At 50.8% G+C, this 69,346-nt stretch overlaps 1 protein-coding gene and 1 pseudogene across 2 annotated transcripts in view; one reads left to right on the top strand and one right to left on the bottom strand.

Annotated features, from left to right (window-relative positions):
- The first annotated feature begins 19,625 nt into the window (after positions 1 to 19,625).
- Positions 19,626 to 40,361, top strand: LOC113897469 (liprin-alpha-1-like). The gene is made up of 13 exons (XM_027550220.1): positions 19,626 to 19,787; positions 20,952 to 21,053; positions 21,526 to 21,690; positions 22,779 to 22,880; positions 23,103 to 23,306; positions 25,216 to 25,362; positions 26,751 to 26,885; positions 28,074 to 28,157; positions 29,871 to 30,094; positions 31,910 to 32,141; positions 36,348 to 36,499; positions 37,346 to 37,521; positions 38,808 to 40,361. The coding sequence occupies exons 1-13, from the start codon at positions 19,626 to 19,628 to the stop codon at positions 38,867 to 38,869; spliced, it is 1,947 nt and encodes a 648-aa protein (XP_027406021.1). The 3' UTR covers positions 38,870 to 40,361.
- Positions 40,362 to 59,072: 18,711 nt separating this feature from the next.
- Positions 59,073 to 69,346, bottom strand: part of LOC113897296 — a 12,584-nt pseudogene continuing 2,310 nt past the window's right edge. Inside the window, exons 4-9 of the transcript XR_003512311.1 lie at positions 68,449 to 69,346; positions 68,028 to 68,147; positions 66,357 to 66,507; positions 61,926 to 62,014; positions 60,821 to 60,926; positions 59,073 to 59,475 (exon numbers count right to left, since the gene is read on the bottom strand). The exon at positions 68,449 to 69,346 is cut by the window's right edge and continues 110 nt beyond it. The product of XR_003512311.1 is annotated as a rho-related BTB domain-containing protein 2-like (transcript). The remainder of the gene's footprint in view (positions 59,476 to 60,820; positions 60,927 to 61,925; positions 62,015 to 66,356; positions 66,508 to 68,027; positions 68,148 to 68,448) is intronic.

Raw genomic sequence — 69,346 nt, 5'->3', positions numbered from 1 at the left:
TCTCTGGTCCAGGCTCCAGTGTGATGTGGTGCTGCTCCCTGAGTTCTCCATGTCTCCACCAGGTAAAAAGCTCTCAGGAGCTGGAGGTCTATTAAACCACAGGTGCCTGAGTGTCAGAATGACACAAGGACTAACAACATTGAAAATTAGCTATATTAAAAAAAATGACAGAAATAGAAACAAGGCAGGGGATGAGAAGCAGAAGGATTGACTACCTCTCAAGCCTTTAGCAGAAATATCTCCACACCAGCTCAACAGAGCCCACAGGAGGAAAATATAATGGAAAAGCAGGCTATGGGTATATCTTTACACTGCTGGACCAGAGACCCAAGTTCTAATCCACCAACATCATTTTGCGTATCCAGACACGGAGAGGAAGAAACACAGACCTTGCCTTAGGAAGTCTCAGCCAGACTTAATATTGGGGTGCTGAGCATGGTCACATGGTCACTATGGACTCAGACCCTCCTCCATGCTCACATCCTCTGTTCTCACAGAAACATACACGGTTCACTACGGAGAACCCTCTGAGGGTACTTGTGTATACTAGAGACTGGCAATGGTGAAATGCAAAGAGAAGACACAGAAATGGAAACATGCCTCTGGGGTGCTCTACAAATTAAAAAAAATCTGAAGTTCTTGATACTTGGCATTTTAAAAAAAGCTTCTTAATATGTTAACCCAGAAAGGACAGTTCCAGGGGAAAGGACAAAGGAACCGTCCAATTGGGACAATCTGGTATCCATATGGAAAAGTAAGTTGGATCCCTACCTCACAAAACACCACCAAACCAATTAGACACATACTAAGAACCAACATGGCATCTGGTCCCATCACTTCATGGGAAATAGATGGGGAAACAGTGTCAGACTTTATTTTGGGGGGCTCCGAAATCACTGCAGATGGTGATTGAAGCCATGAAATTAAAAGACGCTTACTCCTTGGAAGAAAAGTTATGACCAACCTAGATAGCATATTGAAAAGCAGAGACATAAGTTTGCCAACAACGGTCCATCTAGTCAAGGCTATGGTTTTTCCAGAGGTCATTTATGGATGTGAGAGTTGGACTGTGAAGAAGGCTGAGCGCCGAAGAATTGATGCTTTTGAACTGTGGTGTTGGAGAAAACTCTTGAGAGTCCCTTGGACTGCAAGGAGATCCAACCAGTCTATTCTAAAGGAGATCAGCCCTGGGTGTTCTTTGGAAGGAATGATGCTAAAGCTGAAACTCCAGTACTTTGGCCACCTCATGCAAAGAGTTGACTCATTAGAAAAGACCCTGATGCTGGGAGGGATTGGGGGCAGGAGGAGAAGGGGACGACAGAGGATGAGATGGCTGGATGGCATCACAGACTCAATGGATGTGAGTTTGAGTGAACTCCGGGAGATGGTGATGGACAGGGAGACCTGGCGTGCTGCGATTCATGGGGTCTCAAAGAGTCGGACACGACTGGGCGACTGAACTGAACTTAAGAACCAACAATTGAAAGAAAAACTTTACAAAATTTCGAACAACTTTTGATGAAGGAATATCTTTTCTTTAAGTTGAGGTATTGTTGATTTACAATAATTTGTTTGTTTAAGGTGTACAGAAAAGTGATTCAGTGATTTAACCTCTCAGGTGCTTCCTTGGACAAAATTCATTCCCTTTGGGAGGCCCGTGGGCCATGCCCTCGACTCAGAACAGCTAGAAATCCTGAATACGCAAAGCAGCATGTGGTGGTGCTTGTGGGGGTTTTTAGACTGAAGAAATTATTCTAACATGATACAAGAAACAAGGACAGAGGTTAAGAGAGGATCTCCAAACCTATCTTCCAACAGGAGGACCTGCTCCCTTGAATGTGGGGGCGTGAAACAGCGCTTGGGAAGGGAAGAGGTGTCTCATGAATATTGTGCCTGCAGAGGACGAAGTGGTGTGTAGAGAGGATGCGCAGGCATATCCCAGGACACTGAGCACATGGACACTCAGCCCTGCTCTGGGGGTATCCCACTGTCTCCACCAGGGACACAGGGGGAGCAGCTCACACGTGTCTCTGAGAGTATGGTCACATGACCTGGCCCTGGCCAATCGGTGTGTTCTCTCCCCGCCGGCCACTGTGATTGGCTCAGGACTGGTGCGATGACCAATCGGGGCCCAGGGCCGGGCCTCATGCTGGAATCAAGAGAAGAGGAACTGGCCTTCTGCCAGAATGGGTGGGGCTGGGTGAGGTCAGGCTACAGCAGTGGGAGGGGCGTGAGGTCAGTCTGGGGCGGTTGGTGGCCTTCCTGAGCCCATCAGGGCAGAGCTGCTGGCCTGAGAATGAGGCCGCTGCTGAGCCCAGGGGTTGAGAGTGCCGGTTCCTGCTGTGGTTCCGGAGCTCCACCTGAAACCAGAGGGAAGCTGTCTGCCTGTGAGTCCTCTCCTGCTTGCCTGTCAGCTTGTTTGAACGACGCTGGGTTTTCTGTCCAGCTGGCTAAGTGGAGACCCTGGAAATGCAACTGTGTGGGTTTTGGCTGGCTTCAGGGAAGAAATGCCAGATGACACTTGGAGACTCCAGTTTAATCTGGATTCAGGTCATATGTCTTGAAAGTGAAGTGAAAGTCCCTTATTCGTGTAAGATTCTTGCGACCCCATAGGCTATAGAGTTCATGGAATTCTCCAGGCCAGAATACTGGAGTGGGTAGCCTTTCCCTTCTCCAGGGGATCTTCCCAGTCCAGGGATTGAACCCAGGTCTCCCACATTGCAGGCAGAGTCTTTACCAGCTGAGCCACAAGAAAAGCCAGAATACGGGAGTGGGTAGCCTGTCCCTTCTGCAGTGGATCAGGATTCCCAAGCCAGGAATCAGACCGGGCACTCCTGCATGGCAGGAGGAGTCTTTACCAGCTGAGCTATCAGGGAAGCCCAATATCTCTTAAGGCCAGCTATTCATTGATATCTCTTAAGGCCAGCTATTAATTGTAGGATTACCCTAATTAGTCTTCACAGGATTAAGGTAGCAACCTGCTAAGGTAGCAATTGATGTCTTTTTTCTAGAGGACAAAACTGGGGCTCAAAGAAGGGGGTAACAGGTAACACAGCTACAGCGAGGAAGTGTGTACCTAGACAAAATCCCCAGATCCTGCTGTTAGAACTCAGGGAAGCCATATGGTGTGGCTTGACAGGGGCTAAGGCACCCAGCCCACACTGGATACTGTGGGGACCTGACTTGCTAACTGCCTTCTGCAGCTCTGAGACTCACAAAAGCAATTTGCACTGAAGAGAGGAAGGACACCTCCCTCATCCACCCCACCACACACTCCAGGTACTCCCACATCCTGCCCCCTTTCTCTTGCTTTGTGAGGGAATAAGAGTCACACTCATGTGACCACATTGGCTGCCCACTGTGCACGAGCTACCAACTGGAGCTGCTACAGGAGAGGCCACAAGCCTTTGCCCTTGAGTACCTCTCTTTCCTTTGCAGTGTGGGGGCCCTCCTCCACACCTGCACACCAGAGGCCTTTTCTGAGACATGTAGGGACCCTCCCTCACTTTGCAACAGGTTACATCCATTGCTGTCCTTTCAATGCCTCCCTTGAAACTCAGCTCATGAGCTCCTTTGTCTGCATCACGGCCCACCTGGCTGCCACGGGAGGGACAGAGCTAACAATGAATCCAAAGCTCAGATCTCACAGCCGGGAATCTGTGTATAAAGGACCTGATTATTCACGCTGTAGAGGCAGTAGTAGGTTCCAGGGATCCGTAACCAGGGCTTGGGCCAAAGTGACTCCACAGCTGTTTTAATGCCTGGGGAGGGTTCTGGCTATAGTGGGGGTGTGGTGAATCTCCTGAGGTTCTGAAGGCCCCCTGTGTGCAGGTTCATGGTGCAGAGAGAAGAGAAGGCAGAGTCCTTCCCTGGAGGTGGTCACAGCTTATGGTCAAGCCAGACAGGCAGGCAGGGCACGATAGCACCTGAGCTGCCTTCAAGAGTGAATGGTGTGGGGGCAGAGGAAGAGCATCACGTCTGCTCCCTTATGTGGTGCCCAGGGCAGATTGTCACCAGAGTAAACACTATGGTGATGACCATCACTCCTGTCTGCAAAGGGTTTACATTGGTGTGTGTCTACATCTGAGCAGTCAGGCCGTCTCTAAACTACACTGGCCATGGGCATTGCCTCTCCTTAGAACTTGATATGTTTCATCTCTTCCTTACTGAACATTCATTGCCAAGAGGGTTTTTGGGCCACAAGGATGTTGGGTTGTTCTCTAGCTTTGTCTCATGAGGAATGCTTTTCCAGTTGTTGTGGTTTGTTTTTCCAGCTCTCTTTCCTGGCTTATTTTGTGAATTGGTTTCTGCCAGCGAAGAGCTTCGGATCTGCCTTCTGGCTGAGATGTGACACTTACAACAGCAACACTGACCTGGATATCATGACCATATTTGCCAAAAGGGCTTTGTTTTGCAGAAGACATCTTGAAAGTACCTACACTGTCCTTTCAGATACCCAAAGGCTATTTGAAATGAAATAAAAAACAAGAATTCTCAAGTTTAGTCTTACAATATGTGGTGAGTCAGAAAAATCCCCGGAGAAGGGAAACACTACCCACTCCAGTATTCTGGCCTAGAGAATTCCTTGGAGTGTATAGTCGATGGGGTCGCAAAGAATCAGACAAAATAGGATGACTGAACACCAACAGCCATGAAGTTTCACCATTTGTCAAACAGAGATACCAACAGTATTTGCACGACTGTTGTTCGTGCAAATGTTTGCATGTTCAGTTGCTCATTCATGTCCAACTCTTTGCAGCCCTGTGGACTGTAGCACCCAAGATCCTCTATCCATGGAATTTTTCAGGCAAGAATACTGAAATGGGTTGCCATTTCCTCCTCCAGGGGATCTTCCCCACTCAGGAATTGAACCCAGGTCTCCTGCGTTTCCTGCATTGGCTGGCGGGTTCTTTTCTGCTGAACCACCTGGGAAACAAGTCAGTACATCACTGGGTTATCCTAAGGTACTTAACTTAGAGTCTGGCACTCGGGTCATTCTCACTGGTGATGTGAATATTCAGTCAGATATCATTATTGCTCATATGATAATGGAATGGCCATGCTCACAAAGGAGAAAGAATAGCCTTTCCAAGTCCAATTAAATCCTTCAGCACACATACCTTCTTTAAAACTTCTGACTTTGAAATAAACATCAAGCATAAAGACATTTGTTATGGCCACCAGGAAAGATCGAGTTGTACTAATCAGTGACGAGGCTTCTTCCAGTTCCAACATGCATGCGTTGTTTCCTCAGCACCACCCAGCTCTTCTGTGACAGCAGCTGGGGGTCCTGCAACTTAACTCAGTGTGGACTCTGCCTATCTGGGGGTAGTTCCAGACCCCACAGGTTAAAGGCCCAGCCCTACAAGACCTTCCCCCGACTCCAACCATCATTTGCAAGCCCAGATTGTCACCTGCGCTCTGACCCACTGGCTACCCGTTCAGAGGTTCTAATGACTTTGGGTTCTATTAATTTGTCGAGTGGTCACGGAACTCAGAGAAACATGTTGCCTAGTAGATCACAGCCTTATTGCAAAAGGTAATAAACTCAGGAACAGCAGATGGAGGGGGATACACAGGACAAGGTGTGTGTGTGTGGGAGGCATGGAACTTCACACTCTCTGAGCCTCACTTTCCCCAAATTTGCATGTGTTCATCAACCCAGAAGCTGCTCAGACTCTGTTTGGGGGTTTTTATGGAGGAGTCATCACACAAGCACAATTGATTAAATCACTGGTTGTTGGTGACTGCTTCAAGCAGAAGCCCTTCTGGCTTTCCCAGACATGGTGGGCGGGGTCAGGGGAGGGACTGAAAGTTCCAATCCTCTAACCATGTGCTTAGTTACCCTGGCAAGCAGCACGCCTCTTTGGCAAGCAGGCCCTCTTTGAAAAGTCACCTCATTCACCTAACAAGAGACACCTTGTCTGCTCTCCCCACTTAGGTAATTCCCAGAGTTTTAGGAGCTCTGTGCCAGGACCGGGGGACAAAGGCCAAAAATGTATTTCTTATTATTAATACAAATCACAAGGTCACAGTGACCCCAAATTCCAGTGATGATTTGGTTCTGTAGCCTTAAAAGTTTTTCAGCGGTTGATTGGACCTTTTTTAAAAAAACTTTGGGGCCACATCTCAAGGCATGCGGTGATCTTAGTTCCCCAGCTAGGGATTGTACCCACACTCCCTGCATTGGAAGGCAGAGTGTTAACCGCTGGACCACCAAGGAAGTCCCTGATTGGGCCCTTTTTAGGTGAAACTGTTATCGTGGCATTAACTAAATGGTTTAAGCTTTCAAAAAGCTGGAGCTGAGCATGAGCCATCTTCCTGTGGTGTCTTCAGATCATTACCGATTTTTCCATGGCCCCTGCAACCCCGAGCTTTCCCCTGAGATGAGTCAGGCCCCAGGAAGCCTGTTGCCTGCCCCTGCTCGAGACCAGAGTCTCTTCAGGGGCCGGCTGGGCACAGGCAGCATGCGCGGTGTGTGCGGGTCCACACCAGCCCGATTAGCGGAGAGATGTCCGGGATGACTCATTCCCAGGTGTGTTCTGATTCCAAGAAGTGAGCGGGTTTGGGGAACAAGATAGCCTCAGAGAGAGCCCAACCACACGACCTTGCCCACTGTGAGACAAACTTGGGGCTTATGCGTGCTTCCCCAGGGAGAAAGAAATCCACGGATTCCACTGGATCCTCAAACAATGACCCCCAAAAGATGAAGAGTCTTAAAGTGGGATTTCTCAGCCTTGGCGTTGTTGGCATTTAAGATCTTGCAGCATTCATAAATGCAACTGAAAATGTCCCCAGATGTCACCAGTGTCCCCTGGGCCCAAACATGAGAGCCAGCTGGACAGGCTGGACCAGGAGCAGGGATGAATGAAATGAAAGTTGCTCAGTTGTGTCTAACTCTTGGCACTCCATGGGCTACACACAGTCAATGGAATTCTCCAGGCCAGAATACTGGAATGGGTAGTCTTTCCCTTCACCAGGGGATCTTCCCAACGCAGGGATCGTACCCAGGTCTCCTGCACTGCAGGCAGATTCTTTACCCGCTAGCCCCAAGGGAGGCCCAAGGGAAGCCCAGGAGCAGGGGTAGGGGGATGCAAAAGGACAGTGAAGCAGGAGGAATGGGGGCAGATAAGCAAGTCTGCCCTCCTGAAATGTCTGCTGGCCCGGTCGTCTGCAGTTCTGACTGGGCAGGGTGTGGAGGTCACAGAGGCTCAGAGGTGTGTGACCCCCTTTGCTCCCCCTGGGCCAGCAGGTGTGTGAGGCTAAGCTGCTCCGAGGCAACATGGGCTTCGAGCCCCACACAGATGGGGCCTCTGTGTGCAGCGTGAGCCTTTCTCCCGAGTCAGGAGGTTTATTGTTGAGAAGACATCCCATGATGACCGGGGGAAGACTGGCCTGGATGAGGTAGTGGTCGATTTGTGGATCTTAGGGACACAGAACATTGAGTGTCCCAGGTGGGGCTTCTGATACCGACGACCACAAAGTGGGGTGGCAGGAAGGCTTAAAACAATACTAATTGATTCTCTCCCAGTTCTGGGGGCCAGAAGTCTAAAGTCAAGGGTCAGCAGGACTGGGCCCCCTGACCTGGGCTCTGGAGGAGCATCACTCCCAGCTCTTCCAGTTTCTGGGGCTCCAGGTGTTCCTGGGTTTGTGGCCACATCCCCCCAGCCTCCGCTTCCTCCTCACACGGCCTCCTTCTCTCTGTGTGTCTCTCCTCTTCTTATAAAGACACCCATCATCCTGCATAAGGCCCACCTAATCCACTGTAACTTTATCTAACTTGATTTCATCTGCAAAGACCCCATTTCCAAAAAAAGGCCCCCTGGCAAATATGGGGAGTTGGGATGTGGGTGTCTCTTTTGGAGGGCATCATTCACTCCGCCACAAAGCTGAGCCTTTACACACGAGTGGTTATCCCAGGAATGGTGGGAGTTCACACGGGACCCCTCAAGTACAGCCATGGGTGGGGGAGGCACGGTGTGTGGTTGGAGGGCTGAGAAGGGCAGGTGGTCTGGCGGGGACCAAGCCTTGGCCTGGCTGCCTCGGTGTAGGGTCCCGGGGTGTGCACGGAAGCCTGTGAGGTCGTCAAGATGCAGGTTCTGACTTTTAGCAGGTCTAGGAGTGCCCCACAGTGCGCTTCTCACCTGCTCCCAGGGTGTATAAACTGATGACCCTGGTCCATGCTTAGAGGTGCGAGGAGCGTGCAGGCCTGTTTCCCAGGAGCTGTCAGAAACTTCCCAAGGAAGGCCCCCCCGTACAGTGTCCACGCAAGTCCCCGATCCCCTGTCCAGTGCCCCAGAGGTACCCCAGACAGAGACCTGTACACAACACTGGGTGCCCGGGCCAGGAACCCAGTGGAGGGGGAAGTGGTGGGTCTGGAAGAAACGTGCTCATAACTTTGCGTATAGGACAGATGGAGGCTGAGCCTGGCCGACTGGTTGTGACCACAGGTGATCCACTTGCCCCCCCAACCCTCCGCCAGGCACCGTGGGCCCAGAGGAACTCAGCTTAAAAATTGCTTCCCCAGCCACAAGAGGGGCCCTCGTTGTCAAATTAGGATCTGACACCTTGATCCAGAAGACGGCCCCCAAAGTCAGTTTCACACATGAAGGTCCAGGAGGGGTGTCATGTCAGAGAGACCCCTGGGACAGCAGACAGGATGGAAATGGTGGGGAAAGGTCCTGGAGGCAGGCGGCCCAGGCCTGCCTTCTGCAGAAGCGCCTCTTCCGCCCAGCCCCCACTGCTCTGTCCCTTCGATGGCGGTGGGGTTAGCAGCCAGGGTTCCCAGGAAACGGACAAGAGCAGCTTGTGGCCAACATGTTTCCTTGTAACTGAAACCCATCAGCATTTTTCAAGCATGAACTCAAAGCCAGGGCATTATTTATGTTCACTGGTAATTGCCGAAAAGGCCACACAGGAAACTCCCGGCTGTGTACTGGGGGTGACTGAGGCCCACACCTCCCTAATGTTGAACTTGACTCCGGATTTGGCAGAATTGTTAAGGCCGCATACACTTGAACCCTACAAGGTCAGTTTGCTTTCAAGCTGCAGTTCAGGGCTTGCCACGGCACCCCAGGGCTGGCAGGCTGTAGTTTCTCCTCATTCCTCCCCGGAGCTGGTGTGGGCCGTGGCGGTATCTGTTTCCTGTCTTCGTGGATATTGTTTTTTAAAAGCAGGCGAGCAACTGCCTGCTGGAGGTTGGGAGCTGCCTCCACACCAGACTCCAGAATGGCTGGTCAGGCGATGAGGGGACCTGAGCTCCCAGGGAGACTCAGACCCCGCACGGCCCCTCTGAGGCCACGTGTGTGGGTCCAGACCCAGCCTGGCCACTTCCTGGGGGCTGAGCAGCCTCAGGCAAGTGGCTTCCCCACTTGGGACCTTGGTTCTTCCATCTTAGAATGGAGGGGCGTTCATCTGCTGGGGCATGGGGAGGGTTGCCATGGACATGGGACAGGGGAGAGGGGGATGTTTCTTGCAGTTTCCAGCTGAGGCCTTGTGGGCATGAGCTGGTGTCTGAGCCAGTTCCTAGACATGGCTGTGTGGTGATGAGCATGGAGTTGAGGGGCAGGGGTCCCTCCTCATAGCCTGGACATTGGGGTGGGGGTTCTCGACTTGGAGGCACCTCAAGTCTAATTTCAACAACTCCGTCTGTAAGGATAATGCAGCAACAGATGTTCTCGGGGACTTGTCAGCCTGGATGCAAAGCCCCATCCCCACCCCACCTTCTGTGGGCATCCTGACCTGGCTTGTGGTACAGGGGTCAGATCCCTTTACTGAGGGAAGGAACTGAGGCTCTGAGAGGTGGGGCAAGGAGATCAAGGCCACTGGGCCCGACGGGTAGAGCCAGCACTTGAACCTGGGTGCTGGGTCCTCATGTCAAGACTCTTCGCCCTGAACCATGAGAACTGGACTATAGAGAGGGCTCAGCACGAAATAATTGATGCTTTTGAACTTTGGAGTTGGAGAAGACTCTTGAGAGTCCCTTGGACTGCAAGGACATCAAACCAGTCAATCCTAAAGGAAGTCAACCCTGAATATTCATTGGAAGGACTGATGCTGAACCTGAAGCTCCAGTACTTTGGCCAACTGGTGTGAAGAGCTGACTCATTGGAAGACCCTGATGCTGGGAAAGATTGAGGGCAGGAGGAAAAGGGGGTGTCAGAGGATGAGATGGTTGGATGGCATCACTGAGTCCATGGACATGAGTTTGAGTGAGCTCTGGGAGGTGGTGAAGTACAGGGAAGCCTGGTGTGTTGCAGTCCATGGGGTCTCCAAGAGTTGGATGTGACTTAGTGACTGAACAACAATAAAATGTGGTCTTCAGCCCCCATTTCACTCCTACCCCCAGGCTTAATGCCTATGCCATGAGCCTCTCCTACAGTGAGGTTTCAGGAGCCATTGTCTAGTCCCGAAGCTATTCATATCTCTATTCATAATTCCACCATTACACATTCATTTCTTTGGCCATAACGTTTTTATATCTCTTGAGTCTTAAGTGCTGAGGCTTTTATACACCCCACCTGGCTTCCTTTGGGCCTCTCTTGGTTTTGTGGAAGTGTACTTGTTATAAACTGGAGAAGGAAATGGCAAAGTTATAAAGTGAATTCTGGACATTTTTTAAGAGTCTTGTCTTTAAAGTTCCCAAGGACGGCTCTTCCTGGTCCCAGGTAGTCGGGTTGACATCTGTGCCCCTCTGGTTGCGGTTCTGACGTCCTCCCATGTCTCTAGGCCAGTTGTGTGCCAGAGTCAGCTCTTTCTGGCTCATCAGGAATTCTGCCAGCTGGGTGTTAACCCTTTGGTACATGAAACAGGCCACGCGGGAGTATTTACACCACGGAAATTGGCAAATGACGCAGCTACAGATCAGGGTTGGTTTTCCTTCCTGGAGAGCAGGGGGTTGGGCAGGGGGCTGCATACGTTATCAGCATGCCCCTGCTGTGTGGCCACGTGTCTCCTTTTCCTGAAGAGGTCAAGTGTCTTCGAACGTGTCTGTTGTGTTTTCGCTTCTCGTTATGACACTTTTTTATTTCTGCCCATTCTGTTTGGTTCTCTTCCAAGTTGGCTGTGTCATTTTTTTAATGGTTTCCTGTCCTGTGCAGGACCTTTCTATCTTGAGGTTTATTTCTCTAAATAAGGTGAGCTTAGCTGATTGATTAGATTTATTATCCATCAGATCCTCTCAGAATCCCAAAGCTGAGGGGGTCACTTCTGCTGGTTCTCCTCCAGCTGTCTTTCATCCTGGTGTGCCTGGCGCTCTTCCACAATGGCTGCCACCCTTCCGTAACCCGTGGGGCAGTTCCCAAGCCTGGGAAGAAGATGTCCTTATCCAGAAAGACTTGGCACTTGCATTCTCCACTCATCTGAGGGTGTTATGGATAGGATCACCTTGAACCAAGGTGATATGCCTGGACCCACTGGGGTCTTCACCCGCTCCTTCTCCTGCTCAGCACCAGAACCACCTTCCTTGTAATTCCCGCGGCTGGAGAAGGGAGGTGGTTTCTGGGTCACCTGAAAGTGTCGTCTCCTGGGAGTCCAGCTCCATGGGGAGGGAGGGGTCTTCTGTTAGAGTTCTCCTCTTGGGCAGTTGCTCCTCTGGGTCTTCTCAGGTCTTCAGGAACTTGAAGGCGTGACACTTTTTTGTTGTTGTTGTTTCCCATGAGAGTGTGGATCTGAGTAACCTACCCACCAATCATCAAAGCAGACTGTGAATGAATACATGTCTTTTATTCCTTCAACAAGCCAGGCCTTGGGAGCCAGCCCCTATGCCAAAGCTGAGGGGTAAATCCGCCCCAGCCAGTCCTGCAGCCCCAGCTCCCTCAGAGACCGCGTTCTGGGTCCTGGCTCACTGGAAACAGTCGAGGGTACCATGTCCAGGATGTGTAGAAGGCGTGCTTATGCCAGCGCCCCATGTGACTGCTCCTCCTGGGCAGTGCAGACGTGGTCAGCAGGAACCACGGTGCAGAAATGCCTCCCTGCAGACCCTTGCCCAGGGACTGAGCACTTTTCTGTCCCCTTCGGAGCTGTCCATGTGGAGGGCAGGTGTGAGCAAGTCAGGGTCAGCCCCCAGTGACAGTCCCAGCCTGCCACCTCGTCCACGAGTATTAAAATGAACCCGAGGATGCTGCCAGAGGTTGGGGAAGGACTGCAGGAGCATCCTCGGCCAGCACACAGTAGGAGCTCAGCAGGACTGTCCTCCCAGCCCCCTGGATCACTCAGCAAATATCATCAACCAAGGCTCCCGTGAGATGTTCAAGTGACCTAGAAAGGGGCCCTGTCTTCCAACTCCGGGAACTGGAAAGAGGGTGGTCCTGGCGCCGATCAGGAGAAGGAGGGGGTGAGGCCCACCCGGTGCCAGATGCTCTCCCTCTTGGAGGACCCGTTGGTCACCTAAGCAGACAGACCCAGCCTGGAACCAGCATTCCAGCTCACACCCATGTGGGACCCCGGTGCCAACAGGAAGAGCAGGCAGGACCCAGGGCTGCCAAGAATGCACCCGGTCATTAGGGACTGACCAGGCATCATGTGCCTTGAACACATTTGCGGAGAACACGACCTCTCCCACAGAGCAGCCCTGGCATCAGAGACCCTCCGAGTGGTGGTATTATCCTTGGAGCTGAGGAAGCCGAGGGCACAGGGGGGAAGTTGACCAGGCCCCTGTGGTGGTCAGAAGTCTGGCCCAGGCCTCCCATTGGGGCTCTGCAGCTTCCTGGCCCGGCGGTGCTCATAAGCCATCCTGTGTGTCCCTGCCATGCACACACGCTCCCCACAGCTCCAGCTGGACCATGAGCCGGGGAGGGGTGCACACACAGGATGCTGTGGGGGCGCCCCCACCACCCTCGGGCCTGAGACTCGGCACCCCTAATTCCCTGATGGCAGTGACGGGGCCCTCTGGGGTGGGCGGCAGCTGTGGGGTCAGGGTGGGCTGGGGAGGTGTGCTGCCCAGGAGCCCTCTGGGGGCAGCTAGGGACCCCAGGCTCGGCCTCACTGAGGCCAACCTTCGAACAATCTAGGTGGCTGCCCTTCAGCAGAGACGGGTGACCGTGACGCACAACACACTGGCTCAGGCAATCATGGGGACGAAGAGGGAACCTTGGCATCCTAGACCACCAGGAATCCCCCACGGGGACGTTTTTGCTTGCCCTGTGATTGCCTTCTTCCTTCTAAAAGGAAAGTGCCGGGAACGACTGTGGTGAGGTCGCTGTTCCAGTGAGTTGAGCCGGGAGCAGAGGTTTAACCCCATCCAGTCTGCGCTGGGCGAGCCTCCCCCCTCCCCTCCCCCACCTCGGACAGCACAGTCCTGGTCACTCTTCTGGGCCTTCTTGGCTCTTTAGGAACTTTAAGGTGTGGCGTTTGTTATTTCTTGTCTTGGTCCAGCATTTGGTGGCGGTCCATTGCAAGGGCCCTGACCCTGTCCCCTCCCCGAGCCCCTTGGCCCTCCTCATGCCCACACCAAGGTTCGAGGCCCCTGCGGTTCTGTGGCTTCCAGACTCCCCACCCGAGGGGCCAGTCCGGACAGAAGCCACCGGTCTGGGGCTTCCAGCTGGGGGAGGGGACCAGCATCTTATTGTTTCTTCCTGCCGGGAGCAGACTGCTGTCAGGCTAGGCACCAGGGTTTAAAACATCCTATATGTGTAAGAACGAGGACATCCCGTATGTCCACTGAGTCCCACGACCCTGTCCCGATCCTGCCAGATGTTTTTCTGGGAGGGACTCTGTCGCTCACGTAAACAGCTGAGCGTGTTTTCCCAGGGATGTGGCCTGGGCACTGCTTCATGACTAGTGTCGAGAGAAATCTCCATGGACTCAGAGGAATATATTTTGGGTCTTTGCGTGTGGCTGAACAGAGCACACAGAAAGAAACGGGAGCTGTAACAGGAAAGACGGGGTTGGCCGTGTGGGGCCATCCACGGTCATTCCCAGGGCCCCATGTGGTCATCCCCGCACCAGGAGCCCCCAGGCTAGAGGCATTGCTGCTTCTTGTCTCGGTGCCACAGGGCTTCCTATGGTAGGGGAAGCGGCTTCCAGCTTCTTTGCAAAGAGAGTCTGTGCAGGGGTGGTCTTAGCGGCCTCAAGGTGGTGGAGAGGTGGCATAGCCCCAGCCACGCGGTGGGCGGGGTTGCTGAGAGCACCAAGATCTCCCCCCAACTGTGAATGGCAAAGATTTGCAGAGGAGCAATAGGTGGTCTCCGAGAGGCTGAGTCACTCGCCAGAGACAACACAGCAGCAGACCGGGACTCCGACCCAGGTCGTTTAAACCATGGCTCCCTCCTGTGCGCATCTGACCTGCCCCTTGAGGGCAGCAGGAAGATCTGGGCTCCCCTGGCCTGAGCGGCCATGCCTGCCTCCCTTCATCCGTGCTGGGATGTGTCCATTCCCAAACCATGCGCTGTGTCCCCCGGCCCCGGGCCCTCATGTCAGGCTCCAGGCTCCCTGCAGGTGAGTGCCACACCCACAAGCACACCTTGGAGCCCTGCTCATTTGGTCCCTGTGCCCGAATGTCCTGATCCTAACTGTCTTCTTGAGGCAGCCTTAGGACTGAAGTCCTGGAGCCCTGCTTCTTTGAAGCTCCCTGCACCAAGCCCAGTGAGGCTCTGCCCGGGGGCTTCGTGACCAGTATGGTGGGCTGAGTGGTGGCCCCGAAAGCCATCCATCCTTCTGCAGCACGCAAAGGTGACCTTATTCCGATGAAAAGTCTCAGCAGGAAGTAAGTTATTGACCACTGCACCAGATCACCCGGGACGCATGAGGACCCTAAATCCAATGACGGATATGCTTGGAAGAGAAGAGGGAATGATTTGAAGCACAGAGCCACCCAGGGAAGAAGGTTTGTGCAGATGGATGCAGAGGTCGGGGTGATGTGGCCACAAGCCCAGGGAGGCCTGGGGTCCCCCAAGAGCTGGACCAGGCCAGAGGGACCCTCCCCTGGAGCCTCTGCCCACACCTTGATCACAGGTTTCTGACTCCAGACCTGGGGGCGAATGAGTTTGTGTTACAGCTGTCCAGTCTGTGGCCAGTGGCTGCAGCCACCCCTGGATACTGAGAGTGAACTTGCCGGCTCCAAGGTGAGAACAGTGGCAGGACCAGCCCCCCGCCCCACACACAGAGACACACAACCTTGTCATGAGGTTAAATGGGTTAATACGCACAGATGCCTGAATCAGGGACTGACACTTGGATCTTAGCCCCCTTCACCTCTTCCTCCTTGTCGTCATCACTGTCATTGTTAGAGGCCCTCATCCACTCGTTCAGTGGACACGCGGTGCTCGTGCACGGCCCCAGTGTGTGCAGCGAGGCCAACAAGCTGGGAGGCTCCGCACAGGACTCACCCTGCCTGCTGGGGCCACATGGACAAGGCCTGTGCAGTGACACAGAGGCCCCGGGAGAGGCTGAATCCTCTGGTCGTGGGAGTCACAGGGGCCTCAGCATCAGAGGTGGAGGGGTGAGCCAGGTTCATCCACGGGGGTGCAGCCCTTCACTCAAAGTGGGGGAAGAACGCCATGTGTCACCCAGTGTCCGGGAGGCTCCCCTTGCCCTGGTGGGCTGTGGGCACAGCCTTGGATGACCAGGAGTCTGCAGCTCAGTAGGGGCCGAGGCTGGCACTGAGTGAATCTTCAGTGAGGTTTTTTCCTTAAAAACCATCCTAAGTGACTTCGGCTCCATTGCTTTTTGCCAGAAACCTACAATGATCCCAAGAACTTTGTACACTCCAAGAGTGGTGACTGGATGTGGAGCCCAGCACAGACCCAAGTCAGTCCTGCCCTGAGTCCCACGGGCCAGCCACACCATGCCCCTTCCATGGCCTGGCTTTCTTCTGCCAGGACCTTCAGAATGGCGGGAAGGCAAGTGTGGCCTCAAGCTGGGGGTGCCCAGCGTGGGCTCCTAGCCCCTGGGAGTTCCCTTGGGACATCTGGTGGACCATAGTCCCCACTGCCGTCGGGCAGCTCTGTCTCGGGGAATGTTGTGTTTCTTGGCTTTTTTTTGTGATGCAGCACTGCAGTTACTCTCGGGGCAATTGGGAAGTCTGCTGGTGTTACATGCTCCTGCCTTAGATGGGGAACATTATTGCTGCATTGACGCTGCTCACTCCATACTGGGAATCTGTTAAACACAAACGGCAAGCGGAACAGAGAAAAACAGAAAAAGAAAAATGGAGAGTTGCTTGGTTGCTTCAGGTCTCACCTGTGATTAAGAGTGTCTACAGCCTGCACATGAACCCGAGTTCCCACACCTGCCAGCTATAAGGTGCCAGGCCCTGATTTTAGAGCCCTAGCTTCACTAAGGAGTCACTGACAGATACAGTTTTTGTGTATTTCAGGTCTACATTGTGATGACTTGATGCCCATAGAATCATGGAATGATTGCCCAACATATGCATCGCCTCACACAGTTAACTCTGTGTGTGTGTATCTTTAATGTTCTTGTAATCCATGGAGAAGGCAATGGCACCCCACTCCAGTACTCTTGGCTGGAGAATCCCATGGACGGAGGAGCCTGGTGGGCTACAGTCCCTGGGGTCTCTAAGAGTCGGACACGACTGAGTGACTTCACTTTCACTTTTCACTTTCATGCATTGGAGAAGGAAATGGCAACCCACTCCGGTGTTCTTTCCTGGAGAATCCCAGGGACGGGGGAGCCTGCTGGGCTGCCGTCGACACAACTGAAGCGACTTGCAGCAGCAGCAGCAGCAGCAGCAGCAGATGGAGCTGGATGCCATGATCTTCATTTGTTGAATGTTGAGTTTTATGCCAGCTTTTTCACTCTCCTCTTTCACTTTCATTAAGAGGCTCTTTAGTTTCAGCCCCTGGAGGCATTTCTTATTCCCCTTTCTGTCTTTTCTCCATCATGAGGGGCCCCATTTATAGTTTTTAACAATGTAGTTTAACAACAGGCTCCTTCGATATATTCTATCCTTTTTTCCTTCTTATATATATATTTTTTAACCTATCTATCCTTCAGTTCACTGATCCTCTCTGCAGCTACGTCCAATTTGATGTTAAGCCCAGAGACTGAGTTCTTAAATTCAGTCACTGTTGCTTGAAAGTTCTAGAATCGGTTTTGATTCTCAGACGTTTTTCCTTTTGTCAAGTATATTTTTGAACTGGTGAAGTTTGCATCTGATACCTCTAGCATACCTCTGATATGCTGATATACATCTGATACCTCTGGATCTGTTTCAGTTCTTTTTCTCTTTCCTGTTTGTTGTTACACCCTTTTTGCTTTTTTTGGTTGCATGTTGGACATTATCTATGGAAAACCCTAGAGTTTCTGGTGATGCTGTCTTCTCCAGAGGTTCCTCTGAGGCAGACCTCTAGTGGGGACAGAGCTGTCTGTTCACTCAGGGCCTGAGTGACTTGAGGCTGGGGTGTCCTTGTAAGCTGAGTCTCAGCAGCCTTCACCCACCTTCCCCCCGACCGCAGGGAGGAGCCCTCCAGCGTGTCCGTCTGGAAGCCTGGGGTGCCTCCCATGGCCTCCCCCGCCCCCTTCTCGCCCAGTCCTGAAGCCCACCATCTGTCTCCTGAGCACCAAGAGGTGATTGATACTCAGCACTCAGCCGGTTTGGGCAGAGTGTTGGGTATGTTTTCTGTGCCTCCCTTTTCTTGGGGAGCTTAGTCTCTAACATCCGGACTGACTTGTCAGGCCTGAGCTCGAATTTTTGTCTTCCCAGCCCAAGGAACCATCCAGAGCTGTGTTAGCCAGTACCCTCTGCTTGACTTTTTCCCTGCCTTTTCTTCCCAGAGTCAGCTTTGTTCAGATGTCCCGAGGGAAGGAGTGGCCCTCTCAGTGTCCAGCTCCCTCACTGGGCTTTTTTGAAATCTTGGATTGTGGCTGCCTAAGGACCTCTTTTTAAAATGTATTTAGCTTCTGTAGCTCTTGGTAGGCTGACCCACAAGCTGCCTGTGTCTGTAACTGCAAGTGGGGAAGCCCTGGGTGTCTTCTCTCATCTGAAGCCACATGTAAAATTCACAGTGATTATATTGATCATCTTTGATACCAGGGAAAACAAGAACCAGAGGTCCTCGCTTAGTACCCACGGTTGTGTTTCTGATCAGAATCCCCAGCTTCCCCGGGCTGTGTCAGCGCCACTTGAACTTGGGAAGAAGGTGGAGCAAGCGGCCCATGCGGCCTGGGGACAGAGGAGCCGGTCTGCCCTCCTCCCCTGCCCCTGACGGCCCAGGGCAGGCCTTGTGATGACGGGCTGCTGGTGGTCGAGGAGAAGGCTGAAGAGCCAGGGGTTGCGTGAACTGTATTCTGTGACGTGGTCATGTGTGTGTTTTCTTGTTCAGTTTGAAAAAATGACTGCTTTTAGTCTTCCCTCCAGTTTGACTTTAAGGTTGAAAATGATTTTATTCTTAAAGTTGAGCACAATGATTTTACAGTCTTTTTGAAAGCAACAGTTGAGGTTTTAAAAAGACATCTCAGAGAACTCCAGCAGATAAAGCGAAACAAAGAGAGAATGTGTTCAGGGTGAACTGCGGGTGGGACCCCAAACTGTACTCTGTCCCTCCCAGAGTCCGTAATTGCTGAGAGGGGTGGATATAGGGCCCCAAGCACCCTGGGGACCGAGGTCCTCAAGTGACAGCAGAGGCCCCGGCTGAGCCAGGAGCAGTGTGGCCTGTGCCCTGGTGAGTGGAGAGCCTCGAGGCTGGGAGTGGGGCCAGGAGAGGGGGTGGGAGACTCGGGCGCGGAGGGAGGGGCAGCACCTGGCGGGGTCTGGGAGGCGCTGGCTGTCGCGGCTCGAGGCAGGGACACTCCTGAACCTCCACCGTGCAGCCCCCACAGGGCAGAGTTGTCTGGCATCCCAGGGTCGAAGTTAAGAGGGCGAGTTCGCAGCAGATGGACGGAACTCCTGTACCCACTGTGGGTTCATTTTAAGTGCCTGGAGTGAGGTTGGTCAAGCCCTTGCTGAGCTCGAGTGAGGGAGTCAGTCAGGGAGGACCGAGCTCAGGGTGAGAGTGAGGGGCAGCTAGCGTGGTGAGTCCTCCTCACCTGAGTGGGTTCTGGGGACACCCTTGAGTTCAGGGGTGCCCTTTCAGTAGCCTCACTGGAGGCTTGTTTGGGGGGTGAAGGAGGCAGAAGCCCACTTAGAAGACGTGCTCATTCCTAGTGGTGGTGCTTTCTGAAGCAGTTTATACTGTTTGGTGAACCAGTATCCTTGCAGGGTTATATTTGATGGTGGGCCTGAGCTGTGGGCACGGCTTTCCTTCTCCCACACACCACACTCACCTGACATCTTTTTGGCAGCCCCTCCCCCCTCTCTGCACCCCTGATGGTGGGCCTGAGTCCGCCCCCCTGTTACCATGGAGCCCCTTGTGACTGAGTGGGTTCCAGGTTCCGGGCTCCTGGGAGACATGCTGGAGGCAGAGCCTTCGTGCCATTTCTTCTAGAGACAGCAGTGCTGATGGTCATAGTGTGAAAGCGGTGTGTGTGAGAGTGGTGTGTGAGAGCGTTGTGTGCGAGAGTGGTGTGTGAGAGTGGTGTCTGAGAGCGGTGTGTGTGAGAGCAGTGGTCGTAGTGTGAATAGTGGTGGTCGTAGTGTGAGATCAGTGGTGATAGCTCCGGTGCTGAGCTATCTAACCGTGAAACAGCAGTTGCCCCCGAGTGGGGGACTGCCCCCATCCGCAAGGATGGGTCGCAGAAGGGCCCGCCTATGGGCACTTTTCCAGTGCTGCAACCCCAAGGCAAAGGCCAAGACAAGGAAGACCTTGGCCTCGGCCCAAGTTCTGGAAGCGGAGTGGACTGACGTGAGAGCAGCCGGGGGCTGGGCCCGTCGGATTGGCCCTTACCCGGTGAAGCACTGGGGCTGTGTTTCATTTTGTTAGCATGGCTGTGGGCCCTGCCGGGGGTCCCTGCCAGCCAGGGCGTTTTGCCCTTCTGGGCAGGATCGACCCCAGCAGGTTGACCTTGTCAGTGGTTGTGCAGATGCTGCGTGGAGGATGGCCGGGGGCCCCACCAGAAGGGAAACGCTGGCTGGAGGAGTCACTGGGGCACGTGGATTGAGCTATAGAGTCAGTCCTTGAAGCAGAAAGGCTAAGCCCCTTAACGTCTCCCTTCTTCCAAAGAAGGGATACACTGGCTGGAGGAGTCTCTGGGGCATGTGGATTGAGCTATAGAGTCAGTCCTTGAAGCAGAAATGCTAAGCCCCTTATTGTCTCCCATCTTACAAAACACAGAACAGTGTGTCCAGTATTTTAATGACGGCTACCTACTGCTTACATGTATAACATACACCCTCATAGCTTCACATGTCTACTACATGCCTCTTACAAGTGTTGGGCAGTGTTCTAGGTGCTGAATACTCAGTGTGTAGTAGGGGATATGCAGCCCAGGATTTTTTTATGTGTGCGAAGAAAAATAGAAGGATGAAAGATGCTGCGTGGTTCAGTTTGAGCAAGTTCACCACGTGGACGGCACCGCGTGCACGAAAATTGTGATAAAATACATAAAACATGAATTTAACCTTTTAACCAGTTTATTGAATGACTGGGTGACTTCAGTAGAGTCAGCCTAACAGATGGCTGTGGGGTGCCATCAGCCTTTTTCCCAGAGGAACACTCCAAAGCCTGGTGGCCTTGTAGATCTTCCCTTTCTTCTGCCCTCTCCCCAGTGGTTCTAGGTCACTGGTCTGTGTGTCGTTTAAGAACCTCTTTGTCCAGTTTGTTGTTAGGTTTATGTTTAGGAAAGTTTCTCAGACTTCCCTGGGTCTTGAGAAGGCAGGCTTGGATTCCGGGTTCTCCCCTGCCGCGTGCCTGCCAGGTCAAGGTGGAGGCTAAAGGCCGGTCTGAGTTGTGGTGGTCTGTGTGGTCTTGGGGTCAGCGGACCCCTCTTCTCCGGAGGGGCAGGGAGACCCTCTGTGTGGAGCCTGGAGAGACTTGACAGGGTCAGTCTTCAGTCTCGCTCTGTTTTTAATTTGTGTTTGCATTTAGTTACTTACTCATTTAACTGTTTTCTAGGAGTTGGCATCCCCTACGGAAGAACTCAGTGCATGCCGAGAGCAGCTTCTAGCAAGAGAAAAAGAGATAGCCGAAATGAGAGCCGAAAGGAACAACACCAGGGTCAGTAGGGGGATTCTCACGTGTTGACAGTTGCCCCGCGGGGGTCACCACTGGGTTCCGTGTTGCTGTCTTTAAACTCTGTCTGGTTTTCAAGTCATTTTTCACATCTTCCCACTGAGCAGACCGGGGTGGATCCGATCAGGGTTCTCATACTTTGCTTCAAATTTATGATGAGAGCTAATATAATTTTAGTACATTTGAGGGGGGGAGTTCTCTTAACTTACATTTTTGTCCATGCTACAGTGTGTGTGAGGTCTTAGTTCCCCGAACAGGGATTAAAACTCAGGACCCCTGCACAAGGGTGGAGTCTTAACTACTAGGCCACTGGGGAAGTCCACTCTAACTTTAGACTGAACTGGCAGGATTCTGACTTGCCTTAGCATGGTTTTGGTGTTAGCATGAGGTTGAGAAGAGTTATCGGCCCTGAATTCAAGTATGAGGTTGAAGGTGCTCCTTTGGCCCTGCCCTGCAGCTGCTGCTGGAACACCTAGAATGCCTGGTTTCCCAATATGTGCCATCGCTCCGGATGACGATGGGCAAGCAGCAGGCGCGGTCCCCAGCCGGCATGAAGAGCGAGGTGGAGGTGCTCAAGGCACTGAAATCACTGTTTGAGCACCACAAGGCCCTGGACGAGAAGGTACCAGCCACCCGGCCGTCCTGGATTTGTACACTTGCTGCCTCGTTAGGGGGATGATGCATGTATTTATGTAACTAGTTGACTTTTGAGCTTCTTGAATTCTTGTAAATACATTTTTTCTGTAAGAAGTCAGAATTTTATATGGTTAAAAAGTGTTGCCTGTGTACATGCTCAGTCATGTCCAAGTCTTTGCGACCCTGTGGACTGTAGCCCACCACACTCCTCTCTCCCTGGGACTTCCCAGGCAAGAATACTGGAGTGGGTGGCCATCTTCTACTCCAGGGGATCTTCCCGACCCAAGGATCGAACCTGCCCTCTTGCATTGGCAGGTGGATTCTTTACCACTGATCCACCTGGGAAGCCCCAGGTAAAAAGTATTAGTTGGCATAAATGTCTCAAGATTTATTATATTCTGTATATCAGTTTGCAATTAAAAACTAGGTAATAGAATTATTTTAGGAACATTTTTTTTCCTAACTTAAATTTAAAGCTGTTAATAAGCAGATCTTCTTGACGTTAAGGTCAATGAGATGCATTAAATGTCTTCTGTTACAGTAGCCGTGTATTGGGGTGAGTGTACACTAAGAAGTGCACTAAAGTATATACACACTTCAACACACAGTGACTCGGCCCCTTTTATTTCAGTTGAGAGTGATTACGAGGAGCACTTGAAAGGTGTAGTTTGTTAGAAGAAGAATTAGGTGCCACACACAAAGAGAGGAGTTTGATCAGTCATCGTGTAATTTCAGTGAAGGGTTTGTCATTTGTATCCTTTCATTTAAAAAAAGTATGAAGGCTGTAGTGGACGTCAGATGTTATTTATCTTTCTGATTGAGGACCCTCCCACTTGGGTTATTTTAATGACTAGTAAACTAGACTTGTGGCTCAGAGCTACAGGATCTCTTAAGTACCCCTTTGTCCAGTAGAAGACAAATTCTGACTCTAATCACCTGGTTCTCTTTGGGATGGATAGCATCACCATGTATTTTCTTTTTATGCTGTATTTTCAGTTTTGAGTTGAGTTTTTCCAAATGGAGTTTTGCTGTCTTTACTTCTTTCTTTATTCTGATTCAAACTTTTGGTTTTAGCTGATGATTCTTAAAGAGAAGAAAAACCCAGAAAAGATACTGATGGACGGGGTGCTTGATATAAATCCCAAGCAAGAAAACATGCCAAGTGCCAATGGAAAGGCAAGTCCTCGGTCTCACTCTCTGTCTGGTTCTCGTCTTACCATCCAGTCTGTGCGGGGCTGTTGGGACCTCTCACCAAAGCACCATGTAGTTCTGTGCGACTGTGAGGGTCGTGTGAGCTCCAGAGCACAGAAGGCAGTTTTGACCTCACCAGGTTGCCCGGAAGTGCTGTGTTCCCTCCCTCCCAAAACAAGGCTGTCTAAGGCTTCCTTTCCCCCTTAGAGAACCTGTGACGGCTCTCTGGCTCGGGTGATCCAGCTCCAGGAAATCATAAACAACCAGTTGCGAGATCAGAGCCAGATGAAGGAGCTCCTGGCAGCCCTCTCTGCGCAGGTGACAGACCTAGAGGAGGACCTGGACATGGCCAGGAAGGATCTCCTCAAGTCTGAGGAATTCAACGTGAAACTACAGCGGGACGTCCGCGAAGTGAGTGATGGTGGACGTGTCTGTCGTCCTGAGGTGGGATGTGGGTCCCTTGTTCTCCCGGTGGTCTCAGCCTTGGGATGGCTGCGTGAGCAAGAGCAGAGCTCTGGCGAGACCACGACTGGTGGCCTCCCTGCCTCTGCGTCGAGGTCTCGGGGTAGAAGAGGCCTGGTCCAGACGGTCCATTGCAGTGGACCAACATAAGGGCAGCCCTAGCGCTGTGCTGCAGCCTGGGTGTGGACTGCTCGTTTCTACAAGTTCTAGGGGCCTAGTGTGTTCCTTTTTAAAAATTCATTCATCCGTTCATTCATTGATTTGTATAGTTGCTTTACACTGCTGTGTCAATTTCTGCTGTACAGCAAAGTGAATCAATCATATATATATATATGTACACACACATATCTCCTTCTTTTTTAGATTTCCTAGCCATTAACTTCACCACAGAGCACTGAGTAGAGCTCCCTGTGCTGTACAGTAGGCCCTTACTCACTGTTGACTTTATGCACAGTATCAGTAGTGTATGTGTCAACCCCAGTCTCCCAGTTCATCCCCCTACCTGCCTGTTGAATGTATTCCCGATGATGCTGAAATTTCCTTCTGATTCCCTCAGGCGAGTCTGGTGACGTCTGTGGAGCCCGTTCTCTCGGAGAGATGGGAGCATGCTGTGTGGGCTCTGCTGAGGCAGCTTGCCTGGCCATCTTCTCTAGTTTTCTGAGGTTCCGCTCCTTGAAGGGATGTGTGACAGTGACACCGGCGGTCAGAAAAGACGAGTGGCCTTTGCTCACCCTCAGATCCTCAGGCCCGTGCTGTGTAACCATGTAGAATCATGATGTTTCTGGTGGTCATGTCTGCGGGTGTCATGATTTATGAGACACTACCTAACAGTCATTGTGAAAACAGAAGAGTGCTGGGAGCTCAGGCCTCCTCCTGTGAGCCTCAGCTTTCCTTTGTACACAGGCAGACAGTGCCCACCCTGCCCCACCCCTCCACCGTGAGACCGTCTCAGAGAGAACCCCTCCAACATGTGTTCCAGCAGGTGTACTTGTTTAGTAGCTTGGTGTGAGTAATTCTGTGTGAGAACTCAAAACAGAAGTATTTGCACATATTTGTATAACCTGTTCACATTACTCTGGCAATAGGAGGAGAGTAGGTGGCAGAGTTTAATATGTAGAGAATTCTGGAAAAAGCGTTTTTAAGACCTTTCACTTTTAATGTTAGGACAACACTGGTTACTTAGTGACTACGGAGGGACCTGAAATGGATTTTGAGCTGGCAGACGGGAGTTGCACCAGCAGCAAGTTCTGGTCCTGGTGTGAGCATTTCAGACATGTGGTGTAACTCTGCTTTAGAAGAACTAGGCTTGAGAAGGCTGCTTCCAGTTGTGTTACACTTTGACTTCTGTTTCCACTCATTGATACTCTTACTTTAATTTTGAGGAAATTGCATGAGATTTTTTCCAACTTTTACCCGAGGAAATGAGCCTCAGAGCTCCCTGTTGGATCTGTTGAAGGTCCCTCCGTGTTCTGGGTCAAGCCCGCCTGTATGGTGTAGGAGACAGAGGTCCTCATTTCATGCCAGATCCCTTCCCTCCTGGAATTCTTGCAATGACAGGGTAGTTTAGTGTACTTTTTGTTTGCTGTTTGGGTTTATTATGTAGAAAAGAAGCTTGGTAAATCGAGTGGCCAGACAGACATTAAGACAGATGGGTGCCATCGTGGCAAATGTGACATTTGAGGTAGGCGCGTTTTTGCTCACGTCTAAGAAAACTGCCATGTCTAGGAGTTTAATTTTGAGGATGCTAATTTTATGTTTGATTTGAAAGTTAGGATTTAGTCCAGCATTTTTACTCTTAAGTGTGCTGGAGTATTCCACGATAATGACTTACTTTTCTCCTCTGTAATGCCCGGTGTAGGCCATGGCCCAGAAGGAGGACGTGGAGAAGAGAATCACGACACTTGAGAAACGCTACCTCACCGCACAGCGCGAAGCCTCCTCTGTGCATGACCTTGATGATAAACCTGAAAAGGAAATCGCAAATAAGGATTCTCTGCATCGACAGGTAATGGCCTTTACTGACCTGTGTCTGACTTTTATAGTAGTGAATACTGAAGAAGGAAGGTAAAGACCTTTTCATGTGACTCCCATGTTGGAAATCAAGTCCCAGTGTAAAGTTCTTATGACCCGAAAATACTGTGTTCAAAAGTGTGGATGTACATCATGATAAATCAACTGTACTGAAAGGAAATCCAATGTTTAAAAATTGAGGGTGACTGCAACTTACAGGTTTGAATGATTTGGGATTTGGTTTAACCATGTTGTGGAATTCCACTCCTGACGCTTTTGTTTTACTTGAATCTGTTGGCTTGTTAGCATTTTTCTGAAAGAGCAGAGAGCAGCAGGGAACTTCATGGCAGCTGGCTGCCTGTTGGGAACTGGGGTCAAAAGGCAGGGTTAGAGCTCCAGTCTCATTAGGGTTGGTACTTCCTATGGTTGGGTGAGCTTTACTCGCTCCTGTTCCCATGTCATCTCAGATAATCAGGACTTACCCAGGAAAACCAAATCTGGCTTCTCCAAAACAAAGTGAGTCAATCTGGTGTGTGACAAAGTGTATCATTGGCCCCACCACAAAAATAGAATACTAGAAAGCCATTGAAATTTATGATGTGGAATGCTAATTAAGAACATTACGATATACAAAATAATGGCTGTAAAAGGCAGATCAGAAAATACCACGTACCATATGCTTTTGTTTTCTGAGGGTTTTAAAGCATATCATATTGTTTATGTATGTACATAGAGTAATACATACAGAGAAAACATAAGAAAGCTGCTTAGAAACAAATGCTAACCTCTCAGGAACCCGAGCGTATAGATAATTTAATTTTTTTTCCTTTTCAAAAAAGAATCTGTCTAAATGTTCTACATTGAAAGTTTTTCAGAGTAAGAAGATCTGTTAAAAGAATAATCGTGCATTTACAAATATTAGTTGACTGGCATTTCACCAGGCACACTCTGATCAGATCTTTGTTTCAGAGGAGATGAAAGCCATGTTTTGGCTTACAAGCCCGTGGCCATCTGCGGTCGGTAGGGTTCCCTTCAAATGATGATTCTGGTGATGTTTTAAGAAGGGTCAGTACTGAACCCTTATTCCGTTAACTTGTCAATAAGAATGAATACGCTTCTACAGATAACTGATCTTCTTTAATATATAAGAATTTTTTTTTTAAGACTTCTTTGGGGACGTTTAGGAAAAGCAAATACTCTGGCAGGAGGTGTTCTGCCCACTGAGACCAAGCCCAGGAACACTGAGAGAAAAATTACCGTGACGCAGCTCGCGAAACAGAACTAATCCAGTAGAGACGTGCATTTAGGTTTTGTCTCAGCTTACTAAAAACAGCAGAGGCTACACCACTTGGCCTGTTTGGATGCTCTGCTCTCCCTTTGTAGGAGGAGGATGAAAACCGACCATTGCAGGAGCACCTGGAGCTGGAGGAGCAGAAGCTGCAGCAGACGCTGCTGAGGGCGGAGACGCTGCCTGAAGTGGAGGCTGAGCTGGCTCAGCTGGTGGCCGCGCTCTCCAAGGTGCTGCTCTGGGTCCCTGGGGGGCGGGCGGGGGAGGGCCTGTTCCATGCTGTCCCACCGTGCCCCTCCCTGTGCTGCTCAGTCCACAGAGGAGCGCAGACGCGGGGGGCGTGCTGCCCGGCTGGGATGGGAGCGCGCCCTGAGTGTCAGACAGTCCCCGCTCCCGTGTCATCGTTCCGTTAATTTCCCTCGTTTTGTCCCGTGTTCTGTGTGTCCCCAGGATACTTCAGCTCCGAGTCACTGCTGCTCAGAGTTCAGTCAGCAACTCAAAGCCTAGCAGGATAGAGAGCTAGAAAAATCCCATTCTCGTTTAAGAGATGGCCAAAATAGCTCTGTAATGAAGACAGTTTTAAGTCTTTATTCATACATTGTTGAGTAAGTCACAGCGGGGCACGGTGCACACCCGGGGCCCCACTCCCAGCTTGCAGTCCCCGGGAGCCCGCGGCTGAGAGGCGTCCCGGAGACGTGGCGCTGCTGGGGGCATGGTCCCCATAGCCAGCCAGCCACCTCGTCCCTCTGATGGGAAAGGTGTGGCCCCGCACTGTTGGTGGGTACTGGCTGGGCATGGAGAGGTGGGACTGTGCGGGCGCGGCTGTCCGGAGCGTTGCCCGGAGCTCAGTGAGCGGCTGAGGCCAGCCAGTCGCGGGAGGCCGGTGGTGTCGGGTGCTCGCAAACCCAACCAGAGCAGGGTCACTAACAGCCGCCAGGGGGCACCCTTCTGCCTGTGATCTTCCTCTCAAGGGTTGGTTTCTTCTTTCCCCTGACATCTCTGCTGTCTGTCCTGGGTCGGCCTTGTAGTCTGAACTTTGGTCTTCCGGAAGCTCTGTCACTAAGGAGGCTAAACTGTTGGAATTTACCTCCCAGCTTAGGAAGGTAGAACGTGTGCTCTTGTGCGTCCCGTGCTTGCCACTGCCCTGCCCGCGCTGGCTCAGCACAGACAGTCTGAGGAGGGGGTGCAGCGGCCGCGGGTGTGGGGCCCGGGGCTTGGACTAGCACGTCTCCTCTCACGAGCCCGTCACCAGCACCCTCCATCACCCACGTGTCACACGCGAAGCTGCGCTGGCTGCTTGAGCAGGCGTGCGGGCGTGCCCCCCACGAACCCGGGGCCAGTGGTCTGCACAGAGCATAGCCCGCTTGCGTCAGGACAGGGTCGTTGCGAGAGGAGCTGACGCTGTTCTTGGCCGACAGGTGGAAGAGAGACACCGTAACATCAAGGAGAGGCTGCGCCAGATGGAGGCCCAACTGGAGGAGAAGAACAAGGAGCTGCTGTGGGTGCGTGTGCTGATGGGGAGGCCGCGTCTGGGCCAGAGATGCGGCTTGGGCGGGGGCCGCGGCTCCCGTCTCTGCCATCGAGTGTGTGTGTGTAGCCCTGTCTGCTGATCCAGGCACCCAACCTCGGGAGCAGGGCCAGATGTGGTCGCCCGTAGGCTGTGACCAGGGGGTCCCCACGTTCAAAGAGGCTGCTTGTTGCTCTGAACAGCCAGGCCGGGGAGCTGCTCTGGGTACAGTTGGACCTTACGAGTGCCCCTCAGACAAACCCGAGGATGCCAGCCCGAGGCTCATTGGTGCCCAGGTGTGGAGGTGTTTGCCTCGGACGTGTCGCTGGAGTCCCACATGCCCGACTGCTGGTCCAGACATGGTGTGTGTGTGTAGGATTGCTGCTCCTATGCAGGAGGAGAACCGTAGTTCCGTTGTGACAGAAGGCCCGTCAGGAATGGGCGATGGTGGGGGCTCGCATCAGAGAGTCCTGAGAGAGGTTTCCCAGAAGGGTTGGCCACACGGTGATACAGACCATTCAGAAATGGAGTGGGGATCCCAGGTCCAGCCTCAAGTGTCAGTACTGTCCCCACCATACCTGTGTTCTTGGGGCTGACTGCAGAGCCTCACACGCGGGCTCCCAGGGGGCTGTGGTTCTGACTCCCATCATGAGACCTGCAGTGAGGCTCCCTCCCTGCTTAGGCAGAGAGGTCAAGTTCTCCCAATCAGGGATGCACTTCCTTACTTTCAGAACTGCTACTCAGAGGCTGCTGAGATTGGGATGCTGTTTATGACTAAGCCAATTCAAAGTCAAGTTTTGTTTTGCTTTAAAAATATTGGAATGCCGATGCCTTATTGGGGAAGCTGTGACAGGTTTTATTTCCGTGGGCTCAAAAAGGGGTGGCCGAGCCCTGGGGAGGGGTCGTGACAAAGACAGAGGGCAAGGGTACTGGCCACGGGGGATAGGGAGCCGGCAGGCCAGCACCTCGAGGCTGCCCCTCGGTTGCTTTGAGGTCATGTCTGGGAAATCAAGGCAGGACCTGGGTGAGAGTGGGGCAGTGGGGGGAGACTTGTGGAGAGAAGGGTGTGAGGTGTGAGAGCGGGAGGGCGGCACGGGGCCCAGCAGGCACTCTCCCGTGTGTCTCAGATGACAGAGCCGCCCTCGCGGTGTGAGGGGCCATCCCCAGAACAGCCCGAGGGCCTGTGTCCCGAGAGGAGAGCCGCAGAGGGGCTGGCCCTCCCGTCCCCTGGCTGCCCCTGCTCGCTCCTGTCTGTGAGTGTTCAGACCAGCCTGGGAAACGGAGGGCTGGGAACCCTCGAGGACGGCACTCCCCGGTGAACTAGTACCAGTGATGACTGCTGAGGGGGACCCAGCGGCTGGGGAGCTGAAGGATTTTTTTCTAATTTTCCTTCAGCCTGGCTGACGGAAGCATGGATGTATTTTTTTAATTTTCGGTTTTTGTCTCTGACTCCATCAGCCCACCCTTGTGAATAACCTCATAGGATTGCCTTCCGTCCACACTAAGACCTGAGTGTCACCGGGCCATCTCGGAACTGGATTCTCCTCCTGCCTGTTTCTTCAGTTCTGCTCGCTTAAGAGATGGCAGTGTCTCATAAGCATGGCCCATTTGTCCAAAGTCAGGGCTTCCATGTAAAATTGTGTTCAGTTCCTGACAGACTTGAGCTGCCCAGAATGTCGCTGACAAGACGTGGTCCTCTCGTGCCCAGGTGCAGCCCCTGAAGGATCAGGACCGGGAGCACGGGCGGCAAGCCAGCGTGCTAGCCAACGTGGCCCAGGCGTTCGAGAGTGACGAGGGCACGTCTGACGGCGAGGGCGACGGGGTCACCCTCTTCAGCTCGGCCGCTCTGCTGTCACCCAGTGGGCAGGCTGATGCCGAGACTCTGGCCGTGATGATTCAGGAGCAGCTGGACAAGATCAACGAAGAGATCCGGTGGGTGCGCCTGAGCCTAACTCCCCGGAAACTCAGTTTCTCTGAAGAGCTGTCTTCTGCTTAGAGAAGTCTGAGTGTTCCATAGTAAGAAAACTGACTTCAGGTCTGCTTCAAGAAGTTTCCGTTCTGAGATTGCCCTTGATTATAGAGCTCAGTCAGCCAGGGCATTCTGTCCAACGTGTGGTGTCAGCACTCTGTGGGGGGTCGTTGTGGGGTGTCCCCCCCTCAGCTCTGGGCCCCAAGGTGGGTGAGGTGCCGAGGTGGTGTCCCCTGCGGCCCGTGCACCCTCTGGCACTGAGGGTTCGTCCTCATGTGTCCCTCGGAGCCTCCCACGTTCTGGTGAAAAGCCACCTGGAACAGAAAAGCTGGGGTTCTGGGGTTGGCAAATTCCCACTCAGATCTGCATTTCCTTTTTAACTTAATACAGTGTGAAGATTGGCTTGTTGTAAGATAGTGATATGTTACTGCATGTCACTCTCAGGACATGTGTTTGAGTTTTTCTCATCTCATCAGTATATATAAAATGTTTTCTTTAGACACAGTCTTGGCAGTTCTAACAGTTTACAAAACAGGATAGAACCCAAAGGCCCGCCTCGTGGTGAGCAGGGGGCCTTGGGTCTGGGTGCAGCCAGGTGGCTGGGGGCCCCGAGGCCTGCCTGGTGCCACACCCGCGCAACTGTGCCTCCTGTCCCGAGTCCACGTTCAGAGTGGCCGCAGGCCGGTGGCCCTGCACAGGGCCTGGCAGAGCTGCTGCTCAGATTGTTCTCGTCCCGTCAGCCCTGGCCGAGGTGCCCGTTCCTGCCGGTCGAGTGCGGGGGGCTCGGGCAAAAGGCAGGGGTGAACGCCACAACCAGCAAACACAGATGTGCTACCTGCACTTTTGACGCCGAGACAGACTGCTTTATGGGCCGTGTTTGAGCACAGACAAGCTCAGAAAGACTGTTTTTTCATCCCCATAGGAAATTTGGAATGGTTATATATTAATATTTTTATTTTTACAGCAAGTTGTCAGGTAAAAGTGATTTTTCCTTATGCAACAAGTTGACTTGATGTAAATGGTAAATTCTGTCCATCAACTTGTCAACACTGAAAAACTTTCAAGATGTATAAGTAGAAGTGAAACTGGAGAGTTTACTACCTGTAAGGATCTTGTATTTTAATTTGAAAAGCATTATATTTGCATAATCATGTATTTAACCTGTATATAAAATCATCCACGACACATTAGGGGAGAAGAGCAGTAACTGAATTCTAGGTTAATGCAGCACATTGACATGAATCCAGAAACTCACACAAAGCTGGTGGAAAACTCCAAGTGATGCGTTTGTACATATACAACCTTAAAAAAAAAATTAAAAGATCACCTCAGCACTTCATCTGGTCTGGAGACTCGTGTTTAGAAACTCTAGCTTGCTCATGAATCGCTGTTTTGGTTATACAGAGTTCCTGATTCCCAATGGAAAAGACTTGAGGCACTGACGTGCATCTCTGCCCTGAGAGCAGGGAAGGTAAAGGTTGTCAACTTCAGGTATCTCCTTACACGGAGAGAGTCGCCACCCAGACCCCATCAGAATGGTAGAGTAAATAAGTCAAATCAAACGTGAATGATCAGGGGCCACTTTGTAAGACTCAATGATAAATTATTCTAAGTTTGAGACTATTCCAAAGAGGGAAAGTTGAACCTTTTTGCTGAGATGTTAATTGAGCAACTGTTCGTGGAATTTGCTAATCGTGACACAGAATGCAAGCCCAAATTTGTTGTCCAGACACATTCCTCTGCTGACAAAGGCAGGTGATGATTTTCTTCTATTTTAGGTTGATCCAAGAAAAGAAGGAGAACACGGAGCAGCGGGCGGAGGGGATTGAGAACAGGGTGGGCACGGGGAGCTCAAGCAACCTTCGTCGTTTTAAATCCTTGAACTCCCTCAACCTGAATGCCACCTCCTCGCATGCCAGCTCCTGCCCGCCCAGCAGAGGGCGCTCCAAGCCCCGAAGGAGGCGGCACAGCCCGGCGCGGAAGGTAGACAAGCTGGGCATCATGACTCTGGTATGTGTCGGCCTCCTCCCTGCCGCGTCCCTCCCCGAGCACACTACTTTTCTTTTGTTTGTTTGTTTTTTCTCTTTTTACCCAGAAGAAAGTCAGGTACATTTGCTACGCTCAGAGGTCTAAGATTTTTAAAACTGCCTAGTCTTTCATCGGGCTTCCCTAGTGGCTCAGACGGTAAAACATCTGTCTGCAATGCAGGAGACCCGGGTTCGATCCCTGGGTTGGGAAGATACCCTGGAGAAGGAAATGGCAGCCCACTCCAGTATTCTTGCCTGGAAAATCCCATGGACCGGGGACCCTGGTAGGCCACTGTCCATGGGGTCGCAAAGAGTCGGACACAACTGAGCGAAATCATTCCATAATCGCACAGCGACAAATTAGTCTTGATATTTGGACCACCGGCTTAGCACGTCATCATGAACTCAGCCAGAGCCTGCCTCTGTAACGCTGGGCCTGGCCTGTGCTGGACACAGCAGCTGCAGGAAGTTGCTGTTCTCAGGGAGCAGACCGCTTTGTGAGAGTAACCGTAGGCAGCTCTCACTGCACGTGGAAACCCGGCGGCACATTTCCCACTGGGGATGCCTGGCTGCAGGGCGCAGGGCATGCGGCGGGAACCAAACCAAGAATCTACACTGGTCTGCTTGCTGATGGGCCTGGCCGCGCGCTCAGGCCAGCACTGCGTGTGAAACCAGGTTAAAAGCCCGGTGCCCCAGGGCCCCAGGGAAGAGGTCGGGCTTCTTCACTCTTCTGAGTCTAAAAACAGGATGACGACCTAGGGCTTTTGGTGACAGAGTGTGCAGCTCTAAAGCACGTGTTCCAGCTTTCTTCCATGTTTAGCTTAGGTTTTGTGAGTGCATTGCTGTTTACCCCATGAAATCATGTTTACAGCACTCTGCTTTGTCACTGCACTTGTATTATCCCTTTTTTTGTTGTTACCACCCATTTCATGTTAGCTGCATTGTTAGTCAGCATATAATTAAATTAACTGTGAATCATTTTAGCGGCATGTGAAGTGGTAACTAGTCCATTTTGTGGTCTTTGAAGACACTGTTTTTCTAATTTGCATCTTTGGCTAATTAGTTGATATTTAAAATTCTTTGACGATTTCTCTGTGGTTTCATGCTTGATTTCCTTCCGAGTATTTGTAAAAGAACAGTTCTGTATATTTTGTCCTGTTGTTGGAGTTCTCTGACGGTGTGTCTGCTTTCATCATTGGTTTTGATTTCCTGGCTCATCCTGTTGTCTGCTTAGTGGTTGTCAATCCAGATCCCAGCTTCCCACCACTGGTCCCCCCCCCCCCCCAGGCTGTAGTTTACCCATCCATCTCCCCTTCCCCGTCCTCCCACCTGCTCTGGTCATAGCAGTGTTGTGGGTGCACTTAGTCGGGTTTGTGCTTTGTCTTCATGTCTCATTAAATGGTGTTTTCCCCCCAGAGCAGTAAGTTTGAATTAGCCTATCACTATGCATTTACAAGCATAATGTAGATGGATCCTCAACTACATATCATGTGTAATTCAGAAATGAGATTATCCTTATCTATAGAAATGATCTCCTTAAGTGTAGAATTAATGGACTTTTGACACAATATCCTTTCTATTTTGGTGCTTGTATTTAAGACTATAAATCTCATCAGCTTTTGCACAGTTAATGTTTCTACTAGACTCTTTAAAAAACTATCTTCTATGGTGAATAAAATGTAAAGACTGCACCTGCTATTATGCTAGCTTCCATTCTTACATATTTTCACAGGGAACCTACTTTAATAAATTTATTTTGAGAAATTTTACATCAAATTCTAGGTAAGCATTTTACATTAATATCCAATAGGTGGTTAGATTTGTTCAGTGTTAAAATAGGTATTATGGTAACTTCCTCATCAGTTAAATCACTATTTTAAAGTATAACATCTAAAAAAAAAAAAAAAGTATAACATCTTTTTTATTAAGAGAAAAACTAACTTATAGAGACGTTTGGCTGAGAATAGACAACTGTTAAGGCCCTTTATTGTAGAGAATGCTGTGCTTTAATAAATCATGATGTTGTAATAGAACTGTATCTTCCTGAGTAATAATTTATAGTGTTTCTCTAGTAAATCTTGAATAGCTTATTTAACTTCTGTGGTCAAAAAAAATGTTCTGTTTCTAGTTACACGTTCTCTACATCTTCATCTCACTTCTATGTTTGCCATCGTTTTGGCTATACTGTGTTTGTCTATGCCGATTCTTGAAGTTTTAGCTTCAAAGTCACAATACATCTGGTTTCTCTTCCTTTCTTTGCATGCATCTATCAGCCTAGTGATTTAAGGAAGCATTGTTGAAAGGTAAACTATTTAGTAATTTAGCATGCCTTTGTTTCTCTGTGAAGTATTAGAGAGTCCTTATCATTTTATGTGAATGAACACTGTGTGGTTATGTACTGGTGAAGAACTGACATTTTAATGGAAGTAATGAAACTCACCCACCACTTAAAATATGTTGATGGTTCTGTTGGAAATAGGTCATTCGTTGGGACGATTGTAACAGTTTGCCTCTATCCCACTTGTTTGCCTTCTAATCATCTCATGCTTATTTATAGTAGACATAGTATTATTTATTATTTTTAAAATTTTCTTTACTTATTTTTTTGGCCATGCTGCACAGCTTATGGGATCTTAGTTCCCCAACCAGGGATCAGACCGGTGTCCCGGCAGTGAAAGTGCCAAGTCCTAATGTCTGGACTACCATGGAATCTCCGCTTAGAGTTTTTTTAAAACAAATGACTGACTCAGAGCCATAGATGTTAGATTTGGAGGAAGCCAATTTAATGATGGTGGGTAGCAGTGTGCAGGAGACTCTGTGCGCCAGGCACCGTGTCAAATGCTTTCCGAGTCTGTCATCTAATCCCACAGACACCCAGGTGAGGTCCAGGCTGCTGTTATCCCCATTCAGCAGACATGGACACTAAGGCTTAGAGAGGCTGGACACCGTGCCCAGGCTCGCACACCCAGTAGCAAATGTATAAAGGAGACCTGTCTGGACCCCGAAGGGGTTAATCTGTTTCCCACACTGTTGCCACCACTGTCTTTCCTGTCTTCAGACCCAGGACCAGCGGAAAAGCTGGGAGTCCAGGCGAGATCATTTTTTTTTAATTAGTTTATTTTTTAATTGAAGGATAATTGCTTTACAGAACTTTGTTCTTTTCTGTCAAACCTCAACATGAACCATCCATAGGTACACATACATCCCTTCCCTTTTGACCCTCCCTCCCGTCTCCCTCCCCATCCCACCCCTCTAGGTTGAAACAAATCAGTTCTTAGTGAAGACCTAGGACGGAGGAGCCTGGTAGGCTGCAGTCCATGGGGTCGCTACGAGCCGGACACAACTGAGCGACTTCACTTTCACTTTTCACTTTCATGCATTGGAGAAGGAAATGGCAACCCACTCCAATGTTCTTGCCTGGAGAATCCCAGGGACGGGGGAGCCTGGTGGGCTGCCGTCTATGGGGTCCCACAGAGTCGGACAGGACTGAAGTGACTTAGCAGCAGCAGTTTACTTTATGTAAACCACAGTGAGCAAATTACACTCAAACTGCGTGTAAGCACTTCAGTGTGTAGCCCCCAGTCTGTATGTTTCTGAGAAAGACAAGCCAGACACGTGGTGTTCGCATGCAGGGGTTAGGTACCTTTTCTATACTTCACTTGTTGTCATGGGTTCAGTAACCTGCATCATCACTAAACATGATCTTGGGTGGTGGTACAAGCTGTTTCCTTTTCTCCTTCAAATAGAAAGGTCTGGACGGCTTTGCTGAGAGGTTTCTTACTGTTGCTAGTGGTGCTCCTGAGCAGCATCTGGCGATGAACACAGTCCTTTCATCAGGGCAGTTCATGCCATGCAGGGTTCACAGTGCTGGCGTGGCTCCGCTGTCCTGCCTGGCAGGGCCATCTGGTCGCTGGATTCAAGGGAGAGTGGAGCCTGGCTGCAGGGAGGCTCCAGGCCAGGATCTGTGCACTCAGTAGGGTGTTCTCGCTGCCCCACGGCCCCGCTTCTCTTGAACAAGACAGTCCTTTAAGACGGCATTAAGCTAGAACAACACATTTTTTTGTACTTGGCGGATAGCATCGCTACTATGTTTTCCAATAAGTTTCTGGTTATAATGTAAAGCCTGTGTGATTGCCTTTTTCGACACAGTCTATCGTTAGCCAGTTTCACACTTACCTCACTCCCTCAGCTGCCGCCTTTACCGGAAGAGGTACAAGATGACAAGACCGCCATCAAATGTGAAGCCTCGACCCCCGCCTTGCTGCGGTTCCTTCGGCTAGACCGGCTGGACAGGGGGTCACCGCACAGAGCCAGCTACGAGGACATCAGGGACGCCCACAAGTAAGGGGCCTGCGGCCTCGTCGTCAGTCTCAGGAGCCCTGCGCCTCTTGTCTTCAAAGAGTTGCAGGGATGATTGTAAAGGAATCCCACTGGATTCGGTGCCTGTGTTTAGTGGTGAACTTCAGGTGCTGGGGTAGAGGAGCTCAGTGACCTCAGTGATTTTAGAAAACATCCATCTCTACGTATTGACTCCTGTGGGAGATTTCTTCCTGCTCTTGCTAGAGCTCTGCCCGGCCTGGGTGCATTCCTGATGGTTACGGCTCCGTGCCTCTTGGATTTGCTCTTGAGGGTCCCTCCCTTTTTCTCAGGGGTCTCCTCTCAGGAGACTGTCTGTCACCTCCTGTGACTGACCCTGTCCTCATTCAGACCCCCACCTGCTGAGCTCCCGTTGTGAGCCAGGCAGCACTCGATGGAGGGCACATGTGGTCACCTGACCAGCATCCCTGCACGGTGACCGTCACTCTCCTGCCACGGCCGGACACGGTCACCCTGCGGGAAGCGGGGGGAACTGCCCAGAGCAGGGGAGCTCGCCTTCTCTGGGAGGGTCGTCACCTGCCGAGCAGCGACCCTGAGGGAGGGTTGGAGAGCCCTCTGCACCAGCTCGTCTGGAGTGAAGCCCTCCTCAGGGGAGAGCTCCAGGCAGAGAATCTCAGCTTCCCGGGGCCATTGTTTGTGGCCGGAAGCCTGCATTGCTCGTGTGGAGTGTGGTTGGTGAAGGAGACTCCACTGTCTGCTGCGAGGTTGAGGCGAGGGTGTTGCTGGGTGGCCAGTTCTATCAGTAGGTCTTGTGGAGGGGTGTGTGTTTGCACAAGGGTGCCGGTTAAAGGTTGTTTTCTCTCCCCAAAGCTCGACAGGCTCTCAGGACGGCCCCGGGGGCAACCCCAGCAGCAGCAGCAGCAGCAGCCAGGACTTGCTGCAGAAAGCCCCAAAGAAGAAGGGCATCAAGTCCTCCATCGGCCGTTTGTTTGGCAAGAAGGAGAAGGGCCGGCCTGGACACCCCGGCAAGGAGGTGCTAGGACCAGGTGGGTGCTTCACCGTTCAGAGGGAGGAGGGTCTGCATGCATGTCCCTTCTGTGTCTCTCCCGCTGTCCCCATGAGGCCCCTGTCACTCACGCTGGGTGTCCTCCTGGGAGGAGCAGAGGAGGCATCTGTCTTCTTTAGGGTCCGAGATGATCGGATCAGTTGATGAACGGATGTGTGGATGGATGGAGGAATTAAGAGTTAAAGGATGGATGGATTAGTGAGTGGATGGATGGATGAACAGATGGCTGGCCAGATGGGTGGATGAACAGAGCATGGAACGAATATTGCAGATGTTTATACTGCAGTGCTAGAAACATACTCTACGAATGAGTAGGAGCTGGGCAATGATTGTTTCCTCCAGAACAGTGACAAGTGTTTGGAAATGGCCTAAGTGCTCATCAGTGAAGGGTGAGGTAAAATCTGTGGACACCCCACAAGGAACAGCACCTCTCCTTCCTGCCACTTTCCCCATCCCCAGGAGCTCATCACGGGTTCTGCCCATGCCCCCTACTCCATCCCACAGCCACGCAGGTCCTCCTGGCGTCTCCTCATCACACAGTGTTATCATCAGGCCCCCATCTCACTCGGCTTCATCTCCTTAAGGACAGGATATGTTCCTGCCTCTTCAGCCAGAGATTTGTTGAGTGTCTTGTTTGTGCTGGGTGTGGGATTTATAAGGGTAAGTAAAACAGATATGGTCTGGAGTACAGTTAAGTGAGAAGAGAGAAAAAGGAGCAGATTATTAAATGCTATCCTTATTATTAATGAATATAACGCTGAGATGGATGGTGCATTGATTATATACCAGATGCTGTGTGTGCCCCTTACCAAACAGGTGCTGCCACCTCCCGATTTACAGAGGAGGAGACAGTGATGGTCATGCGGTTAGGGAGTGGTGAGGGCAGGTTCACACCCATGCAGTGGGACCATGCACTTTGCCGAGCCCCAGCCACCTCTCTGGTGGATGCAACAAGAATGAGATGGTTCTATGGCATCGCTGATTCGATGGACATGAGTTTGAGCAAACTCCAGGAGATAGTGAATTACAGGAAAGCCTGGAGTGCCGCAGTCCGCGGAGTCGCAAAGAGTCGGACACAACTGAGCGACTGAACTAAAACCTGAGTGTGTGCTGAACTGCTTCAGTCGTGTCTGACTCTCCGTGACCCCAGGGACTGTAGCCCACTAGCTCCTCTGTCCATGGGATTCTCCAGGCAAGAAGACTGGAGTGGGTTGCCATGCCCTCCTCCAGGGGGATCAAACCCACATCTCTCGTTATCTCTTGCAGTGGCAGGCAAGATCTTTACCGCTAGAACCACCTGGAAAGCCCCAGTGAACGCTGACAACTAGGAAATGCAGAAAATAAGGGCTGCTCCTAAGTTAAACTGGAAGAGCAGCAAGCACAGATTGTAAAGAGGAAAACACACGATGACCGACAACAGTGCTGACAGAAACAAGCAGGGATGTGTTCACCCACATCAAGAAAATGTGCCATTCGGAAGAGGAGCCCTTGGAGGGACAGTTGGAACCGGAATGAAAACTTAGTCCATGGTAGGCAGTGCCCACTCACACGGCCCGAGTGGAGTGGTGTCACTCACCGGGCTTTCTGCATCCCCAGAGCTGCTGGCAGTAACATCTGGGCGCTGAGGCCAGGCAACGTCCCCGAGTGAGCTAAGGCACCCCTGCTCTCCTTCCAGTGCTGCTGCGGGGCCCTCTGTGGGCGGCCACCCTCATCCCCTGCTCTGCCACCCACTGGGGCCCGACTGTTCCCCTGGGATCCTTTCAGCCCTTGAGCTTGTGTGTTCCCAGCCCTCTGCCACACCGGACTGGGACGCAACTCAGGACTTGGGCTTGAGATATTAAGGAGACCGTGAATCTGGAAGGACACAGCCCTGGGGTCCTCGAGTGACCACGTGAGAGAGCTGGAGAGCAAAGCCCCCTCGGGGAGGAAGCAGAGCTTTGAAACGTGCCCACACCCACCGCTGCCTCGGCACAAGTGCCTCTTCTTTGCCTCTCCTTGGCCTGAAACAGACCCCAGCTGCTACTGCTGCTCCGCAGGTGATTGCTAAAGATGCACCTCCTGCAAGAGCTATTGTCCTGCTGCTCTGGGGCTGCCTAAGTGTGCTCAGGAGTGTCAGACAAGTGGGGCTGCCACGCCTGACGCTGGGGGAGGGCCTGATGCTGGACTAGGGCCTGATGCTGGAGGAGGGCCTGATGCTGGAGGAGGGCCCTGATGCTGGACTATGGGCCTGATGCTAGAGGAGGGCCTGATGCTGGGGGAGGCCCTGATGCTGGAGGAGGGCCTGATGCTGGACTATGGGCCTGATGCTGGGGGAGGACCTGATGCTGGAGGAGGGCCCTGATGCTGGGGGAGGACCTGATGCTGGAGGAGGGCCTGATGCTGGACTATGGGCCTGATGCGGGGGAGGCCCTGATGCTGGAGGAGGGCCTGATGCTGGACTATGGGCCTGATGCTGGAGGAGGGCCTGATGCTGGACTATGGGCCTGATGCTGGGGGAGGACCTGATGCTGGAGGAGGGCCCTGATGCTGGGGCAGGAACATCTGATGCTGGACTAGGGTCTGATTCTGGGGGAGGCCCTGATGCTGGACTGAGGCCTGATGCTGGGGGAGGTCCTGATCCTGGACTAGGGCCTGATGCTGGAGGAGGGCCTGATGCTGGGGAGGGCCTGATGCTTGGGGAGGGTCTGATGCTGGACTATGGCCTGATGCTTGGGGTAAATAAACGTCTGATGCTGGCGGGAAGGTGTGATGATGGTGGGCAGCCTGCTCCCAGATGTACGAAGAGTTGTGATTATAAATATGAGAAATCTTTTTTTCATACTTTCCTGACCACCTTGCTATGTTCTTTTTTTCTGAAGCATAATTCTGTGCAATATAGATTTGATTTCTGCCATACATCAACATGAATTAGCCATAGGTGTACAAATGTCCCCTCCCTCTTGAATCTCCTTCCCACCTCCCTTTGCTACATTCTTGTCTCTATGGATATATGAATAATAAAGACTTGACTAAAATAACATCAAAAGCTCCCACACACAAGCATGCACACGCACACTCCCTAGTGCATCATTCGGGTCTGCGTCAGGGTTGCCCTCGGCCACCCCGCCCTGGGATCCACGGTGAGCCTTGACACCTGCACTTTGTTCCCACCCTGGGCCCGCTGCCCACGCCTCAGCAGCAGAGGGGCCTTGTCCCCGCAGATGCTGAAGTGATGAAGCCTCTTGTCTCCAGAGCCAAGGGTACGAACACCTAGTCGGTCGTCCTTTGGGGACACCTATACTTCTGCCTTCTAGCCTTTCCATTGTATCCATCCGTTTCTCTTAACAGAATGTCCGTGTGATGACATGGGCTCCCATTACCAGCTCTGGTCTGTTCTCATTGAGAGTACAGCTTACCCTCGTCACTCTTTACTGGCAGTGGGAAATTTTGCTCCAGTACTTTATTGAAGCAGTGAGTGCAGTGAAGTCGCTCAGTCGTGTCCGACTCTTTGCGACCCCGTGGACTGTAGCCTGCCAGGCTCCTCTGTCCATGGGATTCTCCAGGCAAGAATGCTGGAGTGGGTTGCCATTTCCTTCTCCAGGGGATCTTCCCAACCCAGGGATCGAACACGGGTCTCCGGCATTGCAGGCAGACGCTTTATCCTCTGAGCCACCAGGGAAGCTCTGACTTTATTGAAAGAAAGCAATAAATAATACTGTGATAAAAATAGTTCAAAAGTAGACTGTACATACTTTGTCACATATTCAGGAAGATCACAAAAGATTAATAGAAAAACAGAATGGTAACAATGAATTGTACAAGGAAATTAAAGGCAGAACCCACTCTCTACAGAGATATCAGCTGCATAAGGCACCATGATCTGAACGCATCTCTTACTAGCTTTTTTAATGTGCTGCTGAAAAAGTAAAAGTTACATTTGCTACTTATACTATCCAAAATGGCTATGTCATCAAAATCTAAAAATGTACGCCTAGGTCCATTCTTTAAACATGTTTACAAACAGATGTAAAAAGACGATTTACATAAGAAAAATAAGGCCTTTGTCAGAGCTGCACTATGCTGTCTGTCTGTCCTGGATGTGGTGCCCTCAGTGTTCAGCTCGATGGCTCCACAGCGGGTGCAGGGCACCGAGGTTGATCCTCGAAGAGTCTCACCAGAGGCGAGGGATCCAGGTCCACAGAGACTAGGTTACCGGAGAGATTTTCATAGTCGTCTTCTAGTCATCCTTTCAGCCCAAATTTCATTAGAAGCTCACATTTAACACCCAGTACTTTTAAATCGCTTCACGCTGCAGACAAAAAGCATTTCCTCCTAGAAAAAAAGTACAGTTTAGGTCAGTCATTAAAGTACAACAATTGGTTGAAATTAAGTTCGCTCATTTTAGAGTCATTGTTGGACAGCTTGGTTACATTCTGGAAGGATAATGCACACCGTGTCATGATGATTTTACAATCGCAGTAAAACCCCTTCTCTCATGGTTTAACATTTAAAAATTAAACAAGAATAATTACAATAAATGCATCATTTACAAAAGCCCTATATTTGTTCATAGGATTTATACAGACAAGCATTACAGTACATACATTTGAAAGACTAAAATCAGGTATCAGAACATGAACTGATCTGAAAGGAGATTCATAGCCCAGATATACAAGAAAAAGTAAGTATATAAATGAAGTCATAAGTTTACATAAATAAAAGAAACATTAAATTTTAAAATATTTTCTCTATGGTATTCATGAATTTTTCACTAATTAAAAACTCGGTAATAAAATATCTTAGGGTCCATATAACAAGTATTAACAGATTAAAGATTGCATTGAGTTCAAAATGTAGTCTTTGTCGTATTCTGGATGCTGTATAATCACCTGCAGAATTAGTGCAGGTAAACTGGAAACAAACAGACGAGTCAGTCCTGGGACAGCAGCTGGTGCCCGAGCCCCTGCCCCTTCAGACACACCCCAACCCCACTCTGGGCTTCAGCTGCTTTGAGAATTCAGAGAAACACGAAGGACCAAGCAGATCAAGGATAGAACTCTGTGGCTGACTTTATTCTGACATATAGCTAAAAGCTGCTGGTAAAAAAACTTAAAACCCAATCCAGCTTTCCAGCTGAGCCGTGAACAGGACAGAGCAGACAGCCTCCTGCTCTCAGAGCGGCTCGAGCAGGGCTGGGCTCCCGGGCCAGACCCACCAGAGGACCACCCAGAGCAGCACCTGCAAGGGAAGGTGGCCCCTCAGCGGCAGCCGACCCCCAGATGCCGGTGTACTTCAGTGTTAAACACTGGCCTCCGGACGGAGAGGCCCAGGGCAGGGCAGCCTCGTGAACCCTGATGCTCTGGGCCCTGTTCCCTCTGAGAACGTGCACACAGAGCGTGGCCAGCAGCACTGCCGCTGTGGGAGGGACACCCGTGTGCAGGGACTCGAGAGAGACTCGGGCCGTGCTCTGACTACTCCGGCGGCAGCCAGGTGCTAAGGTCATGTTCTCTGCTGCTGAGGGCTCTCCCGGGCCGACCTCCGGAGACCCGCTGACCCTCCACTCCTAGGGTGTGGCGTCCATGCCCCTGCGGGACCAGGCCGGCCTGTACTCACCCTGAAGCTCAGCAGGAGTAAGTCCTGACTGTAGCAGAATCTAGCCTCTGCGTTCCCGCCACGCTGCATGGTGCCATGAGCGCAGGAGGAAGTGTGCAAACACAGACCTCCAGATTCACAGAGCTCCAGATTCACATATTCGACACAGTCTATTGTTACCCAGTTTTACACTTACTTCATTCCCTCAGCTGCCAGCTTTACAGGAAGAGGTACGAGATGACAAGACCACCATCAAATGTGAAACCTCGACCCCCACCTCTCTGCGGTCCCTTCAGCTGGACCGGCTGCAGATGGGGTGCTGTGCACGGCCAGCCACGAGGACCTGAGGGACGCCCGCAAGTAAGGAGCTTGTGTGCCTCATCGTCAGTTTCAGGAGCCCTGTGCCTCTTGTCTTGAAAGTGATGGAAGGATAATTTTAAAGGAATCCCAGTGGATTCGGTGCCTGTGTCTAGGGGTGTGTGTGTGCATGTGTGTGTTTTCTGGTAGGCAGGTTTCTCTGGATCTGGTGTTAAGGTGGATGTCTAACTCTGTGTGTGTGTGTGCATGCACAAGTGGGTTGTTCTTTGCTCTGTTGCTATGCGTGCCAAACTCTAGGATGTTCTGGTGGCTTCATAGAGAACAATTCAAAGTACGAAGATTTTCTGACCACAGAGGGTAATCTTAGTTCTGTCAGTCAACCAGAGACAACATTGAATACAGGGAAAATGCCTTATCTATAAAACGTGAAAAAATGTTTTAGTATTCCAGAAAAAAATCACTTGAATATAGTTTAACATTTGTGGCATTATAGATGTGAGAATCAGTTTGTTTCTCAAAACTGTTTTCTTTCTATTAAGCCCCAATTTGTCTCAAAGATATTCTTTTAATTGCTAAATTTACGCAGCCAATGTGCGGGGAGCTGCCCGTGAGAATGGGGTCCTTTGTCCGAAGGACACAGCTCTGGGAGCTGCCTCAGTCCTTGAGGGTTTGCTTGCAAACATAGCTCTCTGTCCCGCCACCCCAGAGATTAGGCACTTATTTACTGCAGACACCTGGAGGTCTGTGCAAACTTCTCAGCACAGGGAAATGTTATCTGGTGTAAGAAATAATAACAGGGTGCCATTCCCATGCTCTCAAGATTTCTTGTGACTTTTTGTAAGATGTATAGGACAACCAAGAAAAAATGTCAACTGTCTTGTCTTTCTCACGCTTTTCGTATAAATATAAGATGCTGAATAAAGTTGGTGTCAGACTGCATCCTTTCATGGAGACGTGTCTGAACCTCTCGACCCCATCTTTGTTGTACTCTCTTGCTTTAGTTTCTTTCTTAGCCCCGCCGTGCACGTTCTCGGGACCTGATCGACTTTGCCAGCTGGCACCAGCACCAGTGCATCCACTTTCAGAGCATTTTTGAGGGTTGGTGAATCTCAGATTTTCACGTTGCGTGGAAACTCCCAGGGAGAGTACTGCGGGGTCACCAGGTGCTGGACGCACTCCGTGAGGAGGGGAGGCCGAGGCCGCAGGACCGTCCGCATCCCTGTTGGTCATTGCAGTGTCCTGGGTGTGCAGGGACTCCCCTCAGGCATCACGTACCTCCTGCTCTAAATGCTGTCTTTCCTCTTCCCCTTGGTGGATACTGTCACGCGCCAGCTCGCAGGGGAAGCCGAGTCAGCAGGTGTGCTGAGCTGTGTGTGTCCTGAAGCCTCCCCGTGGGGCTCGTCCCCAGCTCCAGGCTCTGAGCTGAGCAGCGCTGCAGGAGTGGGACATGGTGTTGGTGAAGGGGAGCCCAGCGAACCCTCATAGGAGGTGCTGGTCTGTGCGGACGGTCAGTCTCGGAAAACAAGGCCACACCTGTTGTCTGGGTGGTGCCACGTGTGTAGCATTTGATGGGAAGAAGCTCACACAGCCATCTTGTTAGGAAAGACAGCTTGACCGTGGTGCTCATGTCCTGCTTTAAAGTGCCCGTTGTCATCCACAGATGGTGTGGCCCTCTCTCGGGCATGTCTGTTCCCCATAGAATTCACCGTATTTCCGAATGCCTTTCTCCTGTGACTCTAATTTTAAGGCAAGGAAGCATGCCACGTCAGTTTACTGCTAAGCAAGTGTTTTAACGAATTGTACTTGGGGTCTCGAATTTGACCCTCGAAGGGGCAGAGGAGGTCTGAGCTAAGTAGCCCCGCAGGGCAGCCGGAGCAGGGTCATCACAGCGTTCCACAGAGCAGGCAGCCCCCCAGGCTTGTCTCTGAAGCTGTCTCTGTAAAGCTAGGTTTCAGATGAGAGTGAGCCAGTGACAGCAGAGTGATGCAATATCTTATAGCCGAGGAAGGAAATAAACCCCAGCAGAAGCCAAGCGAGTCTTCCATTTGCTTCTGGATGGTGGTTGTGGTTGGGACGAGAACTCCAGGCACGTGATACATGCCTTGTTCCCCTGGGATATGGGAATTTAAAAAGTTTGCCTTTTTTAAAAACTATCCCTGAGCTATTAAGGGGCTTCCCTGGTAGCTCAGATGGTAAAGCATCTGCCTTTACCAATGTGGCAAACCTGGGTTTGATCCCTGGGAGATCCAAGATCCCCTGGAGAAGGAAATGGTAACTAACCCATTCTAGTACTCTTGCCTGGAAAATTCCATGGGTGGAGGAGCCTGCTAGGCTACAGTCCATGGGGTTGCAAAAAGTTGGGCACGACTGAGTGAATTCACTTTCACTTTCACTTCTTGAACTATTAAGATACCTGTTGTGTTTTCTGGTATAATTATTCCTAGAAAATAGAATACTTACTATTCTAGGAAACCTAAGGTTGACTTAAAGGAACAGTTACTTGAAATTTGATGTGAAACATTTCGAGCTTTAACCATACATAGACTTCACAATCTTAAGTAAAGTCTAACGCCATTTGAGTGTATTGAAAAGCCACTGTGTATCTTTAGGGAATTTCCTAGCAGTGCAATAGCTAGGACTCTGCACTTCCACTGCATGGGGCCTGGGGTTTGATCCCTGGTTGGAGAACTAGGGTCCCGCAAGCCACACAGCGGCCTAGTCAAAAAAGAATGACCAGTATCTTAATTTAGCACATAGCTAATTAGCTGAACAGCTGTGCAGGATAGAAAAAGCCCCATCCAGCCCTCTCCTTGCTTGCTGTGTTAGAGTGTTCTGTGTTGAAAGTCTGCGCTGCTCTTTGTGTGTCTGTTGTGAAATGCTGTGTATCCCTGAAGCTCTCTCAGGGACAGGTTCCTCTGCTTAGACCCCAGTGTGGTGCTGGAGCCAACTTGTGGGATAGGATGGGGTGTGCTCCCTGGGGTGCCCAGCATGCTGGGTTCCAGGTGTGCGATGCTTAGAGGAGAATGAGTGTGATCTCCAGAGTGAGGACACAGTGGCTGACACCCAGAGGTCTTAGGCCCCATAGACACAGCCAGCTGAGGCCACTTTCTGACTGGGGAGGAGGGAGGGGGGCTAGCGACAGTTGGTACCATCCCGTAGTCTGTCACAAAGTCTAAGCCGAAAGAAGCTCCCAGAATACTGCTGTCCCTGGGGTTTTGCTGTGGTGGTTTTAAATTATGTCCTCGAGTTTTGGGGTGTTCCTTTGCTCAGAAGGGAACCCAATCTCCCTCCCCTTAAGTATGGGCCAAGCTTAGTGACTCACTTCTAATGAATAGAATAAGGTAGAAATGACAGCATGTAACTACTGAAAAGAGGGCCGTCAGAGACATTTCAGACTCTTCCTCACTCTCTCTCGGACTTCCTGCCGTGTGCGAAGCCAGCCGCCATGTTGTGAGGATGCTTAAGCAGCCTGAGGAGAGGTCCGTGTGGGGAGGAGCTGAGGCTCCGCCAACAGCCCTGTGAGTGTGCCATCTTGCAGGCTGATCTTCCAGCCCCAGAACCACCTTCAGAAACCTGCAGCCCTACATGACATCTTGACAATAACCTCACGAGGGACTCCCAAGCCAGAATCGCACAGCTAAGCCATTTCTGAATTTCTGACCCCACCGAAAGAACCTGAGATAATAAATACACGTTATTTTAAGCCACTAGGTTCTGAGGTTGTTTGTTACACAGCACAAGCTAACTAATATACTTCTTATGGTGGCTCTGGGTGGTGAGTTCATCCATGTCAACTTGTTCTCTTTCATGGACTCAAGGTACTGGCACAGTTTTCTCTGCTCTAAGATCCCACTGGCACAGACGTCTTAGTTTACTGGATAGCCTACTTAAAACGTATGCCAACTCTTTGCTTGATAAAGAGTGAGTTTTGGTTTCTGAGACTGGTGTTGTACCTGAGAAGCAGGTCTCTGACCGAGGCTCTTCTACGGACCTCTGCAGGAGAAGACCCCGGAAGCTGCCTGACATCTGTCCTAACCACCCTGCTGTTGGTCTCTCACCCTTGTGTAGGGTTTGGCGGCAAGCTCAACACAGGATACCCCGTGTAGACAGAAGCCATGTCATGGATAATTCCATGGTGGGATTACATGGTTGGTGAGAATGCCGAGGTAGATTGAAGCAGGGTGGGTTCCAGCACTGCCCTCTCCTGATGTCTTCAAACCATCTCATGGGAGCTTCACACACGTGCCAGAGACAGGCACACAGGATGCCTTTTTGGTAATGAAGCACTTGCACGCGGCCAGCACCCAGGAGCCCCCTTCCTGACCCCCAAGGGGAAACCACTACCCCGATTCTTATCTGCTCACAACGCTTCACTCACCTATTTCACTCACCTGTCCACCTGGACACCAAACTTACCTCCAAACCCCCAGTCAGAGTCAACATGCAAGCAGTGCTTGGAAAGCTTTGACTGGTGTTCATGGCCGACAGCTGACTGGAACAGGGGCAAAGTGAAGCATCAGACGCCCACCAGCATTGCCACACTGGACCTGCCCCCCCCACCCTGAGGCAGCCTGCACTTCTGCTCAGTGTGGGTGATGCAAACAAAATCACTCAACGTGGAAGCCGGCCCAGAGGGAGGTAACTCCAGGGGGCATTGCAACACCAGGCCCCCCAGTCAGGTGTTCCTGAACCCTCTCCACACCAGACTCCCCAGAAGTCTCCCAAGAACCCCAGCCATAGGAGGCCTTCCGAGGTGCCTGGGCATGAAGAAACAGGAGGCCAGCCCCCAACCAGAACCACAGAGCCAAGAGCCTGCCAATGACTCCTAAGCCCACTTCCAGGAAGACTGCTGGCAGTGATCACCCTCTTCAGGTGGGACACTGCCAAAGCACATGACCCAGGAATCAGGGCACAAACTGGAACACGGATGGCATGCTTCAGGCACACCATACATTCAGTGTCAACACCTGCCACACATCCAGCCCGCCCAGGTGTGCAGTGGGGCCTGCCACCGCCTCATGACCACCAGTCAGGGAAGCGGGTCTGGTGACTTCTCAAGGCCACATGCTGACGGAGCAGTCCACCCCGAGCTTTCCACTGTGTGGTCAGCAAGCCATGGTCATGGCCCACATCCAGTACCGAGGTTCTTTGTAAATAAAGCTTTCTGGAACATACAGATGTTTCTGAACATCTGTTCATTTACAAAAAATCTATGTCTAACTTTGTGTCAAGACACTACAGCTAGTTTAAGAGCCAACCGAGACCCTGTGGTGTCCAGGAAGCTAAAATATTTATACCCCGAACTCTGAGTGGCCCCGTGCTGCTCTAGTCGCCCAGGCCCGACCCTTAGAGGAAGGCACCAGGCTCTCTCGCCAGAATGGAGAATGGTCACAGACCTCTTTGTGGACACTGAGGACACAGGACAGATGAATGACACATGACCCAGTGCCAGGCGAGGAGGCGGCTCGTCCAAAGCTCAGTTCCTACTCAGGGAGTCACCCCCACCTTGGCTCCTTCCTAAAATAAAGCGAGGGGCCTGCTGGCACACTACCAACTCTTCTCCCACTTGTTTATCTGGAACTTCAGTGGTAGCGTTTAGGGTCCAACCCCCACAGGGTCACCACCACCTCTGACAACTCTGCAGGCAGCTCAGGGCGCATGTTCTTCCACAGCCGGGGAGCAAAGCAGGTTTTACTTTCCAGTCTGGAGCTGTTACTTCCTCTCCCTCCCAGGCTGGATCCAATGCCCACAGCTAACAGCCGATCCAGAGCACAGCAGCCTCCAAAAACCTGTGGCAGAGACCATCCATCTGCAGCTTCAGGGTCACACGCAGAAAACATCAACAAGGGAACATGGAGGCAGCAGCACCCAAAGGATCCCCCAGCATGACTCTTCATCACTAAGAAGTCAGAGAGAACTCTTCCAAAAATGTGGCCAGAGTGAAAGCTTAGCGGTTCTCCCAACTTTCTGATCAAAACAGCTTTCTCCCCCAGATTGGCCTTGGTCCTACGCTGACGAGACTCTATTTCTTATTAGACAGTCAGCACCAGGCAGAGCACTGCAGGAAGCAGGGATGACACTCTGGTCGTGGGGGGCACCCCTCTCTCAAGCAGGTACTGGCTTGCAAGTGACAAGTCCTGTCATTCTGGGATGAGTCCGATCCGGGCACAAGAGGGACAGGGTGGAATTACAGAGGAACCCGACCCCAGCTGATACCTCAGCACAGAGTAAAGGCAGACATCTCAAGTTACCCAGCCTGGGAAACGCGCACCCACTCCACTGCAGACGCAGCACACCTGCTCTGGTCTACTGTCCTCTCTGCAGGGCGGACACAGCCCCCAGCTGACTCAGCCCGGGAGGCCCAATAATAGCCATATGGGAACCTTAAATAGACCCAGGAAATGAAAAATGTCTCCATAAAATCAAGATCTATGACCACTGAACAAACTCTGTGTTAGACAACATATGTAAGACACAGTATGGAAAAGAAAAAGACTTCTGAAGTAAAAAATGGGAAGGGAGAATGAGAAAGCTAGTATATTGACAGAATTCTCTGGTCAGAATACAAGCAGTCTACAAAATGAAAATAAAATAGAAGGTAATGCACAGTTGGATGACATCATCGACTCAATGGGCATGAGTCTGAGGAAACTCCAGGAGATACTGAAGGACAGAGAAGCCTGGTGTGCTGCAGTACACGGGGTCACAAAGAGTTGCCCACGGCCGAGCGACTGAACAACAGCAACAACAATACATGCTCGTGTCAAGTGAGTAGAAGAGATAATAGCTGTTTCGTGTGTGTGTGTATGTGTGTGTGTTAGTCGATTAGTCGTGTCCAACTCTTTGTGACCCCATGGACTGTAGCCCACCAGGCTCCTCTGTCCATGAGATTTCCTAGGCATGAATACTGGAGTGGGTAGCATATACTTGTATGAGTCATACATGTATGTGTATTGTCTATTGGGTAAATGCTTCGAAGTGAAATTGTTGTGTCAGTGGGTTAGAGAATTTTATACCTTTGCTCAGATAATGACAAAGCCCTCAAAATAAAAAGGCTGGATCATTTTAACTCACACTAAGAGTAAACATTCAGAAAACTAAGATCACGGCATCCGGTCCCATCACTTCACGGAAAATAGATGGGGAAACAGTAGAAACAGTGAAAGACTATTTTTTTTGGACTCCAAAATCACTCACAGCCCTGAAAATTAAAAGACGCTTACTCCTTGGAAGGAAAGTTATGACCAAACTAGACAGCATATTAAAAAGCAGAGACATTACTTTGTCAACAAAGGTCCATCTAGTTAAGGCTATGGTTTTTCCAGTAGTCATGTATGGATGTGAGAATTAGACTATAAAGAAAGCTGAGCACAGAAGAATTGATGCTTTTAAACTGTGGTGTTGGAGAAGACTCTTGAGAGTCCCTTGGACTGCAAGGAGATCCAACCAGTCCACCTAAAGGAGATCAGTCCTGAGTGTTCATCGGAAGGACTGATGATGAAGCTGAAACTCCATACTTTGGCCACCTGATGTGAAGAACCAACTCATTTGAAAAGACCCTGATGCTGGGAAAGATTGGGGGCAGGAGGAGAAGGGTATGACAGAGGATGAGATGGTTGGATGGCATCACTGACTCGATGGACATGAGTTTGAGTAAACTCTGGGAGTTGGTGATGGACAGAGAAGCCTGGCATGCTGCAGTCCATGGGGTCGCAAAGAGTCCGACACGAGTGAGCAACTGAATTGAACTGAAGAGTAAACAAGTTTCCCTGTTTCCCTACACCCTCGCCACATTGAACTAGTAAAAATGGGGCACCACAGTATTGTGGTTTAATTTCCATTCACATCACAGGAAAGGTTCTTGTGCCTTTTCATGTACAATGTGGGTTTCTCAAGGAGTCTAGATATGAAGAGGGAAGAGCTCGTTGTTTAGTCGCTAATTCATGTCCAACTCTTTGTGACCCCATGGACTGTAGCCCACCAGGCTCCTCTGTCCATGGGATTTCCCAGTCATGAATACTGGAATGGGTTGCCATTTCCTCCTCCAGGGGATCTTCCCGACCCAGGGATCAAACCCAGGTCCCCTGCCCTGCAGGCAGATTCTTTACCATCTGAGCCACCAGGGAAGCTCAATTCCATCCATAATTCCCCCTTAGTTTGCCTTCAGTGGTGTGGTCCAAACCATGGGAGATATTTGATAGCTTCCACATCTCTCATTCCTTCTTCACCACAGTCCATATGGGATTCACAGCCCGCTTAAGAAGAAATATAAATATTGCACATACAGGGCCAAGAAGTCAGAGGCTGTATCTATAAATCTGTCAAATTAAAGTATAGATCTTGGGTCTAAAAAAAATTAAGTGCTATTGTGTCCACATAACTGGAGGGAGAAGATTAGACTTTCACATAACCTGTCAAAAGCCTGTGGGTCTCCAGTGGAAAACCCCAGGTATTATAAAAAGATTTTTTTTCTATGCTTCTACCACTTCTAAGTTGATCCAAAAAAGCAGATGTGATAGGTATTGTAATTTTTTTCACTGATATACATCCTTGCACAAACAATTATTTTCAACTCATCCCTTTAACCGAAGCAAAAGCTCTTGGGCTTTTCCCTCCTGTGCATCTCCACTCTGCCACAAGGAATTAATATCAGCTGTCTTTTTAAATGGCACCCCACTCCAGTACTCTTGCCTGGAAAATCCCATGGACGGAGGAGCCTGGTAGGCTGCAGTACATGAGGTCGCTAAGAGTCAGACACGACTGAGCAACTTCACTTTCACTTTTCACTTTCATGCATTGGAGAAGGAAATGGCAACCCACTCCAGTATTCTTGCCTAGAGAATCACATGGACGGAGGAGCCTGGTGGGCTGCCATCTATGGGGTTGCACAGAGTCGGACACTACTGAAGCGACTTAGCAGCAGCAGTCTTTTTAAAACGTTGATCGATTTTTCCTTTGTGAACAAGTCTGTTCATATTATTACCTTCCCCAAGAAAGAAATAGACAATTGGTTGCTTTGTACAATACATATGCTTATATTGCCCCTGAAAGAATTTTCCAGTGACTAAACATACTTTTCCATTGCTTTAGAATCTTGACCTGGCTATTGGTTTTCTCACCAGAATAAAAGGGAAGCTAGGAAATAAGTTTTGTATATTGACAAGTCATTCCTACTTATTGTAAGACTTCTCGAAGCTGATCTCAAAGTTTTGGTAAGATATTCCAAGAGTCCAGAAAACTTATCTGCTTTTAAAACTTCTGGGCTTCTCCAATACAGCTCTGCTTGAAATGGCAAACTAAGCTGTGGTCAAACTCCTTTGTTCTGTAAGTCCTCTGAGGGACCAACTATATCTTCATACTTCTTAAAATACCGAGCCAGGTTTCTCTGAGGCTTGGCCTCTTCATTTTGCTTAATATTGTTCCTGGGTTTTAGAAGGACAAAGTAATCATCAAAAAAAAAAAAAAAAAATCAAAGGGCTTTTTCAAAGAGTTTATCCAGTAGTGAGACAAAAAGCTTTCCCTGTAAGATTGAGAATAAGACCAGGATGCCCTGTTTTATTACTTCTATTCAATATCTTATTGGCAATTCTATGCACTTTATTTTGGCTATTATTACATCAGCTCCACCTCAGATCATCAGGCATTAGATCCTGGAGGTTGGGGACCCCTGCTCTAGGGGGTGTTCCCTCTGTTGTTGGGGGTGGACTATGTAGGCGGTGTCATAGGCCTGGTTGCTAGGGCCTACCTTTGTGGAGGCTGCCAGCTGTTCATTAGTGGTACCTGGTCACAAGGAAGCTGGCTGCAGAGCCCCATGGGACCTGGAGCTAGTGCTGGCTCACTGGTGGGCATGGCCAGGCTCCAGAAAACTCCAGGGCTGTTGCCCACCCACTGGTGGGTGAAGCCAGGTCCTGGGGTTAGTGCCAGATGACTGGCAGGCAGAGCCATGCCCTGGAGTCTGGCTACAGGGCCCAGGTATCCTGAGTTAGGGTTAGATCACTGGTGCAGGGTGGGGGTAGGGGGTAGTTCCTGACACAGTTGGGGATCGAATCCGGCGTGTCCTGAAGCTTGTATTGGCCTGCTAATAGGCAGGGTTGGGGCCCATTTGGTCCTAGGACAGGGTGTCACCTGCTGTGTACAGGTTGCGTCCACAGTCTGCAGGACTGTGGTTTTCTTGCATTCTGCCCCCTGGACAGGGTGAGGCTGTCCAGAGGCTAGTGAAGGTTTCCTGGAGGGCAGGGCCCTTACCTGCCCACTGGTGGGGGAAGCTGGGTCTTGGCCCACTGGTGGGCAGTGCCATGTCTAGAGGCATGCCTAGAGGTGGCGGTGGGCTCAGGACGTCTTTACTCAGCTGTCTGATGATGGGTGGGGCTGTTAGTTGTTTGGCTTGAAGCATCCCAGCACTGTGGACAGTGACTGCAATCATGAAATTAAAAGACACTTGCTTTTTGGAAGAAAAGCTGTGACAAACCTAGACAGTGTGTTAAAAAGCAGAGACATTACTTTCTGACAAAGGTCTGTATAGCCAAAGCTTTAATTTTTCCAGTAGTCATGAACAGATGTGAGAGTTGAACCAAAAAGAAGGCTGAGAATTGAGGCTTTTGAACTGTGGTGCTGGAGAAGACTCTTGAGAGTCCCTTGGACAGCAAGGAGATCAAACCAGTCAATCCTAAAGGAAATCAACCCTGAATATTCATTGGAAGGACTGATGCTGAAGCTGAAGCTCCAATACTTTGGCCACCCGATGCAAGACCTGACTTATTGGAAAAGACCCTAATGCTAGGAACGATTGAGTGCAGGAAAAGAAGGGGGCAACAGAGAGTGAAACGGTTGCATGGCATCATTGACTCAGTGGACATGAATTTGAACAAATTCTGGGAGATAGTGAAGGACAGGGAAGCCTGGTATGCTACAGTCCGTTTGCATGCTGCAAAGCGTTAGACACGGCACCCCACTCCAGTACTCTTGCCTGGAAAATCCCATGGACGGAGGAGCCTGGTGTGCTGAAGTCCATGGGGTCATGAAGAGTCGGACACGACTGAGCGACTTCACTTTCACTTTTCACTTTCATGCATTGGAGAAAGAAATGGCAACCCACTCCAGTGTTCTTGCCTGGAGAATCCCAGAGACGGGGGAGCCTGGTGGGCTGCCGTCTATGGGGTCGCACAGAGTCGGACACGACTGAAGTGACTTAGCAGTAGCAGCAAGCGTTAGACATGACTTAGCAACTGAACAACAATAACAACATCCCAGCAGTGGTGCCTACAGGCTGTTGGGTGGGGCTGACCAACCTCACCCAACTCATTAGCTACTGGGGCTAATGAGCTAGTGGGAAGATCCCACCATAGTGCCTATGAGCACCCGTGTCCACCAATAGAAGCAGCTTCCAAGTATGGCTGTTACTGTTCAGTCGCTAAGTTCTGTCCAACTCTTCGTGACCCCGTAGACTAGCCTGCCAGGCTCCTCAGTCAATCCCCTTTATGGATCACAGTCTTGTCATGGAAAAGGGGCTTGCTTAATTCAGTGAAGCTATGAGCTATGCTATGCCGTGCCACCCAAGATGGGTGGGTCATGGTGAAGAGTTCTGACAAAACATGGTTCACTGGAAAAGGAAGTGGCAACCCACTCCAGTATTCTTGCCATGAGAATCCCATGGACAGTGTAAAAAGTATAGCTGTTACCAGTGTCTATACCCACAGCCTGAGCCGCACCCACCCACTGCCTCTCTGGGACACTCTTGAAGACCAGCAGGCAGCTCTAACCCAGCTTCCCATCAAGTGACCACTTTTGCCCTAGGTCCCAGTGCATGTGTGTGCTCTTTAAGACTGAAGTCTCTGTTTCCTCCAGTCCTGTGGGACACGCAGAATTAGGACCCTGCTTGCCTTCAAAGCCTAAGGCTCTGGGGGTTCATCTTGCTGATGCAGGATCCCTGGGCTGGAGAGCCCAACTGGGGCTCAGAACTCTCCTGTGGAAAAACCCTGCAATATAATTCCCTACTTTGTGGGTTGTCCAACCAGGAGTATGGTACTTGATGATATTGTGAGTCTGCCCACTCCAACCATCTCAGTGTGGTTCCTGCTTTATGTCTTTAGTTGTAGAAGATCTATGCTGGTAGGTTCCTGTCTTTTTTATCAGTGCTTGCTCTGCAAATAGTTGTAATTTGGGCTGCCCGTGAGAGGACCCAAGCTCAGGGTCTTTCTGCTCTGCCATCTTGCCCCATCTGTATTGTGATCTTGTTTTCAGAATAAAGACATGCAAGGGGGCCTCTCCTGGTGTCTCCTCCCCTTCTCTGCCTCCTCCTCCGTTTACCTTTCCCAGTTCTTAGTGGGAGGTTTCCTTGCTTGAGTACTCTTAGTGTGGAAGATGCACTGCAGCACCCTCAGTCCAGGGAGGGCACATCACTTCCTCTTACTTTAAAAAATACTTTGTAAGCACTTCAGCCCTCCTTCCACCACACCTATCTCTACAGTATTCCAGTCATGGCAGGGTGATGTTATGAAACTAGTACTCCTCAGTTTATCTTTTCCATCTCAAAACTTTGTGTGCCCAAGACTGGCATGGCTGGACCCAAACTAGAATTGGCCGAGTATTTAGGGACATTCAGGGTATGGTGCCCCAGTGGAGTTTGGTAGGGGTCCTACCTCAGTGGCCTTAGTGAAATAGCCCTTTGCTCTTCCCTTTCAGAGGTCCTGCCCTACTGCCCCTCTGTTCCCCGGAAGTCACGTGTTTCTTGCTTTTGCTGTTCCTTTTGTGGAGGGCACTCTGCCTTCATCTTCAGAGGAAGATAGAAATGAACTCTTGTCAATCAAGTGTCAGGTCACTTATCCCTTTCTCGGAGGACGTCCTTAGTGCCCACCTAAAGTATTAGCCTTGTCAGTGTTCATCATGTTTATTTAAGGTAAACTTGAGGAGAGCCTGAAGTTGCCTTGTTTTATATCCAGTCCAAAGAGCCCCTGACCCACGACAGGCACTCAATTGTTTCACTACTGGTTGTTTATCTTTTCACTCTTCTCTCCGTTGGAAGTTCTCACCTTAGAAGAGTTTGTTGGAAATATCAAACAGTACAAGAAAGGCCAGTAGGTACAAAATACTCATGTGTTTATGAATCCATGACCAAATTAAATATGCAATTTTATATAAAAAGAGGCGTGTGTGTGTTTTTCTCCCCCATCCTCCCGTTCTCCTCTAGAGTTCTGAGTGACGCGGGTGCAGGAGTGTGTGTTCTTGCTGTGTGACCCACTCCTTCCTTCTCGCTTTTATGCCTCAGGCTCAAGCTTGCCCTGTGTGAATGTGTCTCCTGCTCTGACTCAAGATTTCTGGGCACCAGGTTCCTGGGGGACTGGAATTCAGCCCCTCCTCCATCCCTCTCCTCCCTGCCCTTCCCCTGACTGGGCTGGCCCAGGTCCCCCACAGCCTCCCCAGGTGGTATCTCTGAGTCCCACCTGGGCTTGCTGGGCTCCTGGAGGTATGGACTGGTTCTGACGGAGCTATTGGAAGGGGTGCCGAGACCCTGCCTGCTGGGATCCTGCTGTGGCCTCTCACTTGTGAGCCTCCTGCCACTCCTGAGCCGCCTTCCCTTTCTGTCCCTGCTGGCCTTTCTGCATCCTCATCTTTGGGCCAGACGCCTCAGGCCTGTAAGCTCATGGAGACCTAATTCCCCTGCTGTTGGATTTCAGGTCCTGGCTCTCCCACCCCCCTGGAGTTCTTGGGAGGCCCCCATGGCCCCTCCTACACCCTTCCCAGAGTGAAGGGGCTGGTGCAGAGCAGCACACCCCACCTAGGAGGTTCCCCTTCTGTCCCCTTCACCTCAGCCTCAGCCTGAGCTCAGCAGAAGTGAGCTGACCAGCCAGTAGAGGGCAGCACATGTCTGGTTTCCAAGCCTGCCACCTGGAGGACTTGGAGGGGAGGCAGCCATGGCCTTGAAGTCTAGGGCTCGGACACCAAGGGTCACAGCCATTCAAGATGCACTTGACCTGCCACCTCCTGCTCCTTCTCTTGACAAGGCCTTGACCTCAAATCTCTAGGTCTTGGCACCACAAAATTGATGCAGAGGTTCCATTTTTTGCAGAGGGGGTGGGGGGCGGGCGGTTGCTCTATGCCAGATAATTGGGGGTGGAGCCCCCCACACCGGGCCCTGGGACCAAAACCCAGTTACTCTCCCTAAAGCATCTTTTTTAGATGAGATGAGTCCTGAGTGCTGAGGACAGGAGCTCAGTCTCTCTGGCTCCACCTTCATCAGAGGGACCCTGTGTTCTGAATCTAACAAGAGTGTGTGGAGTGAGATACAAATCAGAGTCAGAAAAGGGGGAGAGGGTCAGTTGTGGCCCAGCTTTCCCCCATGGGCTGCAAGATACTGTCTTAATCCTCCACCATCCTCCAGTCTCCTCCCTCCTCTTCTCTGGACTGACCTTGGTTTTGCTCCTATTCAATTCCCCCATTCTTCCCTGTTCTCACCAACCAGCACTGAGTAAGGTCACGTACTTCATTACCTTCTTTACAAAGACTCCTATTCTCCATGTCAGTGCCCTTTCCCCTGACCTTTGACCCCTACCGCGTCCCACCCCTTCAACACAGTCATATCCTATGGAGTTACCTGCTGAAGTTGACATCGGATTGATTCTCATGATGAGTCCAACACCATGGTGATTCCCAAGCCCCCCCTCCCCGCCCCTGCAACGTCATCCCCAGCGTGCTGAAGGCATGCACCATGCCCTCCAGAGTCAATCAGTGGAGCCAGGACATCCTCGGTCACAGCTGGTTACACTGCTTTCCTGAAAAGCATCGGAGTCAATTTTACCACCTCGACCATTGTCTCATCCACATGGGGTCCCCTGCTTGGCTTTATAAGAATGAGAGCCATCCAGGGTCTTTTTCTGCTTTTCTTCTTTTGAGGGGACAGAGGCCACAATGCTTTTGTCGGTGGTGATTTTGTTCATTGTCTGCATATTTTTGCAAAATTTACCCTCTCCCCATTAGAAGCTGTGCTGGCCAGCAGTGGGGGGGAGGAGCCCAAAGGAGCATGGGATTGCTGTACTCAGGTCCCATCACCCTCTACTTTCTCTCCCCCTGTTCCAGTGTTTCCTTTTGTTTCCATCTCCAAACCTGAGCGGTAAAGGATGGAGGGAAAGAGAAGTTTCTCATTGCACCAAGAAGCACTGCTTCCAGGGCTGAAGCTCTGAAAAACCTCTGCCACCTTCTCAGGCCTGGTTGCCCACAGCCCCGGAAGCAATGCTGGCAGAGGGCAAGCCTTCTACTTGCGGCTTCTGGCAGCTGCACCACAGAGGTGGAAGCCTGGAGTTGGGCTCTGAAGGCTTAAGTTCTACCCTGACTTTTCCAGTGAGGATTTGAGTAGGCTCCACGTGGAAAGGCCCACAAAGCCACTATAACCCTTCAATTCCATAAATGGAGACGTGAGGCCAACAGAGGTAGGACCCTGCCTGCCCACTGCTGCTCCCTGGGAGGGGGCTGCCTGTGCAGACCAGGACACACAGCTTCCCAGCAGGAGAATTTCCCCTTTGATGCTAGGGTTCTCCGACCCACAGACAAGATGCCACAGTCCTCAGCTCTCTCCCCGATGCCCGCCTCCAAGAGTTGTCTCCCGGCCAGCCATGGAATCAGGACCTCTGCACAGGGCCATTGCTCTGGTCCACGAGGCCAGGCTCCCTCCTCTCTGTGCTGAGCTATGTTGGCTGGTGAGAGCAGCTCCACCCAAAGGGTCCTGGTTATGCGAGTCCTCTGTCCCTGGGAGGTGGAGGGGGCGATGCGGAGGAGCAGAGGGGCAAAGACAAGTGGGGACAACAGCAGCAGGGTCAGAAGAGGGTGGCAGCATCTCAGACCACAGCCGAGGAGGAGGATGGGGACGCCGAGGAGGCGGCCGAAGAGGACGCCGAGGACGGACTATTCCAGAACAACCAGCGCCGCTTGGGCTGCCGCTTCAGGTGCAGATAGTCCTCCTTCTCGCGCTCCTTCCGGGCCCGCTGGTAGTGGTCTTCCTCCTTCAGGTACCAGACGGGTGGCCACCGGTGTTTCTCGAAATACTGCTGGTTTTCTGGGGCAGAACGGCAGTAGGGCTGGGTGAGGAAGACGCAGGAGGAGGGGCAGAGGGACTCCCACCCCTGCCCCGCTGCCATGGAACATGCCTCTGGTCCTCCTAGGCCCACATGCCAACCCCTGGGGACCAGAAGTGGAAGCCCTGCCTTCACTGAGCCCCCAAAGAGAGTCAGCTGCCCAGGGAATGGAGCCGACGGTCCACACTGGGGAAAGGCATTTCCACTTGCGTCTTTCTTCAAAGGCAGAGGGAAGATCCTATCAAGGCTTGGAGAATAAAGCAGGCTGCGACAAGGGATGAGGGAGAAATGGTGAGAAGAGCTGTGGGCAAGAAGATGCTCGGCCTGGCTGGGCTGACAGCAGGTGCAGCTGGCAGAGCTGAGGTTCTGAGAGGGGAGGTGTGGGGGGTGGGGGTATGCAGGAGCTCAGATGGGAGGGAAGGCTAGGCTGAGGGGTTTGGACTTCTTCTAGAAGGTGTGGGGGCTCCACGAAAGTTTGGGACCAGGGAAGTGAGGCAGTTGGAGCTGTGCTTTAGAAAGAAAATGCTAGAAGGGTGATGAGGACAGAGCAGGAGTGGGAGACCTGGTAGAGTACTAGGGAGGAGGGTCACAGCAAAGCAGACGGTGCCCAGTGAAGGCCAACGGGGGAGGCCAGCCACACCTCTCCCTGGATCCCATGAATCCTGGACCCCTGGATTCCTGTCAGGCCCCAGGACCTGAGACATCAATTAAGCAGAGACCAAGCTGCAGGGACCCCAGAGGATGCCCAGATCTGTGTTGTCCAAGCTGTGACTTGTGCCCATTCCCAGGTTATGAAATTAATGTCATGAGTCGTGAACAGTATTAAAAACAACTGATAAATTTTTCAATATGTGTACTAGGTCACAAGGTAAAATGTAATTCTTGATAACCTAGAGGGGTGGGATATGGGGATGGGAGGGAGGCTCAAGAGGCAGGGGATATATGTATAATTATGGCTGATTTGCATTGTTGTTTGGCAGAAACCAATCAACATTGTAAAAATTAACAAACAAACAAAAATGGATTTCTTATTGTGGAGTTTGATCCACAAACATCTAAAAAACACCACCTCTAGTCTGACTGTATTGTGAAAAGCAGAAGCTCAGAGGGGCAGAGTGAATTGCCCACAGTCTCTGGCTGGCTGGGGCTGGGGGGCCGCCCTCCATACCAGCGCTTTTTCCAGGACCCCCTCCGCTGGGCTGGGTGCATGTTTGCAGGCTACTCCCCACCCACAGGGGTTTTTGGCAGCCTCTGGGCGCCCTGGGGTCAGGTCAGAGGCTTGGACCCAAGGAGAGGGAGGCGACAAATGCCGCTGGGGATGCTCACCTGGGGACATGGCCTTCATGTCTCGGGGGAACTTGCGACACACATTGTTGTAGTTGGTGCAGATGTGGTGAAGACACCAGTCAGCCAACTGGTACGCACAGTGGAACTGGGAACAGACAGGAGCATGTCTGTGCTGGGACCCCTGGGCCAAGGTCTGCACACAGATGTCTACTTTTGCCTTCAGAGCCAGAGCTTTGGCGCAGGTGGCCAAAGGCCCTGAGTCACAGAGAACCCACCTCGAGTGGCAAGGCCACACAAAACCATGATGGAATGACATGGATTTGCTCTTTGGCACCATCACCACCACCTCACCCGTGACCTGCCCCCAGCAGCCGCAGAAACCCACAGTCCTATGAGGTGGCCTCCTACTGGGTCTGCCCTCCTCAGATCTGACCCCTCGTCCTCCATGCTGGACCAGAGCAGCCTGCACCAAGGTGCTGACAACCGGGCTTAGAGAGCTGACCACCCAGGCATATCTGCATTATTTTAACTTCAGAAACTAATCTTTAGAATGTTTGGCACCCTGAGGGCTGGTAGGGGAGATTTTGCTTGCCTGTTTTGGGTGGCTCAGACAGTAAAGAATCTGCCCGCAATGCAGGACACGTGGGTTCAGTCCCTGGGTCAGCAGGATCCCCTTGAGGAGGAAATGGCAACCCACTTCAGTATTCTTGCCTGGAGAATCCCAGAGACAGAGGAGCCTGGCAGGCTAAAGTGCACGGGGTCGCAGAGAGCCAGACATGACTGAGCAACTGACACTGTCACTTGGGAAAATGGAGGAGGAAGTTCATCTTAGACGGAGAGTCCCCAGTGTGCCTTAAATGACCCCAGCCGGCAGCAACCACGTCTATACAGGGCTCTGGTTTCCCTCCCCGGCCCAACGGTTGCCTGAAGTCTCTGTCCCTTCCTGCCACAGCCAGCCTCTCCTCTTGGCATGTTGGGGTGAATCCTCTGGCCTGCAGGGTAAGATGGGTCTGCCCACTGGGGGAACCAAGTCTGTCAATGGGTTTCCTTCCTACCCACCACCTCCCAAACCCTCCCCATTTGCTGCCAACAGGCAGAGCCCAGAGCTGAGAATGTTGCAGAGATTCCTTCCCTGTCATCCTACCTGAGCCAGTTCCAGGAACACAAGGACGTCCCCGTCGATGTCCACCATCATCTGGGTTGCTTCCATCAGCCCAGTCACTGTGTACTGCTCTGTGACACACACACAGCCAGGAACGGGCTGAAGAACCACAGGAGTGGACAGGCACTTGTTTATCCCCTCCCCGGCCCCAGCAGGGGCCCACAGCAGGGCAAAGAGAGGTCCGGGGCAAGTCCCAACAGGCCAGGAAAGGCCACAGGAGATTTAAGTCGGCTCCTACCAGTGAGGAAACCAGGATTGGAGCAAGACTTTCCCACTGGAGATGAGGTGGGAAGTGAAGGCGGAGACTAGAATAACCTATGAAGCTTTTTAAGCTACATATGTGGCAGCAAGGAGTTATACAGGTGGGGTGAAAGCCCCCACCCCTGAGAGTCAGCCATTGATACTGATGGGAGAGGGTATTAAATCTCAAATTTGCTGAGAACTATAGATTAGAACTAAGGATTAAATCAAGTTGTTCATTTTAATTTAAGTTTTGTAACAAATTTTGTACTAACCTTGCATTTCATGTTAAGACCTTTCTAGGGAAGAAGTAAACACTTTGAGTTCTGAATTTTAACTGTATCAGTATAAACTGATAAAGTATTTTATCTTTAAAAGTAATATGTCTCAGCTGAGTCCATGGGAAAAGACCTAGAAACAACAGCCATCCCAATAGCAAAAGCATTGCTAATGCAAATACTGTAGCCTTGAAATCCCATTTCCAACTACAGGAAGCCAAGACTTCTTAGAGAAATGGCTGATACCGGGTATGGGGCAGGAAATATACACAATGAACCTGGCACATCTTGTCATTCCAGAGCATCAAAAGCTCTTCTAGAGACTCTGCAGCCAACTTGAGGAGACTTCTACAGGTTAAAGGAACAGCAGAGTATCTGAGTTTTCTTAAAGCTAATTGCAATTATTTAAAACCGATAGCTGGAATCAAGATTGCCGGGAGAAACATCAGTAACCTCAGATAGGGCACCATCTTTATGGCAGAAAGCGAAGAACTAAAGAACCTCTTGATGAAAGTGAAAGAGGAGAGTGAAAAAGTTGGCTTAAAACTCAACATTCAGAAAACTAAGATCATGGCATCCGGTCCCATCACTTCATGGCAAATAGATGGGGAAACAATGGAAATACTGAGAGACTTTATTTTGGGGGGCTCCAAAATCACTGCAGATGGTGACTGATGCCGTGAAATTAAAAGATGTTTGCTCCTTGAAAGAAAAGCTATGACCAACCTAGACAGCATATTAAAAAGCAGAGACCTTACTCTACCAACAAAAGTCCATCTAGTCAAAGCTATGGTTTTTCCAGTAGTCATGTATGGATGTGAGAGTTGAACTATAAAGAAGGCTGAGTGCTAAAGAATTGATACTTTTCAATTGTGGTGTTGGAGAAGACTCTTGAGAGTCCCCTGGACTGCAAGGAGATCCAACCAGTCAATCTTAAAGGAAATCAGTCCTGAATATTCATTGGAAGGACGGATGCTGAATCTGAGACTCCAATACTTTGGCCACCTGATGTGAAGAACCGACTCATTTGAAAAGATCCTGATGCTGGGAAAGATTGAAGGCAGGAGAAGGGGACGACAGAGGACGAGATGGGTGGATGGCATCACTGACGTGATGGACATGAGTTTGAGTAGGCTTCAGGAGTTGGTGATGGACAGGGATGCCTGGCACGCTGCAGTCCATGGGGTCACAAAGAGTCGAACACGACTGAGCAACTGACCTGAACTAAAAACCAATAGAGTATGTTCACGTCCAAAAATTCATAATCACATGTAATATTAATAACAAACAATCAACTGGTCACTCTCAAAGGATGATAGCAAACAAATGTGTGTCTTGAAAACTGGTAAACAGGGACTTCCCTGATGGTCCAGTGGCCAAAACTCTACACTTCCAATGCAGGGGACCAGGTTCAACCCCTGGTAAGGGAGCTAGATCCCACATGCCACAACTAAAGATCCTTCATGCCACCACTAAGACTCCACTGCAGCCAAATAAGTACATAAATATAAGAGAAAAGAAAAACAACTGGTAAATTAAAATACCACATATTCACCTGCTTTTCCTACATGAACTATTCTACTGGGAAATCAAACCATAGGTGAGGGAAAGTTTCCCTCCTTTTGAAAGTATTCTAACAGATTAAAAAAATAAAATAAAAAAAAGACCGAATTGGAATATTACCATTTCACAACACTTAATAAATGAATGGATCCAGGCAATAAAATTCAAAGGCTGCTAACACCACAAAAAGCGAGAAAAGCAGATGATCTATGTTTCTTGATGAAAAGCAGAAACAGCCTACAAAATGTAGTCTCACCAAAAGAAGACTCGATCTAATCTAGCCTCTAGACCTGAAGGCCAGTTGATAGGAAGGAAACATGGTGGACTACAGAAAGGCAATCAGTAAAAAAATCTAGGTTCCCTGGATCAGAGGGTTTTTCCAACATATCACAAGGGAAAGTTCTGTTTTTGTTTTTAACAGACAAGGTACTTACAGATTAAAAAAACCTTAAAAGTTATATGAAAAATAAAATCATGCTATAGTGTTTCAGGATGCACACTTGGATGATATAACTATGAAGAAGAGTAAGGAAGAGCAATCATAAAATCTTAGAGCAATAGGCAGAATGGTTACCTTTGGGGTGGGGAGGGCCTATGGTTGAGAGGGACAACTGGGGGCTCTAGTGTGGCGAGCAAGGGCCACTTGGTTTGTAATAATTTATTAAGATGAACACATATTTCATGTTTTTTGTGCAATATTTAACATTTTAAAAATTAAGCTTAAATTAATAACTTCATAGTAAGCTTATATCACAAAACATGTCACTTATTATACAACACTTGGCATTTTCCACTGTTCCTTTACACGGTACATAGAAACATATTTTTTAAATGTTTTTTAGCGATTATGAAGCATTTCCCAGGAAAGGCCATTCAATGTTATTTTCTATAAGCCTTTCCATGCAGCAGTGAGAGGTAACATTATTAATGGCTACCTTGCAAAAGCCATCCACCAGTGTGCCTGTTTGACTTGTCTCTGATTGCTTGCTATGATGAAACAAACTTAAAGAAACACCTGAATACATTTTTTTTTCATTTGGGCCATTTCTGTGTAGCAAGTCTTTCAAAAGTTATTTAGTCTAAGAGTTTTGGACTATTTTCTGTGTTCTGGGAATGCTGCACCACTTTTTCAAATTGTTGCAGCTGTGATCTTACTTATTTTTTATTTATTTATTGGTCGCACCACTCAGCATGCAGGATCTTAGTTCCCTGACCAGGGATCGAACCCATACCCCCTGCAGTGGAAGTGCAGCCTTAACCACCAGACCACCAGGGAATTCTGCAGTTGAAATCTTTAGAAGCCTCTTACTCCCTGCCCTAAAGCCCTCAGTGTCCCCTGGCCTGCCTCTGCAGGCTCAGCTCTTAACATTTGATTCCAGTCAATCATTTCCACCTCTTCCAGGGACCAAGCGCCACCTTTCAATTCATTTCTCATCATAGGATCACTGCTTCCCTCATAGCCAAGTCCCAATCTTGATCATCTGCCGAGGGCCACAGCAGCTCTGACACCAGGTCCTTCCCTGAACCTCAACTCAGTATCTGAGGCCTTGCTCTCTGCTGCCGACCCGCCCAAGGACATTAACCTGGACATCAATGCCAGTACAGGTACCAACACCAACATCAATGGAACGCACATGCTGACTCCAGCTCAGGAGCGCCACCTGTCGGCGGGCACCACGGGCTCCACATGACTTCTCATCTGCACTGCACCATCTCTCCTCCTGCCCTGGCACCCCAAGCGCTGCTCCTTGGTCTCCCTCCTGCCCCAGCCCCTGCTCCACCCAAGCCTCTGGGGTTGGTCCATCCTGAAACCTGAGCTCTAGCTCACAGGATCTTCCAGGAATCAAAGAATTAGGAGTGACCAACAATTAGGTCAATATTTACTGTGTTTCTAGAAGAAAGAGAAAGGGAAGCTGGAAGAGAAGAAGGAAATGAGAAAGGGGAAGAAAAACGAAAGGAAGAAGGAGGAGATGCAAGGGTAGGAATGAGTAATGGTGTTCTGTTCTTTTTGGCTTCTTAAGCTTGCCTGAGTGTGGCCAAGCTGAGAACCTCGAGCCCTGGTATCTACTGGTGCCCACTTGCTGCACCACAATAACCTCTAGAGAGACCTATAAGGTGACCCCACCAAGCATCCCTCTCACACATTTCCTTACATCCACATCCTCACCGCAACCCCAATACGCACCGACCTATCTCACGCTATGTAAACGTATCCCCTTGGTGCTGGCGGCCTGTCCCCTAGGAGGAGACAGGTGAGAGAAGAAACCACGACTCCCAGGGGGTCTCCTGACTCCTCCTCCTCCCTGGAGGCCCCTCCCATGGGCTTAGCTACCTGTGAGGGCGACCAAGTGTGGCAGGCAGAGGTGGATGGCCAGGATGATGAGTTTCATGTCGTCCAGGTCGGGGCTGGAGGTGAACATGCCAGTGTACAGGTACTCCAGCACAGCCCACATGCAGATCTTGCTTGTGTAAGGAAATACCACCTGTGGGTAGGAAGGAATGGAGCAGGCTGCAGCAAGGTCCAGCTTTAGGGAAAGAGCAGCAGTTCTGAAGAACTCAGAAGGCCCTGGCCTGGACAGTTGGTCTCCCATAGACAGGCTGCCACCCCTCTGCGGTCCCTGGACCTGCTCAGAACCCCTCCTTCCCCAAAGGCTAATCTCCCACACCAACAGCCTGCAATGAACCCATCTGCTGAGCACCTGTGAGCAGGGCTCCAATAGCTTTTAAAAAGGACCTGCACTCGCGTTAGCATCTTTCTGGTTTGGAGGAAGCATAAAGGAATCCTTCCGGTCACCTGCACCTGGCCCCACTCTATCCTTCAGGGAGCAGTGCAAGTGGGATGTGGATGAACGGAGCGAACACCAGCTGGTCTCTCTGGGCTGCTCGAAGCTACAGCTCTGGGCCTCTGGGATCTCTCCAGAGCGGGACCAACACAAAAACTGCTTTCTCATCAGCCGCCAGCCTCTCCAGGCTGCACTGGGAATTGGCTGGAACTTTACAGCTGCTTCTGTGACTCTGGAGAGTTCCCATCTCACACGTTGCACATCTCAACCCACTCATGCTTCAGGGAGCAGAGACAACTCAAATCTCGAACTCTCCTCTTCACCTCCCAGAAGGACTCCCTTTCCAGTGTGTGCTAAGTCGCTTAAGTCATGTCCGACTCTGTGCGACCCTATGGACTGTAGCCCGCCAGGCTCCTCTGTCCTTGGGATTCTCCAGGTAAGAATACTGGAAAGGGGTGCCCTTCCCTCCTCCAAAGGATCTTCCTGACTCAGAAACCTTAGGAAATGCCTTCTCTGGGTTATAGGATGCTATACTCTAACATTCTTTGTTCAGCTTTTCAGTGCTTGCTGAGCACTGACTAAGGGACCAGAGCTGAGAAGGGTACTCAGCAGAAATAAAAGACCTCATCCGCATACTCAAGGGAAACCTCAGATCAGCTGGAGACACTTGGTGTGGACCCTTGGAACTTTAAGTAGATTCACAAAGGAGGACACTGTTAACTCCAAGGCTGAGGGATGGACAGTCAGTGTCACAGTTCAGAGAAGGGTAGAAAGGAGGTCAGACTTGAACCCCAGTCTTGATTTGGCTAGAACTCCCACTGACTCCTGATGTTTCCTCTAAGTAATTTTCTACCCACTGACTCCCACCCTACACCTTGACTATAAACCCCACTTGATCATGCTCAATTAAGAATAAAAACCAGTTCTATACTGAGGTCTCTTTTCCCCCATTGCAATAGTGTCTGAATAAAAATCTGTTCTTACTGCTTTAAGAAAAAAGTTTTTTCTCAACTATAGAGCTAGGATGTGACCATAATTGCCCATCTTGGTATACTGCAAAGTCCTTGGCTATAGGAGCCATCTCATAAACTTCTCTTGGGCCCATCACTTGGTGGTTTGTACAGAGTCAAGGCTGAAGGAAGTACCATGAAGTGACAGATGCCTCAGATGGAAAGGGAGTAAGCCTCTCTCCCTCCCAGCTGTTTCCATCCTAGCCTTACCTCCCTGGTGGAACTCTCCACAAGTGACCCCCCCAAATATGGCAGCCATCCAGTCACAGCTAGAAATCAACAGGGGCTTGTGGGCACTGATGGTGCCATCATCCAGGATGAAGGTCACATCTGTTGGGTGAGAGAAGATGCATCACGTGAGGATGGGGTGAAAGAATATGGGACAACCAGCCCCACGGGTCAACACTGCTCCAGATGACTGCTTCCTCCTGAAGCCACAGTCTGTGAGCACTACATGACCACAATCTAAAGCTGGAGGCTCTAGGTTTCAGGAGCAGAGCCATGATATCTCCAGGACATGGGTGGCTGAGATGACTCAGAATGCTATTTGGACCAACCCAGATTCTGCAGAAGGCTCCTGGAGGGAAGTCCACTGCCTTTGGGACCCCAGCTCCTAAAGCCTTTTTCATACGTGAGAAGGTGCCTTTGGCCAAGCACTCCTTAACCCGTTTTGTCCGGTGGACATGGAAGGCCTTGGTGATCTCCTGGTTCATGAAGGCCTCGTTGTTGAGGATGTTGGCCACCATCATGCACAGATTAAAGACCTCAAGCAGCTCAGCGATGTGGGCGATGTGCATGAGGTCTCGCTCGTTCTCGTCCAGCTCCCCTGTGTACAGGTACTTGAGAACAGCCCGGAACGGCCCTGGCTGGATGGAGTTGTCCATTTTCACCACCACCATCAGCCGGGATTTATAAGTCAGTGGGTCTTCTGTCATCTCTTCCTGGATGCTCACAAAAGCTCGGCTCCAGGAAGACAGCACTCGACCCCGCCCAGGCAGGTACCCTGTCCCATTGCCCCGTAAGATCCCGTCGCTGGTGGATGCCTGGAGCCCAGCGTGCCCAGAGCCCCCACCCTCCTCCACACTCTCACACACGTCAAAGCTGGCTGCCCGGAGCAGGAAGTCCCGGCCATGGTGGTGGTGGTGATGGTGGTGGTGTTGATCAGGGTGACCCCGGTGGTCCTCTGAGCGGGGACCCCCTGACCCGGAGGGTCCCCCCCAGCTCCCCCTCACTCAGGTCCATGAGGAACCGGTCGTAGAACTTGGAGGAGGATGTGGAGAGGTAGATATTGTGCGCGAGATGCGCACCCGCTCCCGAAGCACAAGGATGACGTCTGCACACAGCAGGTCCTCCAGGAGGTGGGCAGGGCACTCCTCGCTGCTGGAGGGGGGGTCGGACACCACAATGAGCGGGGGCGGTGGCTTGGGGGGCAGGAAAGGCGCCTGCAGCAGGGGCTGCTGCACATTGCGGAGGTGGGACTTTCAGAACTGCAGGTGCCAGCGGGAGATAAGCGCTGCCCGGATGGCGTT

This window comes from Bos indicus x Bos taurus, chromosome 8 (assembly GCF_003369695.1).
Source record: "Bos indicus x Bos taurus breed Angus x Brahman F1 hybrid chromosome 8, Bos_hybrid_MaternalHap_v2.0, whole genome shotgun sequence".
NCBI lineage: Eukaryota > Metazoa > Chordata > Mammalia > Artiodactyla > Bovidae > Bos > Bos indicus x Bos taurus.
This window is presented reverse-complemented; position numbering and strand designations above follow the sequence as displayed.

What these genes read in the sequence shown, in the direction of transcription:
- LOC113897469 (XM_027550220.1), top strand. Translation starts at nt 19,626, where the DNA reads ATGGGTCGCAGAAGGGCCCGCCTATGGGCACTTTTCCAGTGCTGCAAC. An exon ending in CCGAAAGGAACAACACCAGG is followed by an intron (nt 21,054 to 21,525) that starts GTCAGTAGGGGG and finishes CCTGCCCTGCAG; the next exon opens with CTGCTGCTGGAACACCTAGA. An exon ending in AGAACAAGGAGCTGCTGTGG is followed by an intron (nt 28,158 to 29,870) that starts GTGCGTGTGCTG and finishes TCTCGTGCCCAG; the next exon opens with GTGCAGCCCCTGAAGGATCA.